At 44.5% G+C, this 61,753-nt stretch overlaps 2 protein-coding genes and 2 pseudogenes across 6 annotated transcripts; 3 read left to right on the top strand and 1 right to left on the bottom strand.

The window, feature by feature from the left end:
* The first annotated feature begins 525 nt into the window (after positions 1–525).
* Positions 526–5,406, top strand: LOC126520657 (programmed cell death protein 6-like). 2 transcript variants are annotated; one of them, XR_008614955.1, is made up of 2 exons: positions 526–1,362; positions 4,933–5,406. XR_008614955.1 is itself a non-coding variant. In XM_050169448.2 (1 exon), exon 1 carries the CDS (start codon positions 665–667, stop codon positions 1,247–1,249), a length of 585 nt encoding a protein of 194 aa, XP_050025405.1. In that variant the 5' UTR covers positions 526–664; the 3' UTR covers positions 1,250–1,572. The 2 variants fall into 2 exon arrangements, 1 of the variants encoding a protein (XP_050025405.1); XM_050169448.2 differs by lacking the exon at positions 4,933–5,406 and having other exon boundaries at positions 526–1,572.
* A 4,620-nt stretch (positions 5,407–10,026) lies between these two features.
* On the bottom strand, positions 10,027–11,862 carry LOC126547659 (putative nuclease HARBI1; annotated as a pseudogene).
* Positions 11,863–13,647: 1,785 nt separating this feature from the next.
* On the top strand, positions 13,648–15,398 carry LOC126520658 (programmed cell death protein 6 pseudogene; annotated as a pseudogene).
* Positions 15,399–21,223: 5,825 nt separating this feature from the next.
* On the top strand, positions 21,224–60,825 carry LOC126547637 (solute carrier family 12 member 9). Of its 4 annotated transcripts, none has more exons than XM_050195548.3 (14): positions 21,224–22,276; positions 24,116–24,250; positions 28,879–29,013; positions 31,083–31,376; positions 32,520–32,627; positions 36,702–36,813; positions 40,664–40,821; positions 40,979–41,061; positions 42,586–42,710; positions 43,734–43,926; positions 50,661–50,903; positions 54,227–54,481; positions 55,816–56,184; positions 57,784–60,825. In XM_050195548.3, exons 1-14 carry the CDS (start codon positions 21,919–21,921, stop codon positions 58,108–58,110), a joined length of 2,895 nt encoding a protein of 964 aa, XP_050051505.1. In that variant the 5' UTR covers positions 21,224–21,918; the 3' UTR covers positions 58,111–60,825. The 4 variants fall into 4 exon arrangements, with proteins under 4 accessions (XP_050051505.1, XP_050051524.1, XP_050051515.1 ...); XM_050195567.3 differs by having other exon boundaries at positions 21,226–22,276; positions 54,227–54,409; XM_050195558.3 differs by having other exon boundaries at positions 21,226–22,276; positions 57,787–60,825.
* The last annotated feature ends 928 nt before the right edge of the window (positions 60,826–61,753 follow it).

Here is a 61,753-nt window from a genome sequence, read left to right as displayed (position 1 = left end):
TAAGTGCAATAAAATAGTGTCCCCCCCCCCCTTTTTCTTTTTTTGAGCCCTTGCTTTTGCGGCTTCAAATTCTATTAGTGAATGCCTCAGCCCGTATTTAGCGGCTACTGGTTTCTAGATGAGCAATCGTAAATTGCTATCAAATTACTGAAATTCTGAAGTGGTGTTCTCAAGTAGATAACATATGTTTCTGCACTGTGAAAAGTGCCGCATGTAGAAGTGTTAGATGAAATTGTTCAACAGTAGGGATTGGCCAAAGCGAGCCATTATCATTGTTGTATCGTAAGGTGCAGGGTAGCTGGGTCAGGTGGCCAGACGCACCGAGCCACACTCGGGGGCCCTCCGTCCCAGAAGAACAACCACGACTCCAATCGTCTGCGATCACATCTCTCACTTCTCTCTCTGCGTGCTCCTTGACAGCACCAGCTTTGTTATTGCCACTATGACGTCATGTATGACGTAATAACGAAACCGAAACTAGAAACGAAACCAACTGCTCAACAACAACACAACGTTCATCGCCATCTTTGTCGGCGCGGCCATTCGGCGCCTGACATGCAAAATTGAACGCCGGGGTCCGTCGGCGTCCGTTCTCTTCTTCCGCTCCGCGGAGTCGCGACCATCGTCTCTGAGCCGCCGCTGAAGAACGGGACGACGCCGAACGATGGATTCCTATCAGCGGGCAAACACGTCCTACAGATCGTGTGGCTCACCCCGAGCTCAGTCTCAAAGAGTGGACGTCAACTACCTTCGGCAGGTTTTCTACAAAGTCGACAAGGACCGCAGTGGCCGCATAGACGCCAACGAGCTGCAGCAATGCCTGTCCAACGGCACCTGGAAGCCATTCAACCCCAACACGGTGCGCATGATGATAAACATATTCGACCGCAGCCGTTCGGGCACGGTGAGCTTCGACGACTTCGTGTCTCTGTGGAAATACATCAACGACTGGCTCCGGTGCTTCCAAGACTTCGACAAGGACGGCTCGGGTTCCATCGACAGGTACGAACTCCGCGACGCCCTCGTCAGCTTCGGCTACCGCCTGAGCGGGGAAGCGGTGGATCTTCTCGTCCAGAAGTACGATCGGGAAAAGAAGGGATCCATCAACTTCGACGACTACATCCTCTGTTGCGTCACGCTGCAGACCTTCACGAACGCATTCAAGAGTTACGACACCGACCTGGACGGCTACATCACGATAAGCTACGAAAACTTCTTGAAGCTCGGACTCAGCGTTTTTGTGTTGTGAGCACGGTTCCATCTTGTTCGTCGAGACGTGATCAAAATTTGCGACTGACTTTGCGGCGATGTGGGCCGCTGGTTTCTCCCGTAGATCTTCGAGGCCGAGCAAGATTTCTCAGTGTAAGTTGTATAATAAGCAAATTTGCCTGCTGTCATTTAGTCATCTGCTGACCATCCGAAAGGGAACGTTTCAAATGGCCCAAAAGTGATAATTTTACGTGGACTGAAATCTCGCAGATGTGATCATTACTTTCAAGCTATTGGCTCCGGCCACAAGCTGCTTAGTGGGCTTGTTCTTAAAATTAAAGATTTTCAGGATTCTCAACTAAACCAGCGTCTGAATGGCCGTGCAATATAGGTCTTCCTTTTCATTTTTTGTCGCGGACGAGTACAACTATGTACTAGGCCGTTACACCTTCTTCAAGTCTTCTTCGCTGCTCTATCTACCCGTTACAAAGCAACACGCTTTTAACCATTCATTGACTCATTATACTGCTTTCCGTGTATCTTTGAGTTAGCGTCTGCTATTATTTTATTGATTGATGTGGTGGGAGAAAGTCTTTTGCGGTTCTTTCTTATTCATCTCATTTTACCATCATAATAGGTGTCTATTCCATTTTAGTTGAGAACGACATCAAACTTATTTTATCATAACCAAAACGACGAGAACCGTGTGCTCAAGTCAGCCCTTGTTTTATGTATTGGTTCATCCTGGCAGTTGCTCAATCATCTGGTAGTTAGCCATCGCGCTAAGATCTGCAGAACAAAAGATACAAATACTTGGAGGCCCATTCTGCATACCATTTTAAAGAAGCATTAGGGATGCCTACAGGCTCGGGCAATTTTTGTGAGCGTGTGTGAGGTTTTAGTACCATGTTCAATATACCCCACTCTAGGATAACTGCATCTGTCATAGGGGTAAGGAGACATCAAAAGTTGGCGGCATACCACTGTCTCTAGTGTAAACAGATTTGATGTTTTCATTAAAAGAGTTCACCATTGACTCTGGATCACTGATCTCCCTGCCATTAATATCAAAGAGCACACTCACAAGAATATGGAAAAATTGTTCTCTAAAACTTTTCTGCCGACGTTGCAATAAAATTGAGTAATGAGTCGCGCAAATAACGTTCTTTATTTGAAACTACCTGAACATTAATTTGAGATGTTAATTATGAAAATTTATCTCGATAACTCAAGTCATTAGAACTAGTCCGAGCTTTCTTTATATTTTAATTCTTCACCTGCTTTCTTAATTTCAGTGTATCCCTCTATGCCCATATAGGTTCTTAGCTCAAGTGTTTATTTATATATATAGGTTGTAGAAAACGTACAATGCATTCATTTACGAGGTCCTTAAACCTAACCCACAGGTCGGTCACATTATCATGCAGCGCAGTGCTGTTAGCAAAGCCATCAAAACGAAATGTAAGCGTATGAAGTATTGAGTCATCGTCTGATTTAGAAAAGTTAGGATTTCACTTACAGAAACGTTTGATACGGTTTACAATGCAGCAAGGAGGTCATAAACACCAGTGACCACGTCACAGATGTTCTAGCACGTTGTTTTAACGCAATAGCGTTAAGGACGCCGTGTCGCAAGAAATCCGGCGTCGACGTCCTTTCGGCAATAACAATTTCGAAGCACACATACCCAACCACTCTTCCATCACCAAAGTTGCTCGTACCTTGTCTTTCATTCTTTACAAAGTTATTCTTCGGAATTTTGAGAATGACAACTCAAAAACAAATTACATTAAAAAAGAACACCAACGGCACATATCTTTTATGTTAGGTCTTCTCAGACTGAAATATTAAAAGTGCGAAACAGTAACAGGAGATCGGCCCGCGCAAGAGGCCGCGTTCCTACCAGAAAGCTCGCCTTCGTGCATAGCGTTCACCTCCAGCTTTTCCCGATAAACATAAGCTACAGTTGCCAGGAAGCGTGAAAAGCAGTCAGGGATCTTTGAATGTTATCGCGTTCAACTCTTCAAGGCGAAGCTTAAGCGTCCTCCAAATTTTATGCCATATATCCTGGTACACAAATTTCGTGCTCGGTGGTGTGGGGCACGTCCCCTTTGTCGCAAGATGGGACTGGTGACACAAAGTAGAACTGCTGACCTCAATAGTGCGTCCCTTTTGTCGCGATGATGGGAACGTGAAGCATTGTTTGTTTTATTTAAACAGTGCTCCGCATTCTAATAATGTTTTCCGTATTATTAATTCGTACGTCTGTCACGATTATCTGATTGTGCAACTACGCAATCTGTTGCTTTCGTTTTGTTGTGCCTATTATTGATACTGTAACTATCTAACTGATGTACTTATGCTTTGACCCTGTATAATGTTACACTGGACTCGATGCACGCAGTTATTTTATTACTGCATTACCTTGTGTTTTGAAATATTTCTTTCAATCCCACTCACGTTGCACGCATTTATGTTCTCTCCCTGCTATGATCTCTTCTGAGATTGCCGGTGGTGTCTAATTAATTAATTAATTAATCCTCTTTCGCGCTACGCTAATAACGATGATGGTGATGATTTATTGGCATCATCGTTGAAACGACGCGGCGACTAATGGTCACCTAGCGTGTTCGATTTAAACAGATTATACTGTACATGTTTCTAATTCTAGCATTCTTGTATACATCTCCATTATCTTCTTTTTCTTCTTCCTCCAAGCTCCTTCTTTGTCCCTTGTTTTTGTGCGGTTACATGATGCATTCCAATTACGACCACCAACTAGCCCGCTTATCCCTGTTAACTATCTACCTTGTATCGCTGCCTATGCCTGTAACGGATCCGGTCGTATTAATTTCTTCCGTGCTTTTCATTTTTTTCTTTTTGCCACCAATACACTAACCGTCTCTTGCTTATCTCGACTGCTTACCGGTAGGCGCTTCCGTCCACTTTATATACAAATGCTTCTGGAAGGTCTACGTCACCTACGGGTCTGACCGGGTGAATCCCATCGCATTCCATTAGGGTGGGCTGAGTGGTCTCCGGATTTTTTCGCTGCAGCACACACATACCTCATCTTGTTGCGAATATTTGCTCCGGTACGTTTTTGTCCTTAGAAAACCGGCTCGAGCCTCAAATATCAATGTGTAATCGTACAGATTTTCCCTTCTAATTTCTGTCTTCCCCATTTTGTAATTCTCCCCATGGTCTTTTTTATTTATAACCTTTGCATCCAATTCACTGTCTCTGTTTGTCTCTTTTTATTTTTGGTGACTCCTGGTTGTCTATTTACAGTTTCAATTACCTTGTACATGGTTGCCAACATTCAAGACCTCTACCTCCATTCTGTGTCATCGCTTTTCAAGTGCAGATATTTGTGCACTCTGCCTGCCCATTTATTTTCACCCATGTTAATGACTCTTTCTTCAAAACTAATTTTGTTATGCGCTTCTCTGACTTCAAAAGAAGCCCAATCCATGTATGTCACCCTGCACTGCTTCATTTGTGGCTTTACCTTGGGCTCCCAAAACCAACCAACCTACCTAACTTTACTTAGCTTCAAATCATGATAAGATATCCGATTTGAAGCTTAAAATGGCATTTGCGAACGTCAGCGCAGGCCCCATTGACTGCTTTCCAGATTCCGCGCATTACCTCACATTTATTGTGGCCCTATAGTGCTCTGTGTTTCATTATTTCTGCATTTCGCTTCCCCTTTATTTTCAGATTATCTTGGTGTGCGCTTGAGTAAATATTTCCTTCGTTTATGTATACGCCAAGGTATTTGTATTGCTTGACTGTAGGTATGAGTTGCTGTTGAATTGACACCACGTAATTACTCGTCTCTTCATTAACCCCCGAATGCAGAGATCTAACTTGGATCGGGCTTGGACTTGACTTGACGAAGTCGGCCCGAAGCAAGAAGCGGACTTCAAAACGCCCAAGTCGGCTTCCGCGTTTCATAGACGCTCAAGCTGACTTGCTTCGTCATAAAAGCACTTCTTGTTGGGCTAGTTGGTAGCTGTTCATTATAAAATATGAAGACGCCAAATAAACAGACACACACAAGAGAAGAGAACGGGACAGGGCGCCACTCGCAACTGTTTTATTTACAGAACGCAGGCACATATATACTGTCAGTCAACACATGCGCACAGAGCAAACATTCACTCACGCATCTAATCAAACATTCATGACGCACCACGCTCTAGAAACCTCGTCTCGGCCTTATATAATGTTATCGAAGTATCGCTAACGCACAAGCTGCCTTTCTTGCCTATGTGATAGGGTTCAACCAGTTCCCTTGCTCTAGTATCTTTATTTCGGGCAAGAATCCGCACGTCTGAAAAACGTGGTTCACAAGAGCGTGCACGTGACAGGCCCCGATGTGCTTAGGTAAATTTGGGCCCTCTTTCATTTGCTCACCATTTCTTTCATGCTCCCTGACACGCTCATTAACACAGCGCCCGGTCTGACCTATAGGTCAGACCGGGGGCTGTGTGCAAATTAAGAGCTTTTATAGCCACATTTATTTCGGTTTTAGCTTTTTTTTTTTTACCCAAAAGGTCTTGTTGCACGTTTGTAGGAATGGCCATAGAGAAGCGAACGAAATGGTTGGTTCGTATGGTGGTCTTTCAACGGCTTTTAATCTCGATTGCCGCAAGGCGTTCGTGCGCCGTCTGGGCCGGCAACCGGATGCAAGAGGCCGAGATGAGGCATACGGTCGGTTTCGGGGGAGCTCGCGCGTCCCTTTTCGCCTATAGGCATTCCAGCAGAAAGGCAGCGGCGCTTGTTCTGGTCCGGCTACGTGACCCTTTGAAGAAAAGACCAATCTATTCGAACGCGCTAGGCTGGAGTCATAAACAAGAAAAAAACAGCAACATGTGCTGCGAACGAGGAGTACCGAGCGCCGAAAAGTCCCCTGTCCGGACCCATATGGGCAACAACACCCGATAAAAAAACAAAATAAATAAATACATAAACAAAATGACACGTGCAAACGATTTGTCGCATGGAGGGTTTGTCGAGAACGAGATGGAGATTGTGGCACAGTGATGGACATAGCAAATTGCCGGCGCATGTCGTCTGCTTGGAAAGTGTCGTCTGTTAGGAAAGTGTCGTCTGTTCGGAAAACAAGTTGTGGGGCTCGCCCACCGTCCGCGCGCCGCATTTGGTACGAAGTTGTTGTCCTGTCAACAAGCTTTGACGCTGAAATGTCGCACTCACGTACGCTCTCCTCCGAAGAGAATGCACCGCAACGCAAGACGGCACCTCGTTTTACTGAAGACGAGAAGAGCCTACTGACCGCACTTGTCAATGACTGCAAGCATATTATAGAATGTAAAAAAACTGATGTCGCATCGTTGGCAAAGAAGAACGAAACATGGAAAGAAATGGCTAAATAGTATAATGCGAACCACGGGATTACGCGGCATGACCACCTCCAACTGAAGAAATGTTTGAACAATCTCAAGCAAAAGTGGAAAGAGGAAGCTGCAAAAGAAAAGCGAGGGCGCCACAAAACTGGTAAGCGCACATGTTCTGCATGACTGGTTCATTTGGGCTACTTTTTATTATGCTCGCGCACTTCTTTTGTGTTCGGTGGATGAGTGCGTGACAGTTTGGCATGCTGAGCGTAAATATGGTCGTGAGCGCTAATAACTAGTGATGGCATGTGTAATCATTGGAGATGAGAAAATACGCTCGTAATCACGTTTTCCGCAAGCTGTTGTCTTATCGCGAAAATTGCAGGCACATGTAACCTGCCTTACACGTTAAAACAGTCCTCGAGTAGTCTCTTGTGCCAAAGGGACTGCTAGATATGGCAAAGACTTTAGCACAATTCAATAAGCCAGCGCCGTGACAGAGACACAGGACAGCGCTAACTTTCAGCTGACCTTTATTGAAACACAGAGACAGATGTACAGCGAAGCAGGCATGAAAGATTTGTATCTTTCCATACCTGCTTCGCTATATATCTGCCTCTGTGTTTCAATAAAGGTCAGTTGAAAGTTAGCGCTGTCCTGTGTCTCTGTCACGGCGTTGTCTTCTTGAATTGCACTAAAGGCTTTGCCATTATGAGTACCAACTAGCTCAAGAATCAGCTTTGTTGGACTGCTAGAGATATTTGAGCAGCACTTTTACTAAAGCAGCGCATATGAGTTCGGGCAGGCGTGTTCTGCGTATTCCTTCGTTATTATTCTGGTTCCGGTAAACCAGTTACACTCCAAAGATAAAAAGTGGTGGAGTACAATTATTTATTGAAGCATCTATTGAAGAGTGCGTCTATTTTGTGCTGAAACTTCTTTATTTCTCGTTAGGAGGTGGACCGGCACCTTCAACCATGGCCCCCATCCACCAGTTGGTGGGATCGATTGCTGGCCACATAGCAACGAGGGTAGATAACCCTTTCGATTCAGATGGGACCCAATACCAGCCTCCTGTCGAAAGTCTACCTGTGGTGAGGCTACTGCAACCAATGGTCGATGGGCAAAATGAGCTGGACTTCGACTTTCAAGGTAGGGTGTTTTGCATGTGAAATGCACTTGGGTCATAAGAAAGGGATTTTCTTTGCTGCGGAATGTGATTTCTACATAGACATAGAGCGCTGTACGCTGCATTTCGAGCGGGCACTTAACCCCAAGGTGACAGGAAACACTACTGTACAGAGGCACTGTAGATACGGTTGCGTGACTGTGAAACTATAGAATGACTGCATTGGTGGGATGTCAAAAGGGTGACCTACCTCAAGCTGTTTCTGTACTGGGTAGCACATTGCACATGTTTGTTTTTTCAACCGACACGCGTGCATTTCGCGTGAAGTTGTTTTGTAGCAGAAGGCATGGGTAAAGCTCTTGTGAGGTGGTAGTGAGCGGTAAAGAATGACGCATAGCTCAAGATCGTCAGAAGGATACAAGAAAAGACAGATGGCTAACTTCCAACAACCTTTATTTAAAGAAATAACGGTTAATGTACATTTAGGCGACAACATGTGACAGCGCAAATCACCTTTTTAGGAAGTCATTCTCTTTATTAGTCAGAAGCAATGACGGAGTTTACACAGTTTCGGCCAAGACCTAAAATCACATTGGCTTCCATAATTTAAGGTCTCAACCGGTTGCGATCCTTACAGACAACAGTACATGCGTGAAATGAAGTCTTGAATCCACAGCTTGTACAGTTAATCACCAGCCAACCATCACGAGTATTTTTCACCCGATTTGCATACTCACGAACGCGATCGTTATGGCAGAGACCCATCTTATTTATATATATCTTATGATATGAAAGCGAAACCTTGTAAACCGCGTTGTAGATACAACTGGCAAACTCCACTCTGCGTTTTTAGTTACACCTACTCATACAATCAACACTGTATCGTAAACGACACAAATTACTTTTTTTGCATGAAGCAAACAAGTTAGCTTTGGAATGGTTACCTAGCTTTCTGAAATTATGGAAGAAATTATGAAGGCGAGGAATCACTGCTACATCGGCACGTGTGTTCACAGCCCTAGGGCTCCTCGGAAACCAGCTTGGAATCCTCAGAATCATTACCATTGTAAGTGCACATGCTTTAACATTCTCATCTAATTGGTGATCGTTTTTTCATGTTTTAAGCATTCTCAACTTTATAATTTTTGCAGCTGTGAACAGTTTCAATATGTAGTTCCCAGAAATGTATAACTATTCTCTGCATGCAGTGATGGACTTCATTGCCTGCGTCATATAGTGCTCCATAAGTAACGTTACACCCCCTTTCGTTTATTACAGGTGATCAGTGGGATGCCGCGATCCTTGCTGAGCAATCACAGCCACCAGCAGGTACTGAAGCAAATGAGGACAACACCTCCTATTCGATCGTGCAGCCCAACGCCGACCAAAACGCTCCTGCAGCAGGCCACACCAACAGCTCCAAAGCTTTTGGAGCTGCTGTTAGCTGCAGTTTTGCTGCAGCAACTGCCACTGGGGATGTCTGCAGGACTCCAAGGGGGCGGTTGGCCCTTTTGGAAAGGACGTTGAACGCTGAAAACGACGTCCGTTCAGAGCTGCTGAGGGAGGAGCATGCTGTCCGCGTGCGGCTGCTTCAGGAGAACCACGCCGCCATGCTGCAAGAACGAGCAGAAAAGAGGGCCTTTCAAAAACAAGTAGAGGAGCTTGAGCTTAAGAAGCAAAAAAATGAGCTGGAGGAACAAAAGCTGGACATAGAGATTCTTCAAATAGAAAAAAGAAATTAAAAACGAACAGCTCCGCAGGCTGCGGTGTACTGCGACACCTGAAAAATAAAAGAATCTGTCAGCAAAAATGTGATGTGCTGAAACCACGCAACAGTACGTTTGGATGCGTCCATTGTCCAAAAGTTCATGGCCGAATGTAGCAGTCCTCAGAAGCTTTTGCATGCCTGTCAAGCAATCAATTGGACCACTGATGTGCACGGTGATCAGGCAGCACGTTTTGGAACAGTAAAGATCAGGGAAAATGTGGTGCAGCTTCGGTGGCCACAGCAACAACAGAGAATGGCGGCAGCAAATATTTCCTCAATAGCATTCACTTTCTGAAAGATCAATACAGCATTCTCGAAGAATTTAATCAAAGCGAACGTAATAACAAGTGCAGCAGCTTGAACTTGATGATTTTAAAGGAAAAACAGCTCAGTAATGTGCAACTGGTTTGTGATTCAACAGCCTCCCAAGCTAAGGAGAAAATAAAACACGTTCTAAAAAAATGATAGGATGTCGGTAGTCGTACACGTAGGTGCACTTCGCAATTATGCTTGAGTTCAGATGTATGGCACACTGTGGAGAAATCTGCAGTCTTTACCTAAGTGAAGCTCTTCTGGATAAGTAGCTGCCGTGCTTGCATTCCTGAAAAGCTGTCAGTGAGGCGATCAACTGGTGGCAAGTGCAGGGTTCGATTTGCCGTTGTCGTGCTGGAGGGGCTTGGGGGAGCTCTGCGAACAGGAGGCTGCGGCTCCTTCAGCAGGCAGCCCAAGTTGTGCAGTGCTGCACAGGCTGTTATAATGAGGACGATGTTTGCCTCCTTATGCTGCAGCCCCATATCCAGGCAATGAAAACGGCGCTTCCAGACGCCGAACGCCCTTTTAACAATGTTGCGTGTCCTTATGTGGGCTTTCTGGTACCTGTTTGTGTAAAGGTTTACTACGCGTTATCCCACAAGCATTACGATTCGATGTCACACCTCAACAACGTGGTCCATGTTTCCGTCATGCAACGTCACCAACATGTTAACTTACCTTTCTTATGGTGTGTGTGCTGGGCCAGGATCTGAGAGCGGTGTCAGCAAGAATGGCTGACATGCATACCCCGCATCTCCCAGCAACACTCCAGGCACCCTGCTCTCCTCGTAGAGCACCCGCAAGCGGGAATTGTCAAAAGTTCGGCTATCGTGCACCGAGCCTGGCCAGCCGGCAACGACGTGAAAAAATTGCAATTGTGATCCGGCGACAGCCTGCATCAAACCAGCAACATATCATTCAGCAGAATTGAGGCGCATTTACTTCGTGACTTCGGGATAAACTACCCGTGCAGTACGGATGCATGTTGTTACACACGATCACTGTCGATAAAAAAGTATTTCGATCACAAACCGCAGACAATAGTCCTTCAAGAACACCCGCGAAATCCGCATTAATGGGCAAGCTGAAAACGAAAATAAAAAATAAAATAAAGTGTTACTATGTTCTAGTCAAGCACATTATAGGAAACGAAGGTACATTCTAATACAATCGCTGGGTTTAAAATAAAGTGACGGACCTCGAGCGCAGCAAAACATGCGACGAAGGTACAAGCTCCGAGTCCCTACATATTAGCTGCATTAATATTCTTATTTACTCCGCCAGCGCTCGATACAAGCGAGCTAATGAATGTACGTCCCGCAAGAATAATAAAAAAGAAAAAAAAAAGCACAGCACATCCAGTGCACGAAATACAGGCGAGCTAAACTGTTCAGAGTGTTTCAATTTTCATTGCTTACCTGCACGTTGATGGAGAAAAAGCGCTTGCGGTTAGGAAGACCTCCGCGTCGTTACCGCCGGGGCTTTTAATGCGCACGTGTGTGCAGTCAACGAATCCGGTAACGCCAGGAAATTCAGCCACTTCATAAAAATCCCGCATCACTTTGGGAAGTCTCGCCGACTGCGGGAAGAGCACCAGCATCGGGCGCAGGTGCTTCGCGATGAGCAGAGTCATCTTTCCAACTGCGCGGCACACTGTTGACTGAGGAATGCGGACCAGATCCCCGGTGACTGTTTGAAACGTGCCAGCACAGTAAAACCTCAGAGCCATCAGCAACTGCAGCATGGGAGGCACAGGCTGTCCTCTGTTGTCTCCGCTTTCCCGGATAGGCAACATAGCGAGAAGCTGTCGCACGGCGTTCTTCGTGAATCTGTAGCGACCGAGGAATTGTTGGTCGTCGTACAGCTCTATTGGATTCCCTCAGTCACGTAGGGCGGGTCGCGGAATTCTTGGCAAGGAATGCGCCTCTGAAAATGCTGTATCCATGGCGTGGCAAGCAAACTCGAAAGCAGCTAACCTCCGCGCGACGTCCGTTCGGGAGGCTGCCATGTTGGAATACCGCACGAAGTCAGTTTCAAGCTAGCCCGGGAGCAGACTTAAAACGCGAGCGCACTTCGACCCAGCCAAGTCGTCCGCAAGTCGTCCGTAAGATCGAGAACGATTTAAGGCGAGCGCCGAAGCTGTCTTGAGACTGCCACAAGTGAACTTCGAGCCAAGTCCGTGCTCTCAAATAATCACTTATTGCATTTAAAGCTTCCTGCAGTCTTCCGCATACATAGATGGCTTTTAATGGCAGGTTGGCGCCATGAAAGTACTGGGTGTGTGCCAGTCTTCAGTGAACCTCTAATTAAATTAAATTACGGAGTTTTACGTGCCAAAACCACTTTCTGATTATGAGGCACGCCGTAGTGGGGGACACCGGAAATGTGGACTACCTGGGTTTCTTTAACGTGCACTTAAATGCAAGGACACGAGTGTTTCCGCATTTCTCCCCTATCGAAAAGCGGCCGCCGTGGCCGGGATTCGATCCCGCGACCTCGTGCTTACCAGCCCAGCAGCATAGCCACTAAGCAACTCGGCGGCTCATTCAGTCAGTGTCTCGGCAACTTGAGCCACTGAGCATGTGCCATTGAGTGTGCGGCAAGCGAGGGAACAATTAGCGTTCGCAGCCACCAGCGCGGCACGCTTCTCGTCTCGGAGGTCATGCGCGGACTTCTCTGCAGTGGCCCTAGATGGCGCAGCTTGTCTAAGAAAGAAGCGCAGGAGAGGAGCCTGGTTGCCGCATGACGCGTTTCTCAGTGTTCGCACGCACCGGCGCGCCATGAATTTTGGAGGCCACGCGCACAGGCTTCGCGGTGGCAGCGCTAGATGGCGCCAGGTGTTGTTAGGAAAGCCCGAAAGAGGAGTCTCGCTGCAGTAAGCGCCAGATTCATAACTCGTTTCGTCGGTGGCAATTCGTTGTGTCGCTCGATTCAACACTAATGCATCATACCTTCGACAGTCAACGTGAGACGGGTTCCGCCGCTTTTATTTGTTTACATCTGTTATACGAAATTTGTTGTTTATCTACATTTTATGAAGCGGTTTGACTGTTGTCGTTATCCATTCGACCAGGGTATATCGCCCTCAGCAGGTCGTCTAGAAAACAGTACATGCGGATACTAAGAAATACCTTGCGCATATCGCTTTAAGAACTCACATGGCAAGCCATTTGTACCAGGTGATTTCTTAGCATCAAGATTAAGGCGCACATTAAGTATACCGTTCTCATTAATAGTAGCAGCTGGTATGGGGGGAGGGAGGATTTGAACCATGAAAGCTTGGCGAAGAACCATCGTCGTGAGTAAACACAGACCTGAAGTGTTGGTTAAACGCATTCGCTGTCAAAGAACTATCATCAGCTGTAACACCGTTAATCACGAAAACATCATTAAACGGTTTACTGGGTGATTTCAGCCTCCAGTGTTTCTCGGGAGATGACGGAATAAAATTTGAAAGTTTCTCACCAAAGTAGCGTTGTTTATCTCTAGAAACCCATCTATCTACTCTAGATGATCTATTTACAGATGATCGATTCACATCAACATTTAATTTAGCTTTCCCTTTAGCTTTTCCTTTACTATTGCCACCCGACTGCTGTTCAACAGTGGGGATTGGCCAATGCGAGTCATTATCATTGTTGTATCGTAAGGTGCAGGGTAGCTGGGTCAGGTGGCCAGACGCACCGAGCCACACTCGGGGGCCCTCCGTCACAGAAGAACAACCACGATTCCAATCGTCTGCGATCACATCTCTCACTTCTCTCTCTACGTGCTCGTTGACAGCACCATGATTTTTATTGCCACTATGACGTCATGTATGACGTAACAAGGAAACCGAAACTAGAAACGAAACCAACTGCTCAACAACAACACAACGATCATCGCCATCTTAGTCAGCGCGGACATTCGGTGCCTGACATGCAAAATTGAACGCCGGGGTCCGTCGGCGTCCGTTCTCTTCTTCCGCTCCGCGGAGTCGCGACCATCGTCTCAGAGCCGCCGCAGAAGAACGGGACGACGCCGCACGATGGATTCCTATCAGCGGGCAACCACGTCCTACAGATCGTGTGACTCACCCCGAGCTCAGCCTCAAGGAGTGGACGTCAACTACCTTCGGCAGGTTTTCTACAAAGTCGACAAGGACCGCAGTGGCCGCATAGACGCCAACGAGCTGCAGCAATGCCTGTCCAACGGCACCTGGAAGCCATTCAACCCCGACACGGTGCGCATGATGATAAACATATTCGACCGCAGCCGTTCGGGCACGGTGAGCTTCGACGACTTCGTGTCTCTGTGGAAATACATCAACGACTGGCTCCGGTGCTTCCAAGACTTCGACAAGGACGGCTCGGGTTCCATCGACAGGAACGAACTCCGCGACGCGCTAGCCAGCTTCGGCTACCGTCTGAGCGGGGAAGCGGTGGATCTTCTCGCCCAGAAGTACGATCGGGAAAAGAAGGGATCCATCAACTTCGACGACTACATCCTCTGTTGCGTCACGCTGCAGATCTTCACGAGCGCCTTCAAGAGTTACGACACCGATCTGGACGGCTACATCACGATAAGCTACGAAAACTTCTTGAAGCTCGGACTCAGCGTTTTTGTGTTGTCGTGAGCACGGTTCCATCTTGTTCGTCGAGACGTGCTAAAAATTTGCGACTGACTTTGCGGCGATGTGTGGGCGTGGTCTCTCCCGTAGACCTTCGAGGCCGAGCAAGATTTCTTAGTGTAAGTTGTATAATAAGCACATTTCCCTGCTGTCATTTAGTAATCTGCTGACCACCCAAAAGAGAACGTTTCAAATGGTCCAAAAGTGATACTTTCACGTGGACCGAAATCTCGCAGACGTGATCCTTACTTTCAAGTTAGTGGCTCCGGCCAAAAGCTGCTCAGTGCAAGCCCTCAAAATTAAAGAATTTGAGTATTCTGAACTAAACCAGCGTCTAAATAGTCGTGTAAAATAGGTCTTCCTTTACATTTTCTGTCATGGACGAGTGCAAATATGTACTAGGCCGTTACACCTTGTTCACGTCTCCTTCGCTACTCTATCTACCCTTTACAAAACAACACGCATTTAACAATTCATTGTCTCATTATGCTGCTTTCCGTGTATTTTTGAGTTAGCGTTTGCTATTATGTTATTGAATGATGTGGTAGGAGAAAGCCTTTTGTGGTTCTTCCTTATCTCATTTTGCCATAATGATAGGTGTCTATTCCATTTTAGTAGCGAACGACATCAAACTTAATTTATCATAACCAAAACGACGAAAACCGAGTGCTGAAGTCAGCCTTTGTTTTATGTATTGGCTTCATCCTGGCAGTTACTCAATCACCTGGTAGTTCGCCATCGCGTTAAGATCTGTAGAACAAAACATACAATTACTTGGAGACCCATTCTACATATCATTTTAAAGAAGCATTAGGGTGCCTACAGGCCCACGCAATTCTTCTTTTTTTTTTGCGTGTGAAGTTTTAGTACCATGTTTAATATACCCCGCTCTAGGATAACTACATCTGGCCTGGGGTTAAGGAGACATTAAACGTTAGTGACATACCACTGGGTCTAGTGTAAACAGATTTGATGTTTTCATTAAAAAAGTTCCCCATTGACTCTGGATCACTGATCTGCCTGCCATTAATATCAAAGAGCACTCTCACAAGAATATGGAAAAATTGTTTTCCAAAGCTTTTCTGGCGACGTTGCAATGAAATTGGGTAATGAGTCGCGCAAATAACGTTCTTTATTTGAAGCTACCTGAACATTAATTTCAGATGTTAATTCTGAAAATTTAACTCGGTAACTCAAGTCATTAGAACTGGTCCGAGTTTTCTTTTTTTAATTCTTCACCTGCCTTCTTAATTTAAATGTATCCCTGCATGCCAATATAGGTTCTTAGCTCAAGCGTACTTATGAATATAGTTGGTAGAAACGCACAATGAATTAATTTACGAGGTCTTTAAGCTTAACCCACAGATCGGTCACATTATCATGCAGCGCAGGGCTGTTAGCAAAGCCATCAAAACGAAATGTAAGCGTATAAAGTATTGAGTCATCGCCTGATTTAGAAAAGTTAGGAGTTCACTTACAGAGACATTTGATACGGCTTACAATACAGCAAGGAGATCATAAACACCAGTGACCACGTCACAGATGTTCTCGCACGTTGTTTTAACGCGACAGCGTTAAGGGCCCCACGTCACAGAATATCCGGCGTCGACCGTCTTTTCGGCAATAATAATTTCGAAGCGCGCATACCCAACCACTCTTCCATCACCAAAGTTGCTCGTACCTTGTCTTTCATTCTTTACAAAGTTATTCTTCGGAATTTTGAGAATGACAACTCAAAAACAAATTACATTAAAAAAGAACACCAACGGCACATATCTTTTAAGTTAGGTCTTCTCAGACTGAAATATTAAAAGTGCGAAACAGTAGCAGGAGATCGGCCCGCGCAAGAGGCCGCGTTCCTACCAGAAAGCTCGCCTTCGTGCATAGCGTTCACCTCCAGCGTTTCCCGATAAACATAAGCTACAGTTGCCAGGAAGCGTGAAAAGCAGTCAGGGATCTTTGAATGTTATCGCGTTCAACTCTTCAAGGCGAAGCTTAAGCGTCCTCCAAATTTTATGCCATATATCCTGGTACACAAATTTCGTGTTCGGTGGTGTGGGGCACGTCCCCTTTGTCGCAAGATGGGACTGGTGACACAAAGTAGAACTGCTGACCTCAATAGTGCGTCCCTTTTGTCGCGATGATGGGAACGTGAAGCATTGTTTGTTTTATTTAAACAGTGCTCCGCATTCTAATAATGTTTTCCGTATTATTAATTCGTACTTCTGTCACGATTATCTGATTGTGCAACCACGCAATCTGTTGCTTTCGTTTTGTTGTGCGTACTATTGATACTGTAACTGTCTAAATGATGTACTTATGCTTTGTACCTGTATAATGTTACACTGGACTCGATGCACGCAGTTATTTTAATACTGCATTACCTTGTGTTTTGAAATATTTGTTTTAATCCCACTCACGTTGCACGCATTTATGTTCTATCCCTGCTATGATCTCTTCTGAGATTACCGGTGGTGTCTAATTAATTAATTAATCAATTAATTATTTAATTAATCCTATTTCGCGCTACGCTGATAATGATGATGTTGATGATTTATTGGCATCATCGTTGAAACGACGCGGCGGCTAATGATCACCCAGCATGTTCGATTTAAACAGATTATACTGTACATGTTTCTAATTCTAGCATTCTTGTATACATCTCCATTATCTTCTTTTTCTTCTTCCTCCGAGCTTCTCTGTCTACCTTGTATCGCTGCCTATGCCTGTAACGGATCCGGTCGTATTAATTTCTTCCGTGCTTTTCATTTTTTTTTTGCCACCAATACAATAACCGTCTCTTGCTTATCTCGACTGCTGACCGGTTGACGCTTCCGTCCACTTTATATACAAATGCTTCTGGAAGGCCTACGTCACCTACGGGTCTGACCAGGTGAATCCCATCGCATTCCATTAGGATGTGCTGGGTGGTCTCCGGATTTTTTTGCTGCAGCACACACATACCTCATCTTGTTGCGAATATTTGCTCCGGTACGTTTTTGTCCTTGGAAAACCGGCTCGAGCCTCAAATATCGATGTGTAATCGTACAGATTTTCCCTTCTAATTTCTGTCTTCCCCTTGTTGTAATTCCCCATGGTCTTATTTATTTATAAGCTTTGCATCCAATTCACTGTCTCTGTTTGTCTCTTATTATTTTTGATGACTCCTGGTTGTCTATTTACAGTTTCAAATACCTTGTACTTGGTTGCAACTTTCAAGACCTCTACCTCCATTCTGTGTCCTCGCTTTTCAAGTGCAAATACTTGTGTACTTTGCCTGCCCATTTATTTTCACCCATGTTAATGACTCTTTCTTCAAAACTAATTTTGTTATGCGCTTCGCTGACTTCAAAAGAAGCCCAACCCATGTATGTCACCCTGCACTGTTTCATTTGTGGTTTTACCTTGGGCTCCCAAAACCAACCAACCTACCGATCTTTACTTAGCTTCAAATCATGATAAGATATCCGATTTGAAGCTTAAAATGGCATTTGCGAACGTCAGTGCAGGCCACATTGACTGATTTCCACATTACGCGCATTACCTCACATTTATTGTGGCCCTAGAGTGCTCTGTGTTTCATTATTTCTGCATTTCGCTTCCCCTTTATTTTCAGCTTATCTTGGTGTGCGCTTGAGTAAGTCTTTCCTTCGTTTATGTATACGCCAAGGTATTTGTATTGCTTGACTGTATGTATGAGTTGCTGTCGAATTGACACCACGTAATTACTCGTCTCTTCTTTAAGAATCATAATTCCCGATTTCTCTGTGCTAAACTTGAGGGCTATATTCGTCGTTGCGTTGCCACAGTTATTCGCAATTGTCTCTAAATCTCTTGCATTGTCCGCTAGTTGCACTAGGCCGTCCGCTGAGTGTTCGATGGATGAATGGATGGACGTTATGAGCGTCCCCTTTGGAACGGGGCGATGGGTTGCGCCACCAAGCTCGTGCTATTAAACGCCCTGACATTGGCCCTGATGTCCTACCTAGATTAAAAAAGAAAAAAAGGAAAAGCACATGCTTCTTCTTCCTTGTTGTACTTCGCTTTGTAAGTGTGCGTTCCAAGGCATACTGCTCTCGCTTCGAGGGTTTAGGTCTCGCCAGAGCGTTCGATTGATGTATGAATAGAAGGATGGATGTTATGAGCGTCCCCTTTGAAACGGGGTGGTGGGTTGCGCCCCCAAGCTTTTGTTATTACACTGCTTAATGTCCTATCTAGGTTAAAAAAGCAAAAAAAAAAAGAAAACACTATGAACTCCCACAACCAAATTTTCTGACTCCCTATTACCAACTTTGCTTTTGTACGTCTCCGTTTCTTGTCGTTTCCCTAATTTTCGTCCACCAATCTTCCTATCGCCTCTTACTAATCTCTATTGCGGACATGTTTACTTTCCTCCTGCTCTCGCTGAACCCAAGGGCTTCAAGGAGGCCAGTGGTGCCTAAATCGACCGTTGGGCAGGTATCTTCACATTCTAATAAAACATGCTCCATCGTTTCCCTAGCTTTACCGCAGCAAGCACATGCTTCTTCTTCGTTGCTGTACCTAGCTTTGTAAGTGTGCGTTCCAAGGCATCCTGATTTCGCTTCGAGTGTTTAGATCTCGCCTGAGTCTTCCCTACGAACACTCAGCGCCATCTAGCGGTGCCGCCGCGAAGCCTGTGCCTGGCCTCTGAGATGCATGGCGCGCCGATGCGTGCGAACACTTGGAAACGCATCATGCAGCAATAGGGCTCCTCTCTAGCCTTTCATTCTGGACTCGCTGGGTAATCTAGTGGCGCTGCCGAGAAATCGCAAAAAACAAACAAACAAAGAGAAACACCCTTGTACCATGCATTGAGTGGACGTTAAGAAACCCCAGGTGGTAGAAATTAATCCGGAGACCCCCGCTACGGCGTGCCTCATAGCCACATCGTGCTTTTGGCACGCAAGACACCATATTTAAAATAAATACTTTTTACGAATACGAACCGAACACGAGTAGTAACTATAACTATTGTGTAACCAAACGCGGACGCATATATTTACAGCAGGGACGTTTATTTCGGAATAATTAGGTGCCCGGTCTGTACTGACTAATGCAAAAAAAAAAGCTCGCTCACAAACGGGGGCAATGTATCAGTTTAAACACGATATCCCTGATTGAAAAAAAAGAAAGAAAAAGAAATGCTTGCTTTTCATCATCTTTGGAGCCTGATTGCAAACAAGCTTTCCGAAAATTAATGGCTGCTGTTTGACTAGCTTTCGGAAAACGCTAAATAAATGGCGCCAGAAAAAATTAAGAAGTTGCGAAAACATACACAGCTGATGGCCTTGTGAGCCGTAACCACATGTAGAAGTTTCCCCACTACAAGGAAAACAGCAGTGGTTGTCACGTAAAAGATAAAGTTTTTACATGACTAGACTGCCGAAAACACTAAATGTCAGACTACAAGAGGAAAAAAATCGCAGGTTGTCACGTAGGCATCCGCCGCGAAAAAGAAAAGAAAGCTTGTATTACCCATTTTGTTTCTGCATTGCTTCGAAAACTATTTTTTTTTCATTATCTCACTTTTGATCATTTGCAATACTCTGTTTACCTGACAGAGAACGGTAACACGATTTTAACTGTCGGTTTTTGCGAATTATGTGCTTGTTTCTAATATTCAAAAATACCAAATACGGTAGTTCCTTTTCGAGTACGAAAAGCGTGTGATCGTCGATTCGCGTTCGAAACTTTGAATATTCGCCCGCCCCTAATATATATATATATATATATATATATATATATATATATATATAGAGAGAGAGAGAGAGAGAGAGAGAGAAACGCTGGCAATGACGTCACACACCTTGACAAAAGATGACATCCCTCTGAGGTTAATCTTGTATCCGTACTATATAACACTGAGCTTGCTACTTTCCACTCAGGACCACACTATGTCACACTGTAAAGCTTATTTACACCCATGAAAGTGAATAAAGGTGTAATTATGTCTATAATTGACACCGTGACTTGAAAATACTCGGCGCGCAGAGTTAGAGGAAGGATACGCACTCAAGATAGATGACGTCTATAGTTTGGGGACAAGATTAGCCCTAAATGGTGGACTTTTTTTTTTTTTTTTTGAGAGCGTATAATTTAATTCCGGGTTCATCCCTCCACAGACCCCTGCGCAATTAACGTGAAAAATACTATGCAAAATACGATTCTTGCAGGGCCTATCATCTATCACGTGCGACGCCTTGGATCGACATAGCTTCTTCGTGTGGTGTTTGTGTGCTGTTTTTGCCTATCTAGCCACGCATATTCTGAAGTAGGTCAGAAACTGCTGTCAAATGGACTTCGATCACTTCGAGCATGGTAGCAAGTGGTAGACGGTTGGCGTCTACCGTGCATGCAAGAATGGTGCACCTGCTCGGCGCTGAAGCAATCAGCCGAAACATACTAAGGATCTGTAACGTTGCTTTGGTACTAGACCGTATTGTAGTGCACTCCTGTCAATCTATAGCTGGAACTCCGGTAATTTATTAGCGACAATGTAGGGGCTTAGAGAGACCTTAGACTGATCACCGTATTCAGCAACTGTGCGCTAGGGGAAGAGGAAAGAGAAAATTAAGGTAGGTTATATGTTAGCATTTAGTTGCCTAATGCTTCGTTTTGAATGTTTGCCTTTACCCCCCCGTTGGTATTTTGTTAGACGCACGTTTCAATCAACCCAGTGTGGTATATTCCCCCCCCCCCCCCTCCCCTTTAGGCACGAGCCGTGTTTTGAGGCAACGACAACAACATATGTGACGACGAGGGCAGGATACGTGGCATGAAAATAAACAATCGACCGCCTTATCCTCCACCCCAAACATACGACTGTTATCGTTCCGATAAATGCTCGGTCCCAGCAGGTGTATTTAAAAATTCTGACATTTTCCCCGTCGTTTGTCCGTTGCACTGGAATGGCGCGATCGGGCTACACAAGCGATATGCTACCATCATCGCACACTCACGCGGCTCACGCTTGAAGCTTGAAGGCGATTCTAACGAAGCATTCAGATGAGGTTCGCCTAGTGTTTTAATTAATTTATCACGGCATATCCAATGTGACCGAAACCCCTGGAGACAGAGATGGTGAGCCATCCAACAGCCCTTCGTAGAGTGTCTTAAACTTCCCGCGAACGGAGCAACGGAACCTGCGCTTCGGGACGCGACAGCAGCAGGTGTCTCGGCGGCATCGACACAATTGCAGCACGTGCTGCCATCTGACGCTCTTTCCTAAAGACTAGCATTATGTCGACGTCCAGTGTTCGCGTCCGACGGCAGCCAGCAGCAGCAGCAGTAACGGTAGGCGTGTAATAGCAGCCGCGGACTCGAACGCCAAGTGATCTGGATCGGTGAGGTGGCTGCGCGTATTCAGGCGCGCTCGCCCCCGATGGGTCCCAGGTGATACCCGTCGCCGACCCTGCCGCTGCCGCGGTGACAGGCGCAACCAGCCGTCGCTCGAGCCTCCCCTGCGCCTCAGGCATCTCCTGTTCGTCGTGCGGACCCCCACGAGCGTATGGCTCACAACCACAAGAAGCTCGTCGAGCCGTCGTCGTTAGGCTTCGCAGTGCCCGAACACCCCGTCGTGGTCGTCCAGATGACGGACCCAAACAACAGCGCATCAGTCACATCGCAGTCGTCTTCGGTGGCCTCCCTCTCGTCGCTGGCGCAGGGCGTCGTGCAGGCGCCGCGACCGAACGACAGGACGCCGCTTCTTCGGCACACCAGGCTGTTTCGCAGCCTGAGCGGGGGCACGCAGAGCCCCCAGCAGACGACCTGTCAGGCACCGTCGACGCGCCGACTCGCCACGTTTTCGGGATGTTTCACGCCCGTCTGCCTCTCCATGTTCAGCGCGATCCTGTTCCTACGGATCGGTACGTGATCGCGAGCAAACAGCCTCGTTTTTGTTTTTATTTATCTTTCTTACTTCCTTCTCTCGAGCGCTAGCCCCGTCACGCTAGAGAATGTATGGAGGCCTCCCCCACTCCCGTCGTTTCTTGCCGAGAGAGCGCGCGGAGGCCCATTTACGGGGGTCGCCACACCGCAAGGAGCGAAGGGCTTTCAGGAAGTGAGTCACTCGCTCGTGAGCAGAGCGTTACAGTAGAACCGTGTCTTGCGCGGGCCTTCGATCAGAATGACAGGCCTCGCACACAGGACAGCCCGATCAACTTGGGAGAAGTCCGACGCGAACAAGCAGGCCCGTCGGGCAGGCAGGCCACATTGCGGAGGATGGATGCGTACGCCGCTCAGAGCGCACGAGCACGCGGCGGCACTTTGAGCGCACCTGTGCGGGGGGCGTCTTGTCAGACGTCGAGGCGAAACAATTAGTGGTTTGTAAAATAGCGGCATTATGCGCGGCAACCCCGCGAGCAGCTGACGGCCTTGTCGAAGATCAAGCTGGCGTGGCTAGGTGTTGCCTAATCAGCGCTTGAATTTAAAGCGGTCTTCTTTCAAGTCCGCCGCCACTAATCGGATTATGGAGCATATTGTGCCAGGCAAGACACAGAGGAAAGTTCGGGGACAAAAAAAAAAAAAAAATCTTTGTTTCCGGCAGCAGACTGTTGCAGAGTGTTATAAAGAAATGGTGGGCTTCGGTGAGGCCGCGAATGAATGGGCGGATGTCGCGGTTGCTGTAATCAGCCTTTCGGATGGACGTCTGTGCGGGGGGACAAAAAAAGAAAGGAGGCGCGACCGAGGCCACGCGTATACACGCGGAGGGGCGACCCTCGCTCGATTCCGTAATCTTTTACGCCATAATCGCTTTCACTCGCGTCGACGTGACGTAAACGGCTCGCCGCGTACAGCTGTCTTCGGTCAGGTATCTGCGTCGCCGACTTCGCAGAGCGAGACGGGAGTTTTCGCAAATGCCTTCACTCTTGCCTTATACGCGGTGACGTGATGCTTTTACAGCGTTTGGTCATGCTTCATATCTCTGGGCACGAAAAGATCGTAAGGTCATACACTGGCCGTAAAGCTGTAGCTGTCGCCGTGGGCTGCTCTTGTGATCTCGCAGTCAGGTGACACCTGCCCAAGCAATTCTACCAATAAAGTATGCCGCTTACGGAAAGCGTTTTTCTCTTTTGCTTCCGTGAGCAAAATTCGTGTGGTAATCATGAAATCTGTGATTGCGGTAGCCCAAGCGCTTCGCCCCGGATTGATTGAATGCACATGAACCTCATGCATGCTGCTGTGTTGCATTCATTGTTGGCACTGCACTTATAGCTGGCATTTTCTTTATTCTTCTTTACTGTGTGGTTTCGTTTTCATTTAGGTTCAGGCATCTTATGATGTTCTTATGGGTCAAAGAACACTCACCCATACAGTTAAATAAGCTGTGTGAAAATGTGTGTAGCTGCTTGAATACCTAAATACTGCAGCATCTTTGCTTTAAATGGTTGAAAACTGCATGCACATGCCACAAAAGGGCAAAACGCCCTTCTGCAAAATATTTTTTTTGTGCCTGACATGTAGGCACTATTCATCACCTTCATGTGTATGCACGCTTAACTACTTGCTTTTATTACTATTTTTAAGTAGTACACCGGTGCCGCAATACGTTTGCAATTTTTTATTGAGGAACTCTTGACGCCTCATTTTGCTGTGTTTGAGGCTTCTAGTTATCGAGAGATGCTTCTCTGTTGTCATAATCCAGGGCATTTTCGTTTTTCAGTCATTATTCACGCTCTTTCTTTTTTTTTTCTCTCGCACAACAGGTTTCCTAATAGGTCATTCTGGTTTGCTAGAGTGCCTGGTTGAAATTGTGCTTGCCTACTCCATCCTCTTCTTCACCGTACTGTCCATCTGCGCAATCTCGACAAATGGTGCCGTGGAAGGAGGGGGTGCCTACTGTATCCTTTCGTACTTCTGATGCCCCGCTTCATCATTAGTTGTACAAATGGAGTTGTCGAGTGCAGCGTGCATTCAAACACAGTTCTTCCTGAAGGAGAATTAAAAACACTCGTTCACTTTATTTCTGGCCATAGTGCATGCGTTTGTACAAAGAAAAAATAATTACATGTTATTTGAGCTAGAACCAAATTATTATAGTAATTAATCAATTACTAATTCATTTGCCAAACTATACACTACTGAAAACTTTTTCTAGCATATCAAAAACACTACCATAGGCTATGTGTTGAGTCATATATGCATCAATTCGCATATTTGATATGTTGGGCATTACAGTGTTGGTACTGTCAGTGTATACCGAAATATAAAAAATTATTTCCATTTGTTTAATTCAGTGAAGAATGTACTGCTATTCTTGCGTTTTTGTTGTACCATGGTCCCATTATTGAAATTGTGTTTGTTCAGTCCTGTTTGGCGCTGCCGGCCGGGAGTATTGGAAAAGAACTTTCCCAGTCTGACATAATAAGCAGAGCATGGGTGAATATATACGGACCTGGTGGTATAATCAGGCTTGTATCACTTTGTAGTAAAGTCAGGTAAAGCTAAGGCAGCTGAAACATGGGAGTCTTGTAAGTACTAGACGTAACTGAAGCTGGAGTTTCTACATTTCAATTAATAAATAGTTGCAATTGCTATTAATTTATTGCATTGTAAAGAAAATGCAAAATATTCTTGATCGTGAGATTCGGGCCTTTTACATACAAGTTCCTTATATTTGCACACACAAATTTGCAAAAAACCCAGCTTACAATTGCATATTAGCATACTTAGCCTCAATTACATTGCAGAGCTGGCATCTACATTACTTATGATTGCAATTGCTTCTAAATGGCAGCATTATAAATAAATTGCAAAAGATATTTCTGGAAGAGATCTGCATTCTCTGCAGCATACTTTTTAAGGTGTTGGCACCCGTTGCGGTTCAAGCGTTGAAGGAGAGACATTGTGAAAGATATGCTGCAAACCTTCATTGAGAAAGCAAGGTTAGCACCAGTGTTGCCAACTCAAAAATAAAAAACCCACCACAAGAACCCCGAAAACCCACTAAAAACTGCTAAATTCAATATTTGCTTCAAGAAGTCCATTTTCACACATTTTATTCTTTTATTCAATCTGTAAGCAATATCGGTAATAACAATAAAAAAAAAAGAAAGCATTTCTTTTCTTTCTGACGGGCAGTGGCGTAGCAATAGGGGGGGCCGGGGGGCCGTGGGCCCCGGGTGCAAGGGGCCTGTGAAGGGGGGGGGGGTGTCATATACGTCTGAAGACACCCCTCCTTCCGCCGGCTACACCCGGGGGGGGGGGGGGGGGGGGGGTGACAGAAGACCTATGGGCCCCGGGTGCAAGACGACCTAGCTACGCCACTGCTGACGGGAGACTATCGACTACAAGTATACTTTCACTCGCAGGAGAGTCCCGCCTGCATTCTGTAGGTTTAAAATAAATTTCAAAAGGCTTGTTCCTTAGCTGACGAGGCAGAAATTGTTTGGTTATTGGCTAGAAACTGGGACACAACTTTATTTAAAGCACTTCTTTCTTTCCTTACTAGAAGCTGCTCACTGACTACAGGCATTTCATTCACAGAAATATGTCGTGTGCTGCGTCTCAGTTTGTTGATTACTCAGCGGGCTCTCTGTCGACTCTGCTACCGACATACGCCTCCATCATGCCAATCTTTCGCACTACATTTGCGGGCAGTTCGTAGCTAGAGCAGCATTTGCTCAGCTTTCACAGTACGATTTGAACAGTTAACATGACATTTGGCATCTCTGTTGACATTTTGTTCCTCTGTTTACATTTGATAATGTTCAGTTGACTGGACACGTGTTCTACCTCTGCGTTCGAGCAGAGCTGCACCAGCATGGATATAGCAAAGTCGGTCAGCTCGAAGAAGGGATTTTTGTCGGAAGCATCCCTGTACTTGTTGACTTCGTCCCAGAATGCAGCTGTGCTCCCACTGTTGCTCCAGCTGACGAGAGTGAGCTTTTCCCGTTGCAGTTCAATGGCAGCTATTTCTTGTCGCAGATTCAGAAATTTCGTTAGGGGCACTAACGAGTACTTAACTACATGCAGAGCGTTCCCAATTGAAAGCATTGAAACTTGTCTCAGTTTTCAGATATTGTCAGATAATCTCTGCTGGAACTGTTTCAGCATAAGAAACTGAAATCTGACACATCGCTCCTTAAATATGCGTTCGGGTTCTTTCTAAAAAACAACTCTTGTCAGTTATCGTGGCATTTCTTTCTCTTTTCTCATAGAAAAGAGTACAATTCTAGAAACTTCAACTCTTCAGAAATAAAAATGTAGAACCACCCAAAACTTCTGCAAAAAAAGCTAACAAGACTTAAAAACCGCTAAAAATTCTGCCTGCCGCAATTCAACAATTTCGCCCGTTAAACACTGTAAAAGCCTGCTAAATTTAGTGGGAAAACCACTAATTTGGCAACACTGGTTAGTACGTACTATATTTGTGCATGCAGTAGCAGTTGTTTTTTTGACTGAAGCTATTGTGCTGGGAAGCATCGGAATGCTGCAACAAAACTGCTTGTTGGCCTAGTTGGTGCTTGCTGAAAGACATGTTTTTTTGCCTCAAGTTAAAACATACACAGAAGGAAAACATATAGAAGACAACACAGGTGACCCAACCGATTTAGTATGGGCTGTGACCCAGGAATATCTATATGCATACACGCAACTTTAACCTTTCTTGCTTATATAATAAGTTTCCATTAGCTCAGGTGCTGTTTGATTTATGCTTCTACCAAGAATCTTAATCTCATAAAAATGGGGTTCGCCCGTGTTGTCTTCTATGTGTCTTCCTTTTGTGTGTGTTCTAACTTGCCGCAAAAAACATGTCTTTTATCAGAATGCTGATTGTTTGTGAGAAAGTGCTGGGGCTTCTCCTCTTGTCCTCTTCCATTGTGTGATACATGGACAGTTTATCTTGCCTGCTGATAAAAATGAAGTATGCCTTTGTGAGTGAACGCAGTTGCCTGACTGCTTCACGTGGCCGCCAGCGTCAGGCGGCTTACCTCATGACAAACTGCAATTAAAGAAGAACCTCTGACATGTGTTCAGTTGTCATGTGTAACATGGCTTGTAGTTTTCTTGTCCATTGCATCTATGTGAAATAGAGGGTAATCGAAAACTAACATAAAGAAAAATAAATTAATAATATGAAAAGCATATACACAGTAACAAATGTGGTTTTTGTAAGAATTCATAGTGTACAAAGGGGATTTTTAAATAAGGGAAAGTCGCATAACTAGAATAGTTAGATTTTAAACCAAATTGTGCCACTGTTGTGACACAATTGAAGCGACACTTGTTAGTTATGAATTGAACTGCTCTGACTATGCGATATATTTAATTGAAGAAATCCTGTTCCTCTTTACATTTATGTGAAAACTGCATCTTATAGCTGTTAACTTGTTTTTCAAACTATTAAACTTTTACTTCTATTACTTTTGTATCGCTCTGTATGTCACATTATCTCAGGTGATTCAGGGTACATATTAATTCTGTAGGGCTGTGTATTACAAGTGATGTCCGAAACATAAAAAATACAGGTAAAAGGGCAGTAAATCCTCTACAACTGTCACATATAAAAAAGAATTGTGTATAAGGCGATGACACTCTATTTTAGTGTTGCCAGTCTTGGTTTTCACACTGCTGTTTGGAGTCATCCACCTACCAGTACTTTACCAATAGTGCTAGGCTACTTTTGACATTTATCTGTGAAGGTGCCTAGCACAGGAGCGATAACTCTTGAAGGTTGCAGGTCAAAGTGGAGCCTTATCTTTTGAGTTGCCCCATACTGAAAGCTCGCGTTTTCAGTGGGAGGTGTTGTATTTCATGAGTTGATAAGATGATAGCAGAGACAGGTAGTTTTCTTTAGTGTCCTGAAACCTTTCCAAACTGGACAATGGGCTTGACTGCGCTAGGAATCTGCCAGGGCTGATATAACTTGTGTCCCACTTTGTGCTTGCAAATAGGTCTGATTGACCACTATGTACACTGACCCACATTGCATCTTTTCTGTGGCATTGGCCAGTAATTTCCGATGCATGATATGCGCAAGAATACTGTGATGCAGATTATTACTTTTTTTTTCCTGTGTTTAGTCTATATATTATACACTTATGGATTTGTCTCTCCCTCTGGTAGACGTCTCAGTACCTCTTTAGTATAATTATTGACTACATGTAGGCGTTTTTTAGTTGAGAGAAAGCTTTAGTTTGAGGCCAAGTTCTACTTCCTTATTCAAATACATGCACAAGGCAGAAGTGCTTTAACTAGAACACTGCTGAGCCAATTTCAATGAAATCTCTTGCATTTGATTGAGGAAGCATAATTATACTGAAAACATGAAGCCGAATTTTGATTAGGGCGTAAAATTTTTAAAGGATTGTCAAAAATCGGTAAAAGGAATGACTCAAAGTTTACAGGTTCATAGCCCTGCACCAAGAACAGATATCGCAGTCTTGTAAACTGCATCCTTTAGAGAGTCTCAAGTAACGTGTTTCAATTTGTGGTGGACGAGAAAGCCTTGACTTGGTTGCCTCAGTCATGATCAGCAGAGCCCTAGGACCTGAATTTGGTGGCAGTATTGGCACCTTGTTCTTCATTGCAAACATCTTCTCCAGTGCCCTGTATATCACAGGATGCGTAGAGGGCTTGGTCAACAACTTCGGCCCATCTGGTAAGTGACATTGCGCATTTTTCTCAATCTGTAATAATGCTTTTTCTTCTACAATTTGTTTCAGCTGTGCACGCCAATACTGTTGCTAGGAAACTGCAATACTTGCATGTGTTAGTTTGTCATGCAAGCATCTGTTTGAACACAAGCAGTGGCCCAGTCTTTGACTTGGATGCATGATTTACCTATGGGAAAAATCTGAAAAACCATATGTTGAATGAATTGCTTGAACTGCATATTTAACTACAGGAATAAAGCGAGCGAGAGCACAGAAATAAAAGTGCAGGGAACATGGAGGTGCACATTGCAGACACATAGAGTGTGTTCCATCAGTTAAAAATAAAAAAGGAAAGCCTTTTACACATAAATAATCAACTCTATGTTGTTAGCAGCCACCTGAAGAAGCTTCCACTATTACTTGTATTTTTGTTAACAAAGTGACAATTATAGATAGCATCCTAATCAATATGGGATTGTCTACAGTTCCTTAGAGAATCTCGAGGCATAGCTGTCGCAACTTCAAGGAAGGCTTTTGCTTGCTTAAGCTGGTGGCTTTGCTTTTCTTGCACATAAACTAAATGAGCTCTCCACTTAAATCGACTTTATGGTGTGTTAATTTTGGTGTAGGCGCTAAATTCGGGGCAGCCTGACGTCTAGCTTGGACCAGGTGTGGCAACAAACCTGTGATAAGCCATGGATGTTTATACCAGGGGATTTTTATAGAAGCAGACTCATTAAAAGTTTCACATGGGAGACATCGCAATCTGTCACATCATCTGGATTACTTGGAGGTGGACATTATTTGCAAGAAGAATCGTAGTGTAATGTTGGCTACTTAATGAACCCCCTCTAGCTAACCCTTTATTTATTCACTTTGGGGCAGATGTTTTATTTGCAGTATTGAAGCTGAGCACCACTAAGTTACATACATTTATCAGAAATCCTGTACTTGGCACCAGCTCCGAAGATTACATCCTCAAATTCTGCAGCAAAATGTTGATAGTGCAGTTCTGATAAATGTTAACTGTAGGATCTGTGCACCTTGCCACAGAGGCAACACTGCACTGACAGAACAAAAAGCCAAGCAACACAACCACAATAAGCTGTTTGAGATTCGCTTAGTCATTGCAGCCTTGTCTTTAAGAATTTATAGTGTGTGGAACTTCACACATGAGCAGAAGAAAATGACTTCACAATGATGCTTAGAACGCAGTCCTCGGGTGGGACCAGTCAAGACGTAAAAATGTGCAGTCTTCTCTTTTTTTTTTTTCATTTGTGCACCTACTCCTCCACCATTTCTTTCAGTGTTTTCTCACCAGATCCACTTATTTGTGCCTTTGAATGTATGTTTGTGTTTGAACGCGTGAACGCATGATACATCTTTTGACTTGAACTAGCACATGTGGGTGGGGCCTTCTTTTTGTGCTCCCATCTGCTTTGCCTGTGCTGGAAACAAAGAACAGCATTCGAGGCTGTTTCGTGCTGTCTGTGCATGTTAAGTGAGCACTGTGGTGTCATACAAAGATACGGACAATGAAGCCAGAGAAATCATAGGGGAAGTTAATCATTATGCTCTATCGAAATTTGGAAATAACGACGTAAAGGTAAATAAATAAGGACAATAAGATAACTTGCTACAGGTGGAGACACTTCACCTGGGTCTCCATCATTGTCTGTTACTTTGTATATGTGGCTAAAAAATGAAAAATATGCAAACAAATTGGTGGTCCATGTATCCTTGATTATTATGATGATTATTATGTAGAGTGGAACATACCCTGTGTCACATACCCAACGACCCAATTTGGCATCAAAGAGGTTCAGTGAAAACCGGCACGTATATACCCAATGGCACATCCCAGTGGTCTGAGTTGGCGGGAAAGGAGAATGGTTATCCTTGAAAAAAGAATACTAGAAATCGCATGAAGCATCCTAAGCGTGATAATTGCATTAAAATAGAGTCCCTTGGACCCCCTTGTTCTTTGTGCTCTCTGTGGCATTAGAATCACAGAACACAGTGGAGGACTCTGAAGGGCCTTCAAAGCACTATTGTGCTTTGCTTTCACTTCCAGGCGGGGTGGCACGCCTTCTGCCCGAGGGCTTCTGGTACAACCTGCTGTATGGCACGGGCGTCAACTTCGTCAATCTCATTGTGTGCCTGGTGGGGGCGACCATGTTTGCCAAGACGACGGTGGTCATCTTTGGCGTGGTCATTGTGTCGGCCCTGTCGGTGGTGGTGAGCTTCCTGGCGCAACCCGCTTTCGACGTCTTGCTGCCCCAGGAAAACCAGCACATGCGTGAACTCAACATCACTCATGCCCCGTACACTGGGTTCAGCTGGGTCACCTTCACAAACAACATCTGGTGTGAGTCGTGCTCCCTGTTTTTGTGTAGTGCAGATGGAAAGTCCCAAGGGCGCGAGTGTTCAGTCGTCTTTAGCAGTGGTTCTTGTGTCGTGATTTCAGGTAACTTCGTGGCACCTGAACAGATGCCCATGGCTTGCATAGCCCTCTTCATTTTATGATATACAGTGGATTCTTTTTAAATGGACCCTCAAAGGACCAGGGAAATTGGTTCCGTTTATGTATCAGGAGTTCTATTTACTGAGAGACAAAACTGAATACAGTTGCATTAATAAGAAACCTACCAACCATGAGGATGGTGTTCCATTTAAGGGGCGATTCCGTTAAGCGATTTTCATTTATCGAGATTCCACTGTACTTCTAATGTCTTTGTCTGGCAGAAGAGATTGCATGTAGCTGTGACCGTGCTTTCATCTCCACCGTCTAAATTGATTGGTTAGGTGGTTTGTTTACAGATTTATTTATGCAGCATACCACATACCCTTGTATGACCGAAAAGAGCAGGGCCAATAACTGTGTCAAGGACTGCCTAATTTTATTGACAAGGTTCAGGATTCACATTGTAATTACACAGAATATGTAAGAAAATCGTTACATTGTGTTAAATCATAGGTCTACTTATTCCTTTCACATGGCAGTCTACTACTTGAAAAGCAGTTGGTGAGAAATAATGCATTGCAGTATTATATAGCTCTATGTACATGCAGTAAAATTGAGCAATGCAAATTGTGTTGGATATTCCACAGTTGAGCTGTCCATTTTTTTTTTGTTGGAACACATCTAATTCACCCTCCAGTTTACTGTATTACCTTTTAGTTTTAGTTTGTATTTGTAATAAATTTCACATTTGGTTAGTAACCTCCGCTTTAGCATTGTTTTCACCTGCGCACAAGCGGTCCTGACACATTTGTCATTGAGAATCATTGTTCTGTGCTCATCAAGGCATTAGCAATAAACCATGAAACCTTGAATTAAATTTCTACGCCTTGAAGGCCCTGCAAACTATGTTGGGCGGCTTGTAGTCGTGGCAAATTTATGAAGGGCGGTTTGGCACTGAGAACACCGGCAGACATGCTTTTGCTTGCATACCTTCTTGCTTAAGAGGGCAGCCATGCACAGTGTCATCATTCATGTCTGTCTTTGCAGCTTCGTACACCATCGACTACACCACAAAGACCATGACCACCTTTCCCATTGTGTTTGGCGTGCTCTTCAGCGGTGTCACAGGCATCATGGCTGGCGCAAACATGTCTGGTAAGTCTCACTTGCAGTGCCTCCAGTTGCCGATTTCTGTTATACATTGTGTTAAGAAACGTTACTTGTTCTGTGTGTACCTTTTGGCTGCATGCTTACACTGTTAGTTGTACCCTTCTCAGGTGGCTACACATATCTTCTACAGAGCACAATGTCATGAGTTCAGTTCTCAGTCACAGTGGCTGCATACTGTTAAGGAAAGAATACAGAAATGCTCCTGGGCTTAGACTCGGGCATGCATTAAAGATCCCCAGGTAGTCAAAATTAATCCACATCCCCCAGTGCCGTAGCCAGGGGGTGGCACCCACCCCACTCCTGAAGTTTGTGTGTTAGTTTGCGGCCTGCCCAGTCCTTTCTTTCCTGCCTTGACCCTTCCTGTCCTTGGTCAAGTCCTTGGCCCTGGAAAAAGTTTCTCGCTACGCCACTGAGATACCCCTACTATGCCGTTTTTAGTAACCCATGCATTGTTTTGGGACGAGAAACTCATTTTGTAATTTTGTAATTTCATTTTCACTCTTAGTTATGCCTAACCTATTCCTGCCCAAGAAATATTGTTTGTCTTACTTTGGTTCTTGAAGGTTGGTGAGCAAGCAAAACAATAAAGGAAATGCTTGTTCATGTTTGCATAGTCTTCAATTAAAGTAGCAGCTTGGGTTTATTACAAGTTCTAACCGTCTCTATCGGTTGGTGTCTTTGACGTAGCTGAGAAAGCTGTGATCACATGGCCTCGCAACCTGATGCACACAGACTACTGGAGGCACCTAGTTGATAGCGGTACTTGCAGTTGCCAAGGAGAGATTAAATTGAAAGGCTTCTGTACGCAAAAGCTAAAAGGAAGCATTGCAATAATTTTGACTATTGGGTTCTTTAAAGGGACACTAAGGATACAAATTACGGCCAAAAGAACCTGAAAATAAAGTTGAGTGTATATTTTCCTCGATATAGATGAGCTGCAAACATTGGGAGCATTCACATCTTCCAGAGCCTGTGCAGTTGTCATGTCAACACAGCACTGGAAGCCTGTGCTGGCATGACAATCTTGGAGACTGTGCTCTGCTGTCGTTAGTAGAGGGGGGGGGGGGGATTAGCACAGAGGGGGTACCACACGGCAAATAGTGCTGGTGGAAGGTTATGAAGAGCAGCATCACAGTATTCCCGCAGGAAAACCTGGTAAAGGTGACCAGGCCGCAGTTTCTTTCAAATTCAGTTTGACTTGCACCAACAGTGGTTAACTACTTTTCAAAGACCATTGCTAGGACGATGCGCTGTAAACATTCACCGTAACAAAAGCCATAGGGACAGGAAATTAAGTTCAATATAGGTGATATATTGGTACTAAATGTGGAGAGGCCCTAAAATAACTACATTAACACCACAAGTGCACACTAACATTGTAAGTTGTAACGTTGACTAACTAACATTGCAACTTTAGTAAGTCAACATAACTAACGTTACGTTGACTTCAACTAACGTTGAAGTTGTAAAATGCATCCTGAAACAATGCTGTGCTCGGTAGAGGGCACATGACAGCAACAACATTATACTGACATTCATGAGCAGCTGCCGTGTCTGTCAGTTATGATTGCACAATGCGGTCGGGCTCGTGAAGCTGTTGTCATGGGCCAGATTGGCTCTTGCAGCACTTTCTTGCCTTTCAAGGTTAATACAAACAATGCACTTGGCCAGCATATATGCAGCACCAAGTGTTCCTGGGCAGATTTCCTGCTTCACACTTTGAAATGAGCGGTGTCTGGTGCCACTCCACTTCCAGAAACGTGGGCTAAATGCATGTTTTGCAGTCAGGACCATGAAAAGCTTTTAACAGTGTGATAGCTTAAGTAAAAGGTTTTTGTTACATAGGGAGGATTTACTGTATCAGAATTGCCAAATACTGTGTCACTGGGAGCTGGTTCCACATCCACAAAATAGCAGTGTCACACTTTATGTAATTTCTTTCAATTACGAAACCTTGATTCTCAGTAACGGTGGCATAATTATTGCATTAGAGCAGTATAATTTATCTGTTTGGCATGGCCTAAGTTGTCCTTAGTCTCTCAAAGTGCGTCACTTTGGGTTACAGTCGGATGTAATCATAGTATAGGAGGATTTAGTCTTTCAAAAAAGATTGTGTGGTTAAACGTCCCGAAACAACACCCTGGGCTGTAAGTGACGCCTTAGTGGAGGGCTGCTCCGGAATAGCTTTGGACCACCTGGGGTTTGTTACCGTGCACCTAAAGGGACCCTGAAATTATTTTGACGATTTTATTACAAACGTACTGAGTCGTTGAGTAGGTCCTTCTGATAATTAATTGATGCATCTAAGTGCTCTGCGTAAAGCGTGTGATTTATTATAAGGTTTTAAAAATGTACATTGCTGCTGATCGCAGCACACCACTAGGCAGAATTTTCAGCCGCTCCTAACCATTTCACGTGAATTGCCGTTATGATGCTAGTAGGGCGAGCTATCCGATTGGCTGCCCAGGGCGCGTCATCAATAATTTTTCCAACATTATAGTGAACAAATATTGTTGGTAATAGTTGGGATGTTAGTTCATTTGTTTCTATAAAAAGAAAGTAACAGAAAGAGAATGCACAAGAGTAATTTCTCACTAGGCTTAAGCACTTCTGGCACACGGCGAGCGTTGTCTGCTTGTGTTACAACATGCTCCATTTGAAGAGAGCTTCGCGGTCAGTGTCGGTTTCAGTGTTTTCGCAAGCACCATGATTTGCCTTTGTTGTGCAAACGTGAATGGTCTGCACAGTGCAGCCACCTGGTGGCACAGAGCTCAGCCAAACGCAGTAGCAGTAACAAAGTGTATTCCTCTTTGCTGCTGGCATAAATTTTTTGCAGGTGCGTAATCATTAACACATTGTTTTTGTAAATGTTTAAAATGTTTTACGCTTGGTTAGAGCAATATTAGCGCTTTGTTTGGTTGGTTAAGCTTTGTACAAACAGGTGGCTGGACCGTGCAGACCGATCAGGCCGCTCATGTACGTCTACGCTAAAGTTCCTTCATCAGCTTCAGTTTATGCCTCCAATCATCCGTCGAAACGCTCAGCTCATCTGTGGTTACCGAAATACCAGACATGTTTGGCGCTGCAACAGAATGCCCGCGATGCACGCTGCTTCAATAGCTCTCACTTGGGGTCGACTGCCAAGCAGCTGGCGGAGAGATTCGAGAGGCATCGCACGCTCGCTCCTAGAGAACCGGAAGTAGATGACATGATATGTCATCATGACGCAAAGCTAGTGAAGGCAGAGCTTAGCCCCGATCACTCGGCGAATAAGTCGAGGAGAAAATGCATAACTATGGAGGAAGGTAACTTGTAATCATTCGTAGCTCCCTTAGTATGAGACGTTTCACACAAATTGTGGTGCGAATGATTAACTTTAGCTGAACCCTACGCATCTACAAAGTTTGTCCGAACCATTTCGGGGGCCCTTTAAATGTAAGTTCAGAAGCATTTTCGAAAGGATAATTTCTTCTGTGATTTTCTTCAGGTCTATATCTGTTGGCTTTGGCTGGTTGTTACTAAAGCCCTCGGCTACCTTCTTTCTTCTTGCTATCCCGACATGGTGGCCCAGTGTCTATGGCGTTGTGCTGCGAAGCACAAGATCGCGCGATCAAGTCCTAGCCACAGCAGCTGCATTTCGATAGGGGCTAAATGCAAAAACATCCGTGCACTGTATGTTAGGTGCACGTTAAGGAACTCCAGGTGGTCAAAATTAATCCGAAGTCCCTCACTACGGCATGTCTCACAAACTGATTGTGGTTAGGGTATGTTAAGCCCTAGAATTTAATTTTTAATTTTATTGTCTTCTTGCTCATACATTACACCAAGTACCTTGCACTAATCTCAGATGTTGTACTAGTTATACTTGAAGAACTTGAAAGTTCTCTTCATCCTTCTACATTGTGCATTGCATGTAATGGTCAGCGTGCTTGCACACGCAGAAGGTTGATTTTGGTACGTAAAACTCCATAATCAAAAAAAAAAAGAAGCACAGAAGGTTGACAGTTGGCATAGAGAAGCAGTTTATGTGTTGATGCTGGCTGGTGGCGTGCTGTGCAGGGGAGCTGAAGGACCCAGCTAAGGCCATTCCCAGGGGCACCCTGTCTGCTGTTGGCTTCACCTTCGTCACATATGTTGTCCTCATGTTTCTGACAGCTGGCACCTGCTCCAGGTTGGTCGGCTTCCCTAACGTTGTTGCTTCCCTAACGTTGGTAGTTTATGTGATGCAGGGACCTGAAGCAATAGGGACCTTTCTGGATGCTTTTAATGTGCCTATTGTTTTCAAGCTCCTCTTCTCTGACATGGCCTCTGAGTTGTGGTAGCTCAGAGGCTTCTGAGCACGCTGTCGTGCGTTTGATCTCTGTCCACAGTGGCACTGTTTTGGTGGGGGAGCATTGCAGAAATGCTCTCATACTGTTGCATTCAGTATGAGCTGCAACATGCGAGCCGTGGTCAGAGTAATATCCGGATTGAACTCCTGATTCTAACACTGGACGCTCTCTAGAAAAACGGTGGAGAGAGTTTCATCGTTACGCCTGCCGCCATGCTTTCTGTCATCGGCTTTAATTGAGGAAAACTGTGAATTGGGCCGGTTGGTGTTGACTGATAATTAGTGCAGCACAAACAAGCGAAGGCTAAGGTCTGGTGCATGATCCTGTCATTCCGTGTTTCCCCTTCATCTCTGCTGTTTGTGCTGTAGTAATTATGCTTCATTGCGGACCAATAATACACTGCACCCCCCCCCCAAGCAGCGCAATGCCCTTAACTCTTAGCACAACGTGCTTCGCCATGGCACACCGCAGCCTTTGCTTTGTAATTACGCTCTTGTTGTTTTTTCTATCTTTCTCTCTCTATTTATTTCTTGTGATGTATAAATAGCTGCTTGGGGGTCCTATTGTCTTATCACTCCCTCAAGAAAGCAAATGACTGAAAGGGGAGTATGAGCATTGCTTGAATGGCAGAGCCCTCTCCACTTTTCAAGAACGTCACATTTTAGCGCTACCAGCTCTACCAGGAGAATGCTTCAATCACAGCTCACGTGCTTCAGCTCACGTTGAAAGTGACAGTATAATAAATTTGATGCATTTAAGGAACTGCGATGGCCAACATTAGTCTACGGGCCTACATTATGGGGGATCCCTTGTAGCCCCCATTTTGACTTGGGAGGTTAAATTCCTTTACTCTATCAGTGAGTCATCTCTGAATCCTTACTCCATTGCTTCGTCTACTGAGAAAAAAATTTCACTAAAGGTCTGCTAAAGGTCTGCAAACAGAGCCACATGCAGGTGCAGTCAATTCTCAGCAACTTATTTAGCGCGTGTTAACTGGTTCATTTCAGCTGTATAGTTGGCGACAACCTGAGAAAGCAGTGGCAAACACACGGCTGTCCAAATGAGAGAATCTGTATAGATGTGCCACCAAGCTACGTTCACTCATTTCCGTGACATCATGGCAGAGGCAAAATTCTCTCAATGTCGCCGTCTGTCAGGAACTGTGTTTCGGAGTGCGGAGGCGCAGGAGGCAGCTGCATTGGGGTTTTGTGGGTGGAGCCCTTTACTAAATTCATTGGTTTTCACTGTGTGCAGTGGTATTTCAGTCGCTGGTTCCATAACCATACCTGCTACCTCACCCAAATTTTTTATAATGTTCATGAATTTGGGCGCATTCTACGACTGTACAAATGTCTTGTCAAGTTTTACAAAAAGTAAAATCTTGTGGCGAAAAAGTTTCGCTTGGTGGTTGCTGATCCTACTGTTCTGGTGGTAATCCTACTGGAAGTCTTCTGGTGGTAAAAGGGCAGCTGGGGGGTAGTAGCTTCAAGCAAGTTCATGCATACAAGCTTCTGAAGCAGACAACATCGGTAACAGCACAGTCTAAGTCGCTGAAGTGTCGCTGTGATCTAAAACAAATTTTCTGCTCGTCACTCTGTGCTGTTCCACATTTTCTGCTGCTTGCATGTTGCGTGTTTAGTGCAAGTTCTTTATTTGGGCAAAACAAATACAAGGTTTGCCCGCAAGGTAAGGCGGAAGGTAGGCATAGACCTCCCGACTAATGCCTTTACCTTTCTGGAGCAGCAGAAGTAGCAGTTTACTACTAATAAAACCAAATACAACTATTAAGACAGAAAACATTAAAACTATTTACAGCAAAATTTTAAGCACACTGCAAAGTATCAACTGTTTGCAAGATAGCAAATAAATAAATAAATAAATACAGCACTGCAAAAAAAAAAAAAAGAACATTCTGTTACATAAGATATACATTTAGAATATAGCATTTACAACATCACTATTGACATCGAACAATTTAAAACGCCATTAACATTCGTTAAACATTTGATCAGAGAGTAGTATGTTTTGCATTGCATATTTGAATTTGTGAATTGTTCGAGAATTTATAGCTTCGTCAACAATGTTAGGGCACGTATCGCATAAACACAGTTTTATTCGATAGTTTGCGGGGCATATTTTGTCCTTGGTTTCTTCACTACTATTGAAGTGCGCATTGGCTGTATCCTGTGTCTGTACTCGGGTAACAATTTGAAAATTGTTCAAAGTTGCTGGAGACGTCTTTAAGTAGCCGTATGCAGATCTTTGTTTTGTAAGAGTCTCTAATATTAGGAATGTTGAAGTGCATCATTAATTTAGAAGATCCTATGTATTGTTTTGAGCAGTTAAGCAACTGAACAGCTCGCCATTGCAGTACTGCCAATTTTTCTATATCTGTTTTATTACCATTTCCCCATATTAATATGCAGTAGCTAAGATGCGAGTGCACGAACAAAAAGTACAGTTGTCTGAGAAGCCTCACAGGCACAAAGCATCGGATCCATTGTAGCAAGCCAACAGATAGCGCAACCTTAGTGCGTACCTTATTTATGTGCTCTGTCCAGATTAGGTTTTTATGAAATGTAACACACAGAAACGAATGGCTTGAGACATGTTCAAGTTGTGATCCACAATAAAAGCAGTTTTCCATAGTAATCTATTTGCTTATTCTTGGAATAAAAAACTGTAAACTTGTTTTTTTTGTGTGTGTTTAAGTCAAGTTTATTTAGATATAGCCACTTGCTAAGTTCTCGTAACCAATGGGTTGCGGTAACTTCCAGTTCGTGAAAGTCTACTCCGGAAAAAAAGACATTAGTGTCATCAGTGTGATTTCATCTGTCAGTGGAACGTTTGTTATGTCATTGATATAAATAATAATGGCCCTAAAATGAAGCCTTGTGGTACCTCATATTTAATTACGCTCTTTTCAGAACTGTACCCTTCCAAAGAAGTACTATACTGAAATTGAAATTCAAGGTAGCTATGCATAAGTTCTAATGCTATGCCTCGAACATCGTATACTTGGAGTTTCTCTAGTAGTACGTTATGTTTTGTGCTATCAAAGGCCTTGCGAAACTCTAGAAATATACCAATGGTAAAATGTTTTCCTTCAATATTATTTGTAATTGTATCTCTCACTCTTAATAATGCCATTTTGGTTGATTTATTCTTCTGAAAACTGTATTGCTTATCCGAGATAATGCCTTGATAAAGCAAAAAACAATTGACGCGTTTATATAATACGTTCAGCCACATTAGAAAATACTAGCAATACCGAAATCGGTCTTTAACTGTTCAACTCATTGTGTGTCCCACCCTTAGATATTACAGCGACACGAGCTATCTTAATTTTTTCAGGAAAAATTTCGCTGGATAATGTACTGTTACATATGTGTTCCAGCGGGCCATAGATTATGTGAGCAACTGCTTTAATTGGCTATTAAAAAATAATGTTATAAAATGAATGCTATTAGTAGAGTATGTATGTACATATGCCGTGACAAAGCTGGATGCTCAGGGCAAGCTTTAAAAGAAATTCATAGTGTTGCCCCCCTCCCTCCCTTCTCCCCTTGTTGTGCTGGTCACAGAATTTTACGAAATTTTGAAAGTTCACAGTCTGGCAGGTATGCAAAACAGAGTTACTAACTGTGACTCTATTTTTTTTTTTTTCACAAAACTTTTTCTTGTGCGTAGGCTGTTGCTACAGAACAACGTGCTGTACATGCAATACATAGACCTGTGGCCGCCTTTTGTGGCCATCGGCATCTTCTTTGCCACCCTGTCAGCATCCCTCAGCAACCTCATTGGTGCATCACGTGTTCTTGAGGCGCTCAGCAAAGACGAACTTTTCGGTACGTCCTGCCAAACTTTCTCTTTCCCACTCGGTGGGATCCTGTTTTCAATAAGCTGTGCATAATAAGTACTTAACCATGACCATAAGCGTGATCTGTTTAATTTAACTTTTTCTTGTTTCTGATGTGCTCAGCGCATGTGTGTCTCTAAATGCAGGTCTTGTGCTGCGGCCAGTCAGCATCCTTGTTTACAAGAGCAATCCGTTGGCAGCAGTCTTCACTTCATGGTTTCTTGTGCAGGTCAGCTTCCTTCCCTCATTTTTGTTCATGTGGAGTGCAGGACTATATTCGCAGCATTCTAATACAAGATCACTGGAGACTGCCGTATTTACTCGTGTACGGCCTGCCTTAGTGGTACAGTCGCCAACCGATAAATCGGACACTGATAATCGGGGCATGCTCGGTAATACGGACAGCTTCGCAGCACCACCAATGGCCCCATAGACTTAATGTGTAAAGACGACTGATATTTTGGACAGCTGCCAGCTCTACAGTTGATTATCTTGACTTCGTCCGTGGCTGTAGCTAACGCCGACTCTGGCAACATTATCCCCTCTGGCAACCTCGACAAGACATCAAGTATGGCCGCAGAGACTCAATACATCAAGTATGGCCTCAGAGATTACATGTATGATGGTAATCTCTGAGGCCCTGCCTTAGTTGCAGCACTATGACTCAGAGATTCAACTGCAAATGCCAGTCTTGGAGGCTTTGCCTGAATTATAGGTCGCATCAACATGGCGATCATCACATCCTATTCTGGTAACACCGCACATGGCCTGCTCTCGCTGTTCTGATTGTTGAGTTTGCCTTTCAGACACCATTCCGATATTCTGTGCTTGTTTGTTTAACTTGCGTTCCAGACAGCGCTCTCCTGGCTCCAAGATGTCTTTCTCATGAACTTATCAAAAGGCTGCGTCAAATGGCACCAGCAGTGCCCTCTCAGTTCCTGAATGAGTCTCGAGTCGCAGTCTGAATGACTCCACAACTGAAGAGCCTGTATGTACATACCACAATGTGCTCAAGTGCGGACGTCATTGATGACCTGCTGGGCTTCAGTGCGGTTATTTCTGCTGCCGTTACATTTGAAGACTTTGCAGACGTCGAAAGCACAGTGTTGTGTGCTGAACTGAATTATGACGAAATATAATTGAGCAAGTTCTCTCACTGTCAAACAGTGACTCTAACTCGGTTGATGAGGATGATGAGGCAGGTTCAACGCATTAGAAGAAGTGATGAATATTGAATGAAAGCTTGCCTGTTCAATCATCAGAGGTTGCATATTTTCTGTGACACTTGTGGTACGTTAGACAGCTTCAGCAGGTAACCATGAGGATTAGAATGACAGAAAGCTGAGCTCTACTCTTGTGTCCTGTCTGCACGCCTCACTTCTTTTTTGCATTATGAACCATGAGGATGATTTATGTAAGAACTGTGCTCTTTCAAGATCTCCGAGGGGAAAAAAAATCTTCGTCCTTTGCGTGTCCTTGGGTTTTATAAGTCTGCAGTCAAAACCTCTCCCTGTGCGTAGCATTTCTACAGTGCCTTTTTGTGCATGTTCACATGAGGTGTGCAGAAATTAAGCGAAACGCTGTAGTTAACTATTGCAGGATTTGTTTAAAAGCGCGTCAGCTCCATATTACTTTTGTGGTAGTTACGAGTAGGGAGAGCGAGAGTGTTGTAGCATGCTAAAAATATCGTTGCACACTTGTGTAGTGTGACAAGGCTGTCACCCTGACTGAGCTGTGCTGTTTCTCTCTGTAGCTGATTCTATTCATAGGCAGCCTCAACACCATAGCCCAGGTGACGTCGGTCTTCTTCTTGCTGTCGTACCTGTCAACGAATTTGGCCTGCCTCGCTCTCGACCTGGCATCAGCGCCCAACTTTCGGTTGGTCAACTGCTTCTTTTCATGTCATATTGTGGTGCACCTGACAGTCGTCCTAATGATTAACCCTGATAATTCGTGTGCTTAGTTCTGGCATAAACTTAATTTCCAGTCTTACACATGCACATTATGCCATCTTAAAGCTTTTTTGCTTATTTTTAATATTCCAGCTAGATATAAAATGCACTCTGTATGTCTTGTTTTATATATTCTGGAAATTTTTTTACGGAAGTGGACAGAATCAATGAATGCATTAAAGAGCAAAATGTAGAGGGTGCACTTTAATTTGTTACCAATGACAGCACATCCTGTGAATTGCCTGTGACGTTTCCATGCAAGCTATGCTGTATGTGATGTGAATCCAATGTAGAATGAATATCACTGGAACGGTGGCTATGCATGTACCATCACCATATATTGGAATGCAAACAGGAAATGTCTGTTACTCGTAAATACCTGAAAGTGCGACAGGTAATCACATTATAGCCGCTTTCTTAGCTTGGAGTAGTCTCGGCTATATGTGGTGAAGTCTGAATTAAGCCACTGTTACTTATGCAGATGAAGCTGGAAAGGAAATTGTGCATTGGAGTAGTTTCAGAATTGTTTGTGTTTGAGTTTAGGCTAGGATGATCATTTTTGTGGGGATACTTTCACTTTCGTGAGATTTTGCAGGACTAGCGCTGGGCATTTCGTTGCCTACAGGTCAGTGTGTTCCCGGCACTGTTATAGGACAGTATTCTTGACACAGTGCCAAGAACACAGTTGCCTGTAGGTGCTGTAGGTGCTAGTCATACGAAATTTCGTGAAAGTCAAAGTATTCCCGAAAGCGGAGATCCGAGAACATGGCCCCTGATGTTTGTACAGTGAGAGGTGCGATGGACGGGCAGGCAAAGGCTACTTATGCTGAACCCATGGCATACTGCTGCTGAGCATGTATTGCCTCTGTAGTTAACACGTCTTGATTCGATTTGCTAGCTCATGGCCAAGTGTTAAAAACAGGCCTGTCCTTATTGTGCTGTCGTGCAGGCCATCTTTCAAGTACTTCTCGTGGCACAGCTCGTTGCTGGGCCTGTTGGGCTGTGGCACAATGATGTTTGTGGTGAGCCCGCTGTATGCAGCCATTGCCATCATCATCTGCCTGGTGCTGGTCATTGTGCTGCATCTTCGTTCGCCACCTGTTCGCTGGGGCTCTATCAGTCAAGCACTGATCTTCCACCAGGTGAATGATGGTGTCTCAGTGTACTGCGTGTGCTGTGCATGCTTGTGTGCATCTGTGTGTTTGTGCATGCTTTGTGTGTTTGTGCAGTAGACTTCTGTTAATTCGACTATGATTAATTTGATTTTTGGGTTAATTTGATCCCGACCAAAGGTTCCGTTCAGCGCCCGTGGGTTTCTATGGGCCCAATCTTTCGTTATTTTGTTTCTAAAATTGGCCTTTGCTGGAGAATTTGAACTTGACCGGTCAGCATGCATGTGCCTGCCCCTATGGCGGCCTTTCTTTCCCAAGAAATTTGGTCCGAAAATTGCCTACACGGTGCAATTCAATAAAAACGCAAAACTGCATTTGCAGTGTTTAAATGCTTTACTGCATAGCATGGCTGTATCGCAGCAATGCTGAGTTTGGAAAATGGTTGCCATTCTTAAAAATCAGATGCGTGTTAGGTTTCTACTTTGGTTGGGTGCTTTAAGTCATTTCTACATTAGTTTTCTACTTGAGACATATATAAAGCAGGCATCTGTTTTATTCAGGGCCATGTTAAAATCAGGCAAATACTGGAAAACGATTCAGTGTGGTATGTTATGGTATTTTTTCAGCGTGTTGTTTAATTCGACCCTCTGGATAGTTTTGTCAATTTCGTCAGTCCCGTCAGCGTTGAGTTAATGGAAGTCGACTGTATTTGTGTGTGTTTATGTGCTTGCATATGTGTTTGTGTGTGTATACATGTGTATACATATGTGTATGTGTGCATGTGTGTATATGCACAGCATAATTTTATAAAACATCAAATCGTGACACAGCAGACATTGGACACTCAGGAGTGCAAGTGCATCTAGTGACATGTTTATTCTGCAAATAAAACAAGGGGCAACAAAAGGTAGATGCAAATCCATGTAAAATATACATGTGCATCCTGGAAAAAAAAATTTGAAATTTGAACATGCTAGACTGCATACCTTTACTCGTATTACCACACAGAGATATCCTTGTTCTTGTCTCCTGGATGAATAAATGCTATGCTGACTTGAGCACATGCTTGGCTGAAGCTGTGGCCCCATGGTGGAGTCTCCACTTTGGCTGCGAAAGGACGTGGGTGCAAAACCACGCTGCTTCTGTTTATGCATTGGCTATCCAAATGGGCGCATGTGTCTCTGAGCCTGACACACAGCTTTCGTTAGGGGTGAACTGTCTTGGGGAAGGCACCCATGCCACGCAAATCCTGTTGAACCCTGTGGGTACAACAAAATCCTGTAAAAAAGTGGTGTGTGGATCAATTTCATGGTGGCAATTTCTCATGTGGTATACCAAAGCACATATCATAGGCGGGGATGCCCTCAGGTTGGGGAGAAACATTACTTTCTAAGCATTGAGGTCCCCATAATGGCTGAGTATCTGGTTTGGAGCGTGCTTGTATGTACCTATTTTACCAATAGATACTCAGCGGCAGCTGTAGTCTGCGTCCCACAGTTGCGGTAGAGGCTCTGAACCAAGGCTGTCTGTGGTTGGACAAGGGGTGCCCAAAGACAGCAGCTAGAAATCTATAGGCATGGGCCCCCTTTTCAGATACGAACCACCACAAGTAAGTGAGCACCACCCCAGCAAACGTATCTGCCCATTAGAAAAATTGGTGGGTTTTCGATGGCAGCAGGATTCGAACCCAGCATCTCCCGTATAAGATGGGGATGCTTACTCACTAAGCCACCGCTGCAGTAGACTGTAGAGGAGAGCGGCTTGCTTTTCCTTAAAGGGCTCTTCACCAAGTCCCATAGCAAATTTTGGTTAAACGCTGGAAGTTGTTACATGTCCTCTAGGGTGCGTTCTGCCGTAAAAGTCTTCCAAATCATCTCATTAATAGCTGAGACAAATATTTCATTGGCGTGAACCCCCTAACTTCAGCAGGCGAGCTCCACTACCAAGCGAGACACTCTCTCCACTTTCCTTGTCTAGCCTCCACAAGCGAAATTCCTTCCCTGCATTCTCCCATATTGGGGCTCAAGGATCGCGTGACACATACGTCACGGGCCCCCTCCTTAACTTTTTTCTTCTCCGCGCTTCCGCTGACTGCATTGTGCGCAAGCTGTTGCGATTGTCTCGTTTTTCACAGCACACGATTTTGCACGCTGTGCATGAGGACACCTGACTAGCTCTGTAAGTCAGTGCTACGCGCATACTATGGCAGACGAAAGCTAATCACAGAGCATGATCCCACGCTGGAACACCGTTGAAAATGACATCGTTTCAGTGTCTGCGTGCGCGACTGCACAACGGTGGGGACAGGCAGACGAAATGGAAGTACATCTCTCTTGCTGTGGTGCGAAGTAAAGCAAAATCATGCAGACATTCGGTTTGTGTGTTTTATTATTTCTCTAAGCTTCAATTTGTCTATTCAAGCAACATATTACACAAATAACAGGTGTTGCCTAGAATAATTCTCGAAGTCACATGTCACCACGAGCGACGTCACAGCAAACACATATACGTAGGCACACTAGCACGTATACGTCATCCTCCAGTTTGGAGCGTGGCAGCCGCGAGGAGAAGGAAAAACGATGTTCGGTTTGACATTTCAGATCTTTTTGTAACGCGTAGCAGTGTAATACTTTGCAGACATAATCTATCGCACATTGTATACTCTGTGCTTGTCAGCTCAATATGGCCCGACCTGGTGAAGTGCCCTTTAAAGAATCACTGATGTGGATGGAGCTAAACCTGTGAATATACAGTGACTCTGACAAGAGGATTTGTCTTTGTCAGGGAAATTATTGCGGTTCGAGGTGGTGTTTGGGTCAAAAATCCACAAAGCCCATCAACAAATACGTCCGGTAGAAGGAATGAAGGATAAAGCGTTTATTTTTGGCATTAGCTACATGGCTCCAGTTACGGAAGCCCACTCCATGCAGGAGCACATTAAACGTCAGAGGTCACATCCGGACACGTCAGCCCCACTGCACGAGAGGTCTCCGCTTTTAATACCGTCATATTCCCTAGGCACCTCGACTAGGAAATCTGATGACTGTATTGTGGCCAACCACAGTCGTCGAATCGGTCGCAATACTCTGCCCATAATATGGCATCGTTCCGCACCACTCCACTTCCCATGGTATGGAATAGAGGACGGGATGCCAACCTGGGAATCCGAGGTCGAAGCTGTTCCCACCGTAGAATTTGACGTTGGCCCTCTTCCATCATTAGTTCAGGCTGTCTAGTAATGGTAGGGGAATATTGTGGACCCGTCAACAATCGGTGTCAACATCGCGTTGACTTCTAGTAGGCCCTGATGAATGGGTGGGGTTGCCTCGTGGCAAACGTCTAATTAATGCCGTTTCTCGTGTTGAGACATAACAGCAACAGCCCCATTCCTTGCCAGCATTTATGTAGCTGACCCTCCTCCCACTCCCGATGGGGTCTGACAGTAATGAAATGTGTAGAGCAGAGTGAAGGAAGTCGGAATGGTCCTCTCCCTGTGGGTGAGCGAACAGCAAATAAGTTGCAGAAACGTAGCTGACATTGCATGAATGCATTAGGTCATCGTATGCGATCTTCATGTATATAAATTTATATACATATACAGTCGAACCTCGTTCATACGTATCGAAAAAAAAAAAAAAAGAGTGAGAGAAAACGTACTAGCCGGGAAAATGTTCGATCTGAAGTAACTTAACAGTTTAGCAGGCTCAACTATTGTTTACATCTACATGATGCGAAGTGTCATGCGGATCGTTGCGGAGCGAGACGCATTTTGTTGTTTTCCTAGTGTGTGGTGTTTCAAGAGGGTGACGGGAAACCGAAACGGAAGAAATTGAGCTGGTGGGGGCGACGCTGGATGTCGCCGAAGCGAGACATAATGCCCGCATTGCACCTCTTGCGGCAGGGAATGGCGGCGCGTTTGGATTATCGCCAACAAAAAGCGTGCAGTATGCTACCAATCGCACTATGCACCATGCACTGTAAAACAGATAGGCGAACATGCTTATCGCAGTAGGTTTGGTGGCGATCGCTGTGAATGCGGCGTGCGACGACCGGGGCACAGATTTGCTGTACGCGGAATAAGAAACTGTGCACGGCATTGATTTCACGTGAGACAGGCAGCTATATCTGTTCTCAATTGCACGTGCCTTTTTTTTGTTCACATGGGATCTAGCGGCCGGAAAACGTGTACGATCACAGTCTGCAGCAGGGAACATAGGCGAGTTTCGGTAATCGCCTATTAAAAGCGTGTGCTACGCTTTTGACAGGACCACGCACTGTGAAACAGATGCGCGAAGATGCTTGTCGCAATAATATTGGCACTTTGTGAATGTCGCATGCGACGACCCCGGTCATTTGCTGCTACAGAAATGAGAAATTGAGTGCACACCGTCATTTTCATGCGAGACCAGCGGGCGAGTATCGCAATGAAGCCGCTGTGGCGGACAGCTATATACTGTACGTGATTGCGCGCGCCTCGCGCATTTTCTTGTTTACATGGGATCTAGTGGCTGGAAAACGTATCATACGATCGCAGTTTGGCGACATACTGAACGTTGGTTCTGACAAATCATGTTTCCAGGGAACATATGAACTGGTCAAAAATGAGTGTAACTCTATTGGGTAATTTCTTTTTTGTTCTCGATTGCGAATGTTGCCACCGGGAAAATGTGCGTAACGAGAACGTATCAACGAGGCTCCACTATATATATATGTATATATATTCTATATAGTGTTCTTAATAGCATGCTGAAGCTTGCAGGCCGATCTACGCGAAAATCAGTGTACCAGGCTGTATATAATTTGTAAATTACAACTAGGCTCGGGCGATCTCGACACCACCAGCACAGGCCGCTGATTGTGAGTGGCACACGTCTATTTTTTATGGGAGCATGAACATTCCTATTGGTCAGCGTACTGTGCTGAAAATATTTGGCTTGCACCTTATTGTGTGTACTATCGAGCTTATATGCAATGTTGCTTTAAGCAAGAGCTGTAAGTAAATTGACAGGTTGCATGGCCAGCACTGGTTTAATTATTGTGGAGCTCCCCAAGGAAACAAAAAGATTAACCTGCTAAAAAATAAGAACCAAACAGTTTTATTGGTTACATGGCTCTTAATTGTGAGTACACTTAGAATATGCTAGAAAATGAATAGCTGTTCAAGGTTACAATGCAGAATGAAAACAAATGGTGCAGATATAACAACACTACGACTGAGTGTAGAAAAGTGAATGAACACGAATGCTCCTGTGCTTATTGTTACGAAGAACGAGTGTACATCTGTTTTGACACCTTCCTAAGCCTTTTTTCTTTTACTTCTGGCCTCTAGTTTTTCAATTTATTCTTTTGCATACTGGCGCATTTTCATTGACATGTAATCATGCAGCACGTTGGCCAGGATCGTGTCCTTGCTATCTTACAAGGATAATTTATACGTATGTGGCTAAGATGACAACAGCAAAGTGGAATTTTTTGTTCCTAATTGCCCTGAATAAACAACAGCTTTGAAGATAGACGTCTTCAGTTTCATGTCCAATATTTTCCATATTATTCCATTCCTATTTTTTGCAAGTTGAAAGTTTGAGCATGAAAACCAACTGTGGATTGATGAAGCTGCCCTCACAGTCATGACATGTATTATCTTGCTATTGTGGCCTGCTTTATATTTTCCAATGCCCTTGCTTGCTCTCTAAAGAACTCAACATAATCATCAACATCATCATCATCATCATAATTATGATAACGATAATAATGCTATTAATAATAATGTATTTAATAACAAATGTTAATATACTTCAATTTCTAGTAAACAGTGAAGAATTGTTACCTTAAAATTGTTCATTCTGACCATCGGTCCTCTCGCAACGGTGTAATTTAGTCCCTAGAGCAATCTGCATCAAGAAAAATAAATTAAAATACGTAAAAAAAAAACAAGAAACAAACGTCCCACCTGCAGGTATGCTACTTGCGCAAATCTGTGATAGCAGTCTGTTTTATGCCTAGAAAACTATTCAGCACCATAATACGTCTCTATACTCCGTTCCATGCATAGCAGTCAACGCTTTTGGCGCGCAGCGAAGCAAGGAAGGAACACGCGGAGTGATAACTTTTGTTGACTGAACTTGCATAGCTTCCACAACATTGACTGCTATGTATGGAACGGAGTATAGTGTATGGCAATACGACGTGAAGTTTCTTCTCAAAGAGCCGAGACATAAAAGTACGATTTGACAGCTCGCGATGTCTGTGGCTGTGTACTTTCACTTACGGCGAATCAGAGGAATGGGCCTGAAATAGTCATGCTGCCACCTTATACAAAGCAGTGACAACTCTAGAGCAGCCGTGGAACGCTTGTAGCATTGGCAAAATGGCACTGTTTCGCCATCTCTCCTATTCTGCTACCATGACCGCAAAGTTACCCTCCTGATGAAAATGAACCTCCTTACTTTGAAAGAGGAAGACGAAGAGGAAGAACAACAATGGAGCACTTCTTCCATCTGTCTTGCTTGTGGCGTTTCTTCTCCACATGAACATATTCAATTGTGATGATTGCCAACACTCACCATGCCACATTGTTTTGGAATACTGTCTTCCTGTTAACTTCCATCTTGTTTTTATGGCTGTGTGATGTTTTATTCATAGGTCATTGCAGTGGATTGCAGGATTCTTCTCTAGATGCCCTTGCTGCTTGAAGATGCGTAGCGTGTACAGTTGAGCCGACAAGCCTGTTCAAGCGAAGCCCTTGTTCTTTTTTCTCTGCACAGGTACGCAAGTACCTTCTCTTGCTGGACAGCCGCAAGGACCACGTCAAGTACTGGCGGCCACAGTTCCTGCTGCTGGTTGCCAACCCGCGCTCCTCACTGCCACTCATCCTGTTCGCCAATGACCTCAAGAAAAGTGGCCTGTATGTGCTCGGTCACGTCAAGGTCGGCTCGCCCAAAGAGTTTGCGGCCGACCCTGTCCTGGAGGAGTACCCCTACTGGCTTGCCCTGCTTGACAAGCTCAAGGTGCAGTGTGTTGATGGGCAGCTGTGACCTGTTGGCCACACTTTTGTTTGCTTAGGCGGCTTCTACGAGTTTTGTCCCTTGAGAAAGTTTTGGCCATTTGGTCACAGCAGCTGGTCTAGACAGCTCAAGAACATATTCTGAAAGCTATATATTTTGACAGGATTGCCTGTCTGGTTCGACTAATTAGTGATGACGTAGTACAGTCGAATCTCAATAATTCGATCTCGAAGGGGCCCGAAAATTTGTTCGAGTTAACAGAAGTTCGAATTAACGAAAGCTAATTGAATGGAGGACTTACCTGCAGTGGCACATCTGCACTGATCTAACACATGAGTGGGAAGTTCAACAAGATTTATTCACGCATATTTACAGACTGTAGTCAGTTATTAGGCGTATCGGTGCTCGTACTCTGATAAGAGACGGCGGGTGCACGCGTGTATCATTAAAGGAAACATACCATGTCCCGTGACAATTGCCCCCTTCGAACTTTTGGTATGCTTTACCGCATGACAATGCCGTATTGGGGCGAAGTTGACTTTCGAGAACTAGCATTATGCCACGCGTCATGCATTCTGCGCTCCAAAGCCATTGGCGAGAATTAGAAGGGCGCAGTCGGCGCCATTGCTGACAGCGGCAGATTGTTTCAATGAGAATCACAGTACCGAACAGCAAGAAGCTTGGTAGCGAACGCTGAATTAGCTAGGCCTAGCGTTGCCGCACCGCGGCAACGGCTGCCAGCGGATCTGCGTGCGAGAGCGCCGGCTCGAGGCAGCGAAATAATCAAAGCGGCACTGGTGGTGGCTTCGATTAACGCCGTTTCCGACCTGCGGTCATGGCATAAAGTTAGGAAAATCAGATGGCGAAGGTTTTTTGCGTCCGAAATTTCAGACGTTCTTATAGACTCGTGGGGTACATGGTGGTGTCGCGAAGGCATCTGAATTGTCAGACAGGTTCGAGAAATTGAGGGTCCAGAAAATTGGTCATTGACTGTGCAGGACACCCATCACCAACAGAAGTAATTGGTGGTGCGTGCCTGCACACGCTTGTGCATAAATGTCCGCCACTGCCTTTTTCTTTTTTTCATCGCGCGCAATGTTGAAGGGTTTCTCCTAAGCTCTTCCTCTATGGCGGTGTCAGAGGAACGGTCGTCGGAGGTGCGCCGTATGATTTGGTGTGCTGGTGAGAGCATTGTGAGAGTGCAGTATGTTTGAATTAACCGTCGCAAATGCTTGCTCATTCGAATTACCAGGCGTTTTCGCTGATTGGAATACACATAACTTTGGACCACAGCGTCAGTTCAAATAAATCAAATGTTCTAATTAAGCGTTTTTGAATTAACGAGATTCAACTGTAATTGACGGCTTCAACGTACAACATACATACCGCCAGCTGTATAGATTAACGTCCTGTTCGCCGTAACAGAGAGGAGAGAAGCGGGCGATGTACCACAGCACCAATATCTTCTATTCACTGTTTACTCCCCCACCCCTAGTCCGCACTCTTTCTTGCTCCCTTTGTCTGCCCTATGCTTTAACAACAGCTGGAAAAAGACTTACTAAAAGCCTACTGAAAACCCCCTTTATTTACACTCGGTATGTTCAATAAAGCTGCTCCCAGCAGTCATCCATGGTTTAAACACTGACGAAAGGACTAAGTTGGCCCCGAAATGTCCCTGAAACGTCGACTTTCTTGGTTGGACATATTGTTAAAGGGACACTAAAGGCAAATGCTAAGTCGGCATGGACTGTTTAAGTACCATTCCCGAAACCTGAAAACGCTTGTTTAGTGCCAAGAAGAGACTTAGTTTACGAGAAAATTGTATCTGAAGGGTCCGAATACCTTTTTCGAAGTTCAAATTTGCCCGACACTTAACTGGGGGAGTGGTGACGTTGCATACACCATTATTGCCCTTTGCTGCTTTCCGTGAGCAAAACGGCGCCCGACAGATGGCGGCACCAAGCCAAGACAGAGCGGCCGATTCGCCGCTGCAGCTGCTTTTTGGTCAAGTGGCGTAGCCTGTTCGGGCATCCTGTGACATCACATGGAAGTTGAATTCTCTGCTACTTGCAGTTTGTGTTGAGTTTTGTGAGCCAGCAAAAACCAGAGCAGCACTATGCGATCAGGAAAGCATTGAAATGTGAAAGTGTGGGTGGTGCAGAGTTGAGTGAAAACGAAACCTTTCGACTGCCCGCGTTGTTGTCAATGGTAATTTCAATGAGTTCTTTTTTCTGAGCATGAAATGGAACTGGACAAGTAGAATTTTATTTCATCAAATACGAGGATGTTTTTTGCAACGAGTAGCTGAGTACCAGCGACAGAATCTAACTGAGGAGTGCTTTCGTCATCGGGCAAGGGCTTAAATGTCCTGGGGGAGTCTCTAATCATGTCTTGCATTTACGTCATGTCAATGTTGACACCTTAGAGATTCTTGAGCACTAATCTATCACTTTAGCTTGACTTTGTATTTGCCTTTAGTGCCCCTTTAACTAACCTAACTTTATAAAGGATACATCATATCTTTACTGCCGTGTGTGTGCTCATGAAGGTTTGAATGTCAGACTTGATGCAAACACTTACTCATGATTCAGGTTGGTGTACTTAAATGATGTGAGCTGCAGAGAGCAAATGCTGATGGTTTTTGGAAGAAGGTTGACTGCAGAAACATTTGCGAGAAAGTGCTGCTAAAGACAGCTTTAAATTTGCCTGCATGAGAAAAGAAAATGCTCTTATGGTGTAGCCACAGCTCCTCAAATGGGAGTTCATTTGATGATATGCTGTATGCTGTTCAATGACAGAGTCTGTTATCACTGTTGGACTGCCAATATCACTTTGTTGGTTGCTGAACCTGTCGGGGTAGCTGAACATCAGCAGAGGCTCGTACTCAGAGTGTGGTGCTGCAGGATTGAGTTTGGCAAGCTCACTGCTGTATATTTGAGAATGGTGACAGTTCTTTAGTCGTCATGCCCATACTCACCCTCAAGTCAGTGTGTGTTGTTTGCTTAAAGCAGTAAGAGGTTATATAAGAGCAAAAAACACAACACGTTGCATGCACGCACATGTAAAGAAACGAGACACCCGTTACCAATTGACACTCGATACTAAAGATTCTGCAGTTTGTTCTGTGCGTGTGTAGAGAGCTGAATCCTTTCTTGGAGGAAGAAGCGTCGAACGCCTTTCGTGGCTCACTACTTCTGAGTAGAATTCAGGCAACCACCATAAGCTAATGTTCAGTGGTTGGCTTTCACCTTTGGCTTTGAATTCTACTGGATTTTTTTTTTAGAAAGCTGGAATTTGTGATATCACTCCTTGCATTGTCTAACCAGGTTAAGGCATTTGTGGAGGTGACCATGGCACAGTCCGTGCAAGAGGGGCTGCACCACCTGGTGCGCGTATCTGGCCTGGGAGCCATGAAACCCAACACCATCCTGTTTGGCTTTTTCGACGACAGCCACCCGACGGACTTCTTTGACCAGAACAGCTCATTCAAGGACTTGCGAACTGCCAAGGTTGGTGTACGCCAGCAAAGATTCAAGGATGAGCATTGTCATACGGACTGTGACGAACAGACGGGCAGACAGGTGATGGTGAATCAAATGAATTGAAGCTTTTTATTGGTTGGAACTTCTGCCTTCTGAAGAAGCACTCCAACTTAGTGACAGCCTTAGTGGCAGCACATGATTGCAGCTGTACATAAGGCATTTCATGATTGATGTGCCTTACAGTCGGGCCCTTTTTATTGATTATTCTACAGGGTGATTTATTGAAGTGTTGTGGAATTTTTAAAGATTGCTTGTACCAGATGGGATAATTCTTGTCCATGAGCTGGATTATTCGAAGAGGTGAACATTACTATCACGAGAAGTCAAAACACATATTCAACTAATTAACAATATCTTACTAATTAACTTCTTAATTAATCACTTTACAGCACATATTGCAATTTATGAATTGTAGTCAGTGAGTTTGCAGTATGTATCCACTTGAAATGAATTTTTGGGATGAAAGCAGTTTTAAGATATTGTTTCCCAAACTGTATGAAGAAATGCATGGGTGTTCCAGTTACTTTTGTGCTTCAATGCATAAAGGAGAGTTTTTTTAAAAGTAAGCCCCGCCGCGGTGGCTTAGTGGCTATGGTGTTGCACTGCTAAGCATGAGGTCACGGTATTAAATCTCGGTTACAGCGGCCACATTTCATTGGGGGTGAAATGCAAAAACATCAATGTCCCATGCGTTGGGGGCAGGCTAAAGATCCCCTAGTCGTAAAACTTAATCTGGAGTCCCCCACTATGGCGTGCCACATAATAAATTTGTGGTTCTGGCATGTAAAATGCCAGAATTCATCAAGAAGTAAGGGGAACAGTGCATTATTACAACGAGTTCGATGAAGCATACTCCGAAACTGGTGTCATTCTGGAAGTCCATTACATGTGGGTACGCATAGTAAACTCACTGGCTACAATTCATAAATAGCACTCATTTATTCTTTTCGGCTTCCTTCTATTGTGAGCGGAATGCAAAAATGTTGATATAGATGTGTGTTAAAGAACTCCAGGTGGTCAATCCTCTCACTATAACATACTTCATAGTTCCATTCCACATAGCTTGGGGATGTAAAATTATAGAATAAGTAAGGCATGTTAAGATATAAAAGCTCTGTTCTCGTTACAAATCCTGAATTCATTACTACAGAAGCCTAATCTTTCAATTTAGCTCGACCTAATATTTTCCTTTAGTATCCCTTTAAGCTTAAGAACACAACCTGAGTGTTGATAAGCTGAGATGGGAACAGTCATTCAGGGTAAAGTGCAAAATACTGGGCAGAAATTGCGACCTTGCTTAACAATTTCACCCAACTGGGCCCAGTCGGTGTCATCACAGCTCTGTCCACTTCATCCTTGTCCTTACTTGGCAGGTGCGTGAGGAGGAGTTCCTGGGCCTGCGGGACGCATCAAGCCAGCAGCGGCCGCTGGGTCCAGCCGAGTATGTGGCCATGGTGTACGACTGCATGTTCTGGATGCAGAAGAATGTGTGCCTGGCACGCCACTTTCAGCATCTGGACAAAGCATCAGTTGTGCGGTCTCGCACACGCCTCTACATTGACGTGTGGCCCCTGAACTTCCTGAACCCGGGAGACAGCCCCGGCGTCATCGACAACTGCTGGCTCTTCACCATGCAGCTGGCATGCATACTGCACATGGTGCCGGGCTGGAAGCATGCCACCACGCTGCGCATCTTCATGTGCATCGGGCCCTGCGGCGCAGGAGGCGACGGCGGCGAGGAGGTGTGTTCATGGCCCATGCTTTCACTCCCATCACTAAGCTGTCAACAGTGCAGAGCACAGGGGACTTGGCTGTGTTCCAAAGGGATGGCTCCTAATGAGAATATAACTTTGGCAGGTTGTGATGTCATCATTTCTCATTGTACCTCATCACAGTAGCCCGTTGGCTGGGATGTTACACTGCGAAGCTTGAGGCCACGGGCTCGATCCTGGCCCCGATGGTCACATTTCAATAAGGGCAAAATTGAAAAAATGCTTGTACAGGTCAGAATCAATCCGAAGTCCTCTTGCTAGGCATGCCTCATAATCAGATTGTGGTATTGGTGCATAAAACTCCAGAATTAAAATTAAAAGAAAAAAAAAATGAATCAGATTCCTTTTGTTCATCTTGTGAGGTACTAGATAGCAGACTGATAAGAAATAGAAAGCCTGTGGTTCTCTACTCTTGTGTCCTGTCTGCAGGCCTCACCTCTTTTTTGCATAATGATCTCTTACCTAACTAGCTCAGCTTTCTGTCGTTTTAAGCAACATAGCAGGCTTCAGGGTGAAGCATGCATTGTGCTTTAAGGAGTGATGCACACTAATGTTAGCCATGTGCAAACAAGGCTATTGCGTGAGTGGGGTGTTTGACCTTCATTATCCTGATGGCTCCAAAGTTGTTAAATGGTTGCGTCTTTCTGTCTTTCTGGCGGAGGCTTTTCTCGCTGACCAGTGATGTAGTGCAGACAAGGCCTTCACATCATGGTAAACATGCTCAGGCAGGTCAATTGCTGGATCTGCCTGCAGTAGTACCATTCATTCATTCATTCATTCATTCATTCATTCATTCATTCATTCACTTGCTTGCTTGCTCTATCTGTTATTTGGTGGGATCGGTTTAATATTTCATCTATCTTATTGGGAGTAAGCGAAGTAACAGACAATCCCTGCTGCAAAGCTGATGTACTATGTGATGCCTGTGGTTAAACATATGTTCCCCATCTCTTGTCTTTGCTCTGAAAGGCGCAAGCTAAAGTTCCCAGGGCTAATCTTTTACCCATAGATATAGTTCATCGGTCTTATTGGGAGTAAGCGAAGTAACAGAAAATGCCAGCTCCAAAGCTGATGTACTATGTGATACCTGTGGTTGAACAGATGTTTCCCGTCTTTTGTCTTCGCTGTGAGAGGTACTGGCTAAAACTCCGAGGGCTAATCTTGTACACATAGACAAACACCTAAGAAAGTGGGAGGGAGAATGGTTGCCACGGTAGCTTAACTGGTAAAGCAACACACATGGAATGCTAAAGATGCGAGTTTGATCCCCACCTGCGGCAAGTTCTCTTTTCATCCACTTTCACGTCCATTTTCATTATTTAATTTGTACAGTTCCCTTAAGACATCACAGTTAACTTCCTCTATGCTTACTCGTGCACCATTGTTTCTTAATCTGTATGGTTGTGAGTAATAAAAAATTGGGCTTGTGGATCCACTTATACTTCTCGCCTATAGGCAGTGTAGTACACAAATGTTGTTTCTTTGAAGCAGGTACCGATGGAATAGCCAGCATTGCGCATAACTACCACCTATAGATACCACTGCCACATTCCTATTCTTTCTTGGAAGCAGGTTGCTCGCCACCGGCGCCACTGGGAGAGCATGCTGCAGCTGCTGCGCATCGAGGCGACCATCAGTGTGGTGCTGTGGGACCACGTGGCGGGCCTGCTCGAGGGTCCGCGGGAGGACTACTTGCACGCCGTCAACGCCATGATCAAGCAGCACAGTCAGACGACGGCCGTGCTCTTCCTGTACCTGCCGCCACCCCCGCCCCCCTCGGACGATGGCGACGCCCAGCGCCTCGCCTATCTGAACCAGCTGGACCTCCTCACTTCAGGACTGCCGCCAACGTTGCTTGTGCATGGTATTTCACCTGTCACTTCCACTACCCTCTGAACAATTGGTGGCAAGTGAAGGGCACGTGAGAGACAAGTGCCAGTGGCCATGGTAGCCCTGGGAACTAAGAGCAGAGACATGTCATTCATTATCTGCGTGGCTGTCACAGTTCAACTTTGGGAACCTTTGTGCAGCGAGACTGCTTCATTCATTGTGTGCATGCATGTTCAAACGCTGTCAAGTACTGTTCAGGTGTGACAGAGAAAGCCTGTTATTGTGAAGCTCGAAGGAAGGTGAGAACACTGGATGCCCCTTTATTTTTGTGTGCCAGTTATGGGTATGTGAAGACTTTCAGCAAGTTAAGAGTGGGCCATTTCTTTTGTTTAAACGCTGTCCATTTATGCTTTGCATGTGCTGTTGTGAAATGTTTTTTTTTTTGAGGTAGTGTGAAGCTGATGAACCAATCTCACTCTTTGAAGAAACTTGCTTTGCTTGCATCTATTCAACGAGCAGCTCCCGCTAAGGAGACTTCACGTTTGCTGCACCAGGCTCAAGAGTTTTGTGAGTAGTTTCGTAAGGCTAGCTGTGCGTTTGCGTCCATACGTGTTTTGGAACCAAGAAAGGCACACGTCTGAGGCTCCATTGATGACTCATATACGCCGCCTTCTGGAAATTTTAGCAAAGCATAGGTGCAAATACTTCTGGCTTTCATTGCATGCGCAGCATCACTTTTGACATAGGGCAGTTTACAGTGATAGCATACCCAAATGCTTCCATGAGAAAAGCTGCAATAATTTGGTGTGTGTTGATGTGTACGTGTGTGTGCATTGTAAATAATCAGGTAACCTGTAAAGGACCTCAGTAGCCAGGAGATAATGCTTGATGTAGTGTTTTTAGGCCAGCTTTAATTTCATTGTTGTCCATAAGGCACATCTTTAGTCCCTCAAGTGATCTGGCATGGAAGCGTGTGATATACCTTCAAGGCTTTCTTGAGAATCTGGAGATAATTGTGTTTTTAGCTTTTTTTTTTGTCTTGTTTACACAGGGGTGACCAGACAAGCTTGTGCAAGATTGTTGAAGTTATATTTTCTAGCCAACGCCGTTAGTTTCAACTTTATGTGGTGGCGAATTGAACTGAGATTAATCTGCACATGGCTCGCCTTCCTTAATGTGCTTTCGCTTTCGCTGTAGCAAGAAGGGCGCTGGATTTGTGAATCGGTTGTGTAGAGACATTTTCCTCTGAGTTTCCAGCGCCATGGCTTTACTAGTCTTCGTTTAAGTCCCAGCAGCCTGTTTTATTGTTCTTTGTGGTGTTGTGAGATATTTATGTATGCGTGGCTTAAACAACATGTACACCTTCAGGTCACCATTGTGACAGGCTCGCTTCCTTTTTGTTCTTGCCTCTATACAGCTTCTTTTGTTGGTAACATTTAACTAATAGCTGAAGATGTCTACATTTACTTGCACCATACTGGGGACTAACCAAACCACGCTCATGTGCCCGGCAAGCTCTTTTCTATTTGTGTGTACGCATGCACCTTTGCAGTGACTTATGGCAAAATGGAGCTGAGTCTTGTACATGTCCCTTTAATGCATGGGAAGAGCTTTGAGGCATGCTCATTTAGCATTTGGTGCATCTAAGTGGCACACACTGTATCTTTTTTTTTTTTTTAGCTGTATGCCGACATCTTCACTGTCGTGATTGAGCAAGCTGTACCTGTGCGCAGTGATCAACGAATGAAACGTGATAAATGCAAGCGATGCACATCGGGTTGGTGTGATGATGTAGATAAAAAATAAGCATGCGCAGTCTCCTCCTTCCTGTACTAAAGACGTATTTTTTCTAGCGCATTGTCGCACGTCACACACATTCTAAGTACAGCGAATGCGCATTATTGCATTTCATTTGTTGAGGACTGTGCATTACCTAGCAATACTTTGGGGGTGGAGGCAGGAGGCTAGGTAAAGCATGGTTGCGTGCAGGTGGTACATCGTTGGTGCACTTTCATTTCCCTAACTTAGTGGTGCTCTCTTTAACCTAGTGCCTTCTTCATGTCTGTCGACTATATACTCTGGAGCCATCTCCTTGCAGATATGGCAGCACAGCTTTTGTGCATTGTGCTGTGATGTGATTTTTGGGAGACATATCATGGATTGAGTGCATTTCCTTTTTGCATCTAAAACACCGAGTCACTCACATCCTGTGCTGCAACAGTAGTACTATTGGTGATGGAAAAACTTTCCTTCTTGGGCTTTCAGTCCTGGCGAGATGTGGTCGTGGATCTTGGCTGTGATTCCTTTCCCATTGCCCTTTCTAAATGATTTTACTTGTTTTAATTCGTTGCACTTATTTTCTTCTTTGAAATGGTCGTCTGCGCTTCACTGCTTTAAATAAGTGTGTGAGAGGTTGTATATTTTTACTAATTACTAGGCTATCTGCACTTTGATGAAATGTGGTTTCGTATTTTTTTTACTATTTCTTTAGTTGTAATAACAAATTAACTTCCATATTTTACGTGCGTGTGCGCATTATGTTAGATTTACAAGAAACTAAATTGTTGCCAGTTGCAAACTTTGTTGCACTAGAGGTTGTGCCTTGAAGTTTTGTTCCGAAAGGTTTGTCTTCATGATCTGAGAAAAAGAAAAACAGAAAATGTGAAAAAGGGAAAAAGGCTGTAGTACCCTTGGTGGCTGTATAACTTGTCTATATACCATATTTAAATATATTATTTTCTAGTTTTCAATGTTGTGTAGTAAAGAAATTTTTCTGACCTAGTGATGTGTTTTATTTTTCATTGGAGTCAAGCTTTGACTGTGGGTTTGAATGAAAAAGAAGTTATCATAGCATTAGTACAAAACATTAGTACATAACAAGCAAGAAGAAGAAAGTGTGTGATTCTTCGCGCGTTTTTAGTATCTGAAATTTTCAAACTAGTATTCTTTTTCTTTGTTTTGCAAGGCTGACTACTGTATCACACTTTACATTGATTCATTTGTTTTGTATTTCCATTTATCATTTTTTGTTTTCATAACACCACCCAGTTCTTATCCAGCATTATATGTAATTGACAGATATTGAAGCACACCCGCCTACATACAAAACGGAACAGAAAGCAGACAGGACAACACCTCCAGTGGCGTAGCTAGGTCGTCTGGCACCCGGGGCCCTTAGCTCTTCTGTCACCCCCCCCCCCCCCCCGGGTATAGTCGAGGAAGGCGAGGATATCGATAATTTTCGGGTGTCTTCAGACGTATATGACACCCCCCCCCCACCTATTGGCCCCATGCACCCGGGGCCCACGGCCCCCCGGCCCCCCTTGTTGCTACGCCACTGAACACCTCCTGTCTACTTTTTGCGCTCTTTTGTGTGCCTGCTGGCATGCTTCAAGGTCAGTACGTTATGAACTTCAAAAAACTGACCCAACCTGCCATGTTGTTGCTCACCGCCCACAATGGGTTTTACAGCATTATGAGAGGAAATCATTTCCCGTGTTAATTTTGCTCTGACATGTGACAGTGCTTTAAGAACAGGCTCAGCAGCAAGCATATGAAAATGTAGGATTGTTTTGCAGCGGCAAGTTTATTAGGCATTATTATAATGGAATATGCAGGAGGAGGTCTCGGAGCATAAAGTTCTATGGGGACCTCCTGTTTGTAAAATAAAGGCGCAGTCAGCAGTGGCCCCAAGGGGGGGTACATGATG

The sequence above is a fragment of the Dermacentor andersoni genome, chromosome 3 (assembly GCF_023375885.2).
Source record: "Dermacentor andersoni chromosome 3, qqDerAnde1_hic_scaffold, whole genome shotgun sequence".
In the NCBI taxonomy this organism is placed as follows: Eukaryota; Metazoa; Arthropoda; class Arachnida; order Ixodida; family Ixodidae; genus Dermacentor; species Dermacentor andersoni.
The sequence above is the reverse complement of the archived record's forward strand: the minus strand, read 5'-3'. Positions and strand labels throughout refer to the sequence as shown.

Coding starts and splice junctions, on each gene's coding strand:
- LOC126520657 (XM_050169448.2), top strand. CDS start 665: ATGGATTCCTATCAGCGGGCAAACACGTCCTACAGATCGTGTGGCTCA.
- LOC126547637 (XM_050195548.3), top strand. CDS start 21,919: ATGGCTCACAACCACAAGAAGCTCGTCGAGCCGTCGTCGTTAGGCTTC. Junction 24,251..28,878: donor GGAAGGAGGGGGTGCCTACT/GTATCCTTTCGT, acceptor TGGTTGCCTCAG/TCATGATCAGCAGAGCCCTA. Junction 31,377..32,519: donor CTTCACAAACAACATCTGGT/GTGAGTCGTGCT, acceptor CTGTCTTTGCAG/CTTCGTACACCATCGACTAC.